The following is a 72089-nucleotide window of genomic DNA, read 5'->3' as shown; positions in this document are numbered from 1 at the left end:
TTCCCCTGATGTGAAACCTGATTCCCACCTCCACGGGCCACAGAAGTAAGCAGGTAGCCAGGTTTGGATGCCACAGTGCCCTCATCATACTGTAGTGTCATTGCCAGACTCCCACAGCCCCAGAAAGCCAGGACAAGCTTGCTTCCGGCACAGGTGAATCCAATGTGAATGAAGCAAGTAAGTTTTCCAAGTTTTCTCAAGGCCACTGACACCTTCAAAAAATGGCCTGGCACCCCCACATCCCTGCAGGGGTCACTCAGAGTTTACTTCCCAGCATTCCTTGAGACTGTTATTGTTTTGGTAAAACTGTACTGTAGTTCACACGTTCTCCTCCCCTTTAACTGTGTGGCTGCATTTAGTGATTTCCCAATAGATTCGGAACTCTCAGTAGACTAAGAATATGACCACACTGCATGTATGAGTAAGTCTCTCACAGCCTGGCTCTGCAGACTGGTGTTGCCAGGGCTGGCAGGAGATAGTTGCATAGATGTTGCAGCTTGGGCTGGAGGTCAGGTTCTCAAATGCAGCCCTTGCCCCCTAGACTTGAAAGCCTGTGCTGAAACAGCTATTTTTAGCAGGCAACATCAAAGGAATGCCTGCACAGTTGTTTCTGGTGTGTTAGCATGAACCCTTCCTGCCTAAATCTGTGGTCCCAGACTGGGAAGTTCACTGCCAGACCCAGTAGAGACATACCTCCAAATTATCCATCTGGTTCTTCTGAGCATCTCTTTTCCCCTCTGCTATAAATGCAAAGTGGAATCCCAGCTTAGTCGCCACTTGCAAAATCCCACAATCTCAGAGCGAGGAAAAGAGTTGCAGCAGACATACCAGGACTTGTAGTTGCTTCCCAAGATCTGCCTATACCAGATTTCAGTGTTCCACAAGCCTCTCCTTTTTGGCATGGCTGATGGTTTTTTCCTAGGGTGGTGGCAGTGCCACTGAAAGTACAAACTTCAAAGCGAAAAAGAAGAACAAACCCACAAGCTTCCATGCCAGAGAAACATGCCTGCAGGTGAGACAACTGGCTTTACAACTACACAGACATTAACACAGCTTGCCAGTGTGCCAATAACTGTGTTGGGCATTGTACACTTTGTACCTTTCCTTCGTGTGATTTGTTGGACTGGGTTGATAAAGACAGATTAGGAGTCAGGAAACTCATTTTAACCCAGTCTTGCAGGCACAGGCAGGTGTAAATTGGAGACCGAGGGAGTCTAGTGGAAGCAAAACTTCCTTTCATCTGCCAAGAGCAGAAGTGGATGTGTCTGCTTCTCCCTAGCTTAGAGAAGCAGAACCACCTCGTGGCAACTCCTTGACAGGTGCAAGGAGAGCACTGCCTTCTCTGTCCATCTGCTCTCACCAGTGGGTATTGGACGGGACCTCCCCCACTTCCTTAATGGCTTCTCCCCCAATCCTGCCAATCACGTCTACATAGTGTGGTTTCTACAGCCTACACATCTCAGGGTATTTTAAAGAACTACATTGTGCCCCCTTTCCACAATACCATCCCAGCTTGGAATTTTCCATGGTGGAAATGTCATCTGGAGCTGCTACAGCAGACACATTCATTGACAGTAGCTTGTGGAGAGAAGATGGGGGAGGACAGAAAAAGAGTCATTCATCAAGGTGAGGGCATAAGTGGTCATGGATGTGATGCCACCTCCTTGGATTCTATGTCTAGATGTCATACAGACATTCTGATCTGGTCCTGTGTCCACACCTGCCAGGGTGGAGGACCAAGGAAAGAGGCAGAAGCTTTCACAGTAGCAGCAGGAAAGCGCTAGGTTTTCCATCTTGGAAGGGAATCAGGCAATGTCCAAGGAGAAAGTGGTTCCAGCTGTTTGGAGTGGCCAGCATTCAGTACGGAATGGAACTGGATAACCAAAAATGGGCTCTGAATGAGGTAGACAGACAGACCAGCTCCAGGATGCTGTGGTACAGTTAGTCTCGTTCCTGGGCTCCAGGCCTCTATTCAGTTCATTGGCCTTTGGCAAGGATGCCGTTGCTGTTCCAGAAAATCTCTTCGGCTAGTTGTCTACATCTCGTCACTTCCTCATTAGTAGGTTCTTCTGCCTTGTTACTCATTCCTTGTCACTCCTTGAAACTCATTCTGCTGTTGTGAATGCCTCATCTTCTTGCTGTGGGCTGTGAGGACACAAACAGGCTCAGGCTGAACCAGTCCAAGAGGCATGACTTTAAACTGAAGTTGTGAGCAGCTGGGATAAGCAGAGGAAGTTTGAGCGCTCAGTGGTGGCTGGGATGTTGTGGCAGACAAGCCAGACTGCTGCCAGCTGTTTGCAGGGAGCATCATAGACTCTTGTAACATCTACATTGCAGCGAAACAAGGAATGAAGCAAGCCTATAACTCCCAGGTTCACAGTGTTAAACCTCAAAATGGGGAGCCCTGGAAGGTGCATTGTTTGCATGAAACAAAATGGGAAGAAGGGTCCTTTCGAAGATGGGGTTTATTTTCAAAAGACCTGCCCCCCATCTATACTGTTTTTTCTTTCGAAAGAATGTCTTCTGAAACGAGATTATGCAAATGAAGCACAAGATATGTGAATCAGTGCCTTATTTGCATTTTTGATTTCCCCCATTTGCTTTCCACTTTCAAAAGAGAAATGCAGATGTAGACAAGTAGCCGAAGAGATTTTCTGGAACAGCTTTTTTCAAAATAATGGTGCTACACACAACATGCATTCTAGAACAGCTGAGAGCTATTTTGAAATAGAGCGTCCAGATACAGAGCCTATTTCGAAAGAGCCATTGAATTCACGATAGCTTCTTTCAAAATAACCCCTATTCCCTGTCTATTCCTCATACAAATGAGGTTTGCTAATTTTGGAATAAGCTGTCTGCTATTTTGAAATTTCAAAATAGCAGTTGCGTTGTGTAGATGCTCACAAAGTTGTATCAAAATAGCGGCTGTTATTCCAAAGTAACTTTGCTGTGTAGACATACTCTCAGAGAAAGAGCATAATATACAGCAGCTCTCTGAGTGGAAGAGTCCAAATGGCTTCTTTCAACACTCTAAAACACGTGAGGTCAGCATAGTCTGAGAACTACGGCATGGTCAAAACCAAGTTTTCAAAACTGTGATTGTACGCCCCCTCAGAATTACAATACTGGCTTAAAAAACTAATACAGATATTTTTATTTTTATTTTTTTTAATTTGGCTTCTAGTTTCTGAGCCTGTGGGCTGTACTTGTGTCACCCTTATGACTCCAAGGGCTAGACATGGACTTACAGAAATGGAAATTGAGTGTAAGAAGGCATGCAGCCTGCGTAGGGTTTGTAATTGAATTACTATTGCTTATCCTGTTGGTCTTTGCCCACCAGGGGCTGCTCACACCAGCTATGTAAGAACTCAGCAAGCACCAGTGAGCATCTGCTCAGAACTACATCTGCCTGGCTTCTGATCCATTAGGTGTTTTGTAGTGTTCTCAGAATAAGCACTGCTTCAGGTAAACCTGAGCCTGTTGTGAATGTTACTTTGTTCCATGATTCTGAGATTCTCTTGCAATCTCTTGATTCCAGCAGGTTGGGCTTTAAGAAAAAAAAATATTGGGAGGCTTGCAATAAAATGGTGAGAATTGGTGATACTGGAATTAAGATCACATGAATAATGGGACAAAACAATCAAGCAACCTAGCTCTGAACTTCAGAAAAGGATGTGAAGATTTCATGCAATGTTTTTTGTCTCTAAAACAGCAAAAATAATTATGCAGTATTTCAGCATTAAATATTCTTATGTTTAATAAAACTTTATCTTAGGCATTCAAAGGTACATAAATTTAAAGAAAAAATACATTTTGCTATAAATATTTCACCAAGTGGGGAAAATGTCTCATTGAGCTTAAAACAAAAAGCAGTCAAGTAGCACTTTAAAGACTAACAAAATGGTTTATTAGGTGAGCTTTCGTGGGACAGACCCACTTCTTCAGACCATAGCCAGACGAAGTGGGTCTGTCCCATGAAAGCTCACCTAATAAACCATTTTGCTAGTTTTTAAAGTGCTACTTGACTGCTTTTTGTTTTGATAGTGTATAGACTAGCACGGCTTCCTCTCTGTTACTATTCATTGAGCTTAGTGAGGCTTAAACCCTTACAAGAAAGATGAAGAGAAATAGCTGCTCCAGAAGCACAGAAAGACAAAGGTGACATAGTTCAAAACACAGGTATGGTAGATTTCACTCATGGGCCAGGTTTTCATTTACAGAATACGGTTTTTGTTCTGTTGTACTATTTAAACTTATGATTTATTCTGAATCTGATCAAGCTAGGTCTGATGATGTTCCATGTTGATTATATATTCATTAACTATAAATTGGAAACCATTCTGGTGGTTATTTTGCAGCTCCCCTTGGTTCTAGTGGTTCATCTAGGCTGTGTCTACACTACAAAAAATAACTTTGAAGTTGCTTACTTCGAAGTACAAGTTTGAAGCTGAGCATCTACGCACACCCTAATTTGAAGTCAAACTTCAAAGAAGCGCAATATTCCATTCCTGGGAGTGGAGTAAGAACTTCAGAGTTGGGTTCCCAAAATGTGTGTAGACTCTTTGCTGGCTGCATGGAGCAGAAGCTTGGAGAACAACAAAGATGACTGTCAAAAAGTCCAGATGTTTAGCAATAACTGCCTCTGTAAAATCCTCCAGACCCACTGGCCTTATACCAAGACCTATGAGAACTGCCTAACCAACTTCCTGATGAAGAATAAATCAGGAAGAGGAGATGGTGATGGATTGGTCATACCTTCAGAAAACCAAACCACCACCATCACAAGGCAAACCTTAAGTTGGAATCCCCATGAAAAAAGGAAAAGAGGGCACCCAAGAAACACCTGGTTTTGAGACCTGAAGGCAGACACTAAGAAGACGGTATACACCTGGTCAGAAATGGAAAAGATCACCCAGGATAGGGAATGCTGGCGAATGGTCACCAATGGCCTATGTGCCAAGATGTAGGAGTGGAAGAAGCTTACTACTACTAAATTTGGTTCCATAGGTGAGATGGCAGCATGATTGTGCTTCTCTGTGCAACTTCCTGGATCCCACTGACATGATACAAGGATGTAAACACATGTGTAAACACAGCCAAAGAGATTTTCCAGACTAGCTTGTTTTGAAATAGCACGGCTGCAGACAAAACGCATATCAAAATAGCGCATCCAAACACAATAGAGCCTATTTCATATTAGAGCCCTTGGATGTACTATAACTTATTTCAAAATAGCCCCTATTGAGAAAGATCTGTTTAGGGATGGGTACTATTCCTCCAAGAATGAGGTTTACCAAATTTGAAATAAGCCACCCACTATTTTGAAGTTATTTTGAAATAGCAGTTGCATTGTGTAGACACTTGCAAAGTTATTTTGGAATAAGCAGCCATTATTCTGAAATAACTTTGCTAGGTAGACATACCCCTAAAAGGTTACTTTGGTGGCAAGGGAGCTGTAAGTTTATGTGGAGGGGGCAAGGGAATCATCAGTCCAGGGCTCTGGTCAAGAGGGACCCTGTGTCCCTGTCCACCATGCAGGATTTATGCCTTTTCCCAACCTCCTGGAGCAAGTTGCATGCAGGATATCAGGTGTTTTCTTGACTGCTGCCAAGGATTACCTAAAGACCAAACAATTTCTACACTGGAATTGGATTTGTATGGTGTTCACGCTATGATAGTAAGTCTTTGCTCCTTACAGTGCACTTATGTGTTGGTCATGTTTGCCTGCTCAGCATCAGTGACTCTCCTGAAGGAGTAGGGCATTATATTTTGGAGAAAATATGTCAATTTAAAAAGGTAAAAAGTGAAATCTTCAGCTTTGTCCAGGATCTTCTTCCATGTGGCCAAATATCTTAAGGCATCTGCCATTTCTCTACAGGTGAGGATCTTTAGCTAGAGCTACAAGTTACAGCTCTAGTTGTAAGCCTATATCCCTTTGCCTGCAAATTGAGAATGGTGTTAAACCCATGGTAGTTCTCTTGTAACAATATCTGCATGCTGGGAAGCTTTAAGATGACTGAGACATAGCACTTATGCTGAACAAAAACAACGTGCCAGGAACACCTTCCCCCATCTTTTTATTCAGTTGTCATAGAACAGGATTTTAAAATATGCATTGGCTACTGACTAGTACAGGCATTGTCCACACTAATTCAGGGGTGCTTTGTGCAAAGTGAATACGGACATGCATGCTCCATCCAGAGTTCTGAGAGGCTGAACATTTTTCTAAGCTGTACATCGATTTTGAAAAGGGCTTAGCCATTCTCCAGTCCTTGGTGGGCTGTCACTCCACTAGGGCACAAAAGGATGAAGTTTGTCAGAGTTGATTAGATGGTCACCGATTCTCTAAAGGGGTTAGTCGTGAGTGACACCAGCATCAACGACAGTAGTTTGGCCCACTGAGATATGCTTTGATTAATTTGCATTCAGCAATGCAGATAATTTTTTTAAAATAAGTACTTTGGTGGATCAGAGCCCTTGGTACCTAACCCCCAGATTTATGCACAGACATCCCATGTTAGGAGAAGGAGCAAGGGGCTTAAACTGCAGCAAGAGAGGCTTAGGTTGGACATTAGGAAAAACTTCCTAACTGTCAGAGTGGCTAAACACTACAATAAATTGCCTAGGGAGGTTGTGGAATTTCCATCACTGGACATAGTTAAGAGCGGGTTAGACAGACACCTATCAGGGATGGTCTAGATGGTGCTTGGTCCTGCTGTGGGGACAGGGGACTGGTCTTGATGACTTCTTGAGGTCCCTTCCAGTTCTAGTGTTCTATGTTTACACTCCACAGAACTCCTGAACTCTGTAGGCAACTAAAATCACTTGCCACCAACATATTCAGCATTAAAATTCCCCAAGCACCTACTTTCCTTTCTGTGCGCACGTGCACCACCACTTTAGGCAGGATATAGGCTTCTGGGTGCCTGGGGCTGCTGCTATGCTACCATTCTCCTGTTGGAGAGGCCATGGTAATGAGGCAATTTGAAGAAGGCTAATGAGGCACTAATGTGCATATTCAGCACCTCATTAGCATAATAGCAGTCATGTGAACAGACTTCGAATTGGAGACTGACGGTGAAGATGGGGGCAGCTTCAGAATAAGTGCCCCACTGCGACATTCCCTTGCTCCCGCAGAACTAGCATGTGTTCAGCTGCCCTTCCCTGCCGAGCTGCTCTGAGGATTCTCCTGCTAGCTGCGCAGACAGAAAGAAGGGAGAGGGCGATGCTGAAGTCAGGGAGTGTTCCTGTACCCCACTCTGCAGAGCAGAGATCGGGGAGAGGGAGACACACAGTGGAGCTGACTCAGGAGTGCGGAGCAGGAAGACAACAGCAGGACAGATTTCCCTTGAAGAAACAGAGGGCGGCTTCTCTCAGAAACTGACCCAGCAACAGGCAGACAAACACTCTGTCGCCGTCACATGTAGTCCGTGCCACCCACACTCATAGGCACTGTCACATAGCCACACACAATGTATTTCTCTTTCACACTCACTCTGTAACCCCCAACCCCACCTGTTCTGCCTAAGACCCAGCCCCTTCTGGGGGGCCCAGAGCCAGCCTGCAACCAGTACCAAAATTCATGCAGTGACCCCTCTGTGAAAATTATTGCCCACCCTGATACAGACAATAAGTAATGTACTTTGCAAAGATGTTATTCTCTCAGCTCCTTCCACCCCACATTAATGTGAGTTTTTAATTATTGAATTAGGATTTGTCATTTGCTAAGTCTTTCCATCCAGTTCAGGAGACAGGATGCAGGACAGAACTTCTCTCTTTTCTTCACAAAAGCTTGGCAGAAGAACTAACCTGCGGCATTTCTATTTTCTAATGTCAATTTCTTATACACACATTTTACATTAGAAAGGTTTGATGTGGCATTTAGGTTTCTCCCTTCTGCCAGGAGTTATTGACAGCAGCCAGGTCTGAGTTCAGCTAAATGGAGTTGGGGGTGTGTGTGTGTGGGGAGGGTCCATCAGAAATAAAACCTGCTCAAGCTTCCCCCACAACAAAATTGTGGCATCACTAAATACCTTCCCTGGGTAAAGGGCAACACTGCCCCACTTGAAAGCACTGGGTTTGTGAGAGAAACCCAGGAAGCTTTATTATGCAAACAAAGGAATGCATCAATAATAGAGCTAAACAGGTGCTGAGTAACTCTCTTCCATGGTAACTTCGGTAGTTGTCTTACTTGGGGTCTCCACCTGCCCACGTCAACACCTACTAGGCAAGTGTCCCTTTATCACACTATTACTCCCTTTATCCGTCAGCGAAGCCCAGCTCACAGTTTGGTATCCAGGGATAACATAGCTCAGGAGGACTGTGGTGCACTTGAGAAAGTCTATCTCTACTCCTTTCAGAAGTGCCACGTGGTCCTCTCCATTGCCTAACCCAGCTGGGAGGATTTCAGCTTAATTTAAGAACTCAGAAGAAGCTGTACAATAATGCACTCAGTTCTGCTGCTGTCCTCTACGGAGTCAAGGAGGAGCTCCCTGTAGATCACAACCCATTGAGGAACTCCCTCTGCCAAAAAAACGGTGTTCCCAACCACACACAAGATCCAGAGGCGAGGGGAACCAGTAACACACAGGATTCTTGAACAGACTCCTTATTACAACACAAGAGCTCTTTCCTGGCTCACTTCAGTTCCACAAGTCAACCAAGCCAGCATTTGCCTACTGTAACAGTGACTTTCAAAGTGTCACTGGAGGAATTCTGGGTAGAAAGCTCATGCAAAGTAGGTTTGATCTGTAGCCATCTTACCCTTGTTTACTAATAGATGGGTCAGCGTTCCTTCCGCTCTTGAGCATCTTGTTACCTGTACTGCAGGAAAAATACCTTATGCAAATGAAACACTGTGGCCATTCTTTCTTTCATGAGCAAACGGAAGCAGAGGATTCTCTGCAGTCTAGACAAAAGCCAGACCTCCAGTTGGGTCAAATTTCTGTGGTAAGGCACAAAGAACAAAACACTTTCTATACAATAGCATAGATAAAAAGCAACAACCACCAAATTCAAGTGAAGAAAATAGCTATATGATCAAAATGCACTGAGCAGGTTATGGCGGTCTTGTTCCTTTTATGCAAATCAGCATGCAGCTCTTTACTGAAAAGCCTCGTGAACACTTCAGAGGTAAGTTAGAGTTCTCTTCAAGAAGCAGAGCTAGAAAGCAGAATAAAGAGCTGACAAATTCAGAGGCCACTGTTCAGAAAGCCCAAGATATCTTTGACTAGTAAAGTTTGCCTGAGAATGTTCTTAAAACATGTCCTTGAGATCACAGCAGCTTTATTAGTAGTAGTTGTATAGTTATAGTATAGTTCTGGGACTTTGTAATAACTGCTTGGGGATCATTCCTTCAGTATCTGAGGAGCAAAAATGAAATAAAAGATATCGAAGCATCACTGAGTAGTTTAGAGCACATTAGGAAACAGATCCTTAGGTGGTGTTGATTTCAATGCAGGTTCGGTGATTTCTATCAGTTGAGAGAAAATCCGACTAATTTGCTTACATGTCTTGTCAGTCCCTCCTATGTGACTCCAGACTAACTCAATTGATTTTAAAACTTCAGACCAGATCCCTAGCTGGTATATGTCCAAATGATTCTAGCATGGTGTGATTTGGAGACACTGCACAAATTCCAGGGAGAGAGCATGCCTTGTAACAAATTCCCACATCCAGTTTTAACAGCACAGCCTGCCAATGGAATTATCCTGGATTTACACCAGAGTAGCCAAATGAATGATTTGGCCTATCGTGTATTCAGGAAAAGATTAGTTTATTGGTCTAGTGATTACAAATGGAGTAAACTGAAGCCCTTTTAAATGAGATGGAAAGAAAAGGGGGGTGGCAGAATAAAAGAAGTTGAAACTCTGGTTTGCAACAACATACTGAAACAATGGCAGCTGCCATAACCGGATGGAAAGAATTCATTCTGCTGCTTTCCATGAAAGAACACATAACATTTATAGCCAACCAGAATAAATAAGGGCATTTCACCTTGATGCACTTTAGGATTTGCAAAAGCCAACTATTGGGTAGTTACAGGGTGGCAGGTGGGGTGGGGTGCAGAGTGTGTGTGTGTGTGGAAATCAAGGAGAAAAAAATATGTTTCTGATTATTCTGCACTAATGTTGTGTTCTATCATTATGGCAGATTGCTTAATTGTGCTGCTGATTGCTTTTCCTGAAATCTTCGTGCAGATGTAGGCTTTGCAGCACGGTGGAAACACCTAATTAGCAGGAGGAATGTTGCCTCAATTTTGTTACAAGATTGTACACTTTTAAAAATTACAAAATATACAGAGCTGACTTAGACCTCCACCATCTCTTCTAACCCAGCTCACCGCCACCCATTCATGCTTGCAGACAGGGACTTGTGGGTAAGCAAGGACGTTGTACGGTCACCTACAACATGGCATTCAAAATCCAAATAAGCAGTTGAGATCAGTTGTCCCCTCCTCACCAGCCCACAAAAAAAAAAAAAAAAAAACCCGAGCATTTAGACTGATCTGGTGTGCATTTCTAGTCCTTGCATGTATGTTTGCTACTTGATGTTATCTGTGCGCTTCCCACTATGCAAAATAAGATTTCCCTCCACGAACAGGTGCGCAATGCTGTAATCGTGCTGCACGTTCAGACACAACATTCTTAATGATCCATCACAGGGAATAATTTGATGTTGCTTAATTCTTGTTACACTAAGTTGGGAATGGCATTCATCCCAGCTTGTTCTGAAGAGCCTTGTAACACAGTCACTCAAAAGAAGAAATGCTTCTTTTGTATCAATTAATTTGACAAGACACAGCAGTGTTTTCCTTTGTGCTCTTTGATGACGACTCTTGGCTCATCCCATTTCCCCTTCCCCCCACTTATGCTAATAAACATGATAGTAAGAAGCCTCTGGCTCTTAAGTCAAGGGCATATTAATGGTAATTTTCTTACAGAATGAATAAGGATAGACTGGGTTTTAATAGAAAATATTTCAAAATGTAGTGGAAGGAATATAAAATTCTGATGTCCTCCAGGCTTAAGCCAACCTCTAACCATTGAGAGCTTCCTGTGGGAACAGGCTGTAATTGCCTGTACCAGGGATTTATGTTCCTCCTTTGAAGCTACGAGTGGTGGATGCTGCTGGCAAGAGGATTTTGACTTAGACGAACCTTTCAGTTGATCCACTATGGCAATTCCTGTGTTTCTATTCCACATTGAAACTCTAGGTAAGCTATTAAACTGCAAACCCATCTCTTTGTTCAACATTTGTACATCTCCTAGCACAGTGTGGTTTTGGTCCATGGGCAGAGTTCCTAGTTGCTATCACAATATAAACAGCAACACTGGATAATATGTACACCTTGTATTACACCCACTGTATTTCCAGAAGTTATAGAGGATAGGACAGGTTTTTTTCCCTTTTACTGGCTGTTCGATACTATAGCCAAAAAACTTAATAATACAAAAGGGTAAGAGCAGTTACACGTGGAAAGGGAAGGAAGCATCCTCAACTACACTGTCTAGTTAGCCTGGGGAGAGGAACTGGGACACCTCTCTTAGGTTAATGTCTAAACTAGACAAACTAAGTTGACTGCAGATATGCAATTCTAGCTATGGCAATTGTGTAGCTAAAAATCGATGTATCTGCACTCAGATAACTTTGCTGTCTATACCGGGGAATATTGGTGGGAGAATTTCTTGCATCAACCTCCCTTCCTCCTAACCTCTCACGAGGAGTACAGGTGTCAACAGCAGTCCCTGAGAGGTCAATATCACGTGTCCATACTAGATGTGTAAAAATCAAACCCTGGAAGATCAGCCCTGAGAGGGTCGATCTGCCAGGTAGTGTAGATGTAGCCCAGGTCTTACTCTTTCCACTCAAGAAAAGCTACAAAAAGAAAGGCACGTGGATGCAAGACCGAAGAACATGGCTTAGGCCAGGTCTACATTAGACATTAAAGTTGATTGTAGATATGCAATTCTAGTTACAAAAAAAAAAAAAAATTGCATAGCTAGAACCAACTTATCTGCAATCAATTTACCTGGCCATCCTCACAGAGGGAGGTTGATGGAAGAAACTCCACCATCAAGCTCTCTTACACCTTGCGATATTGAGGACTACATGGGTCAACTGCTGACCCTGGATAATTCGATTTCGCGCATCCCTACTAACATGTAAAATCAAACCCCAGAACAGCGACTTACACAGCCCCTTTCAAAGATGTGTGGGTACTGAACTCCCAGACTCTTTAAAATTCCTAGCATTGGCCATGCCAGAAGTTTGGGGCAGACTCAAAAATAGATCCCAGCTCTCCTGAGCCTCACACTGCTAGTGAAGCACTACTAGGCCATCTGTCCTCTGCAGCCCACCCTTTGCTTCAGGGTGCATGGGAGACAAGTTGACAAGCATTTTTCCAGGCAATGAGAGGACATGGCTTTACCTATCGGCATAAAAATTTCCATCTTATTACTGACAGTCTGCAGACAAAGATCTGGGTATGGAGACATGAAACACAAATCCACCCTCACTTTATAGTACTCCTCAAGCTCAGACAATCCTGCCATTTGGGGGTGGTCCTCTGGAGAAGGTCAGCTGCAAAAATTCAGTTAGTTTTATTCAGAAGGAAAGGGACGTAGACGGGAGGCAGAGTCCCGGTAAGCTCATCACAAGGTTCACAGTTACAAATCAGGAATACTAGGCCAGGGATTCCAGGCATTTTTTGCAGGGTTAATCAACATTACAAAGTCTGTCCTCCAGGACTGTGCATTAAGACTGTCATAAATGCAAGAGCTCTGTGAGGCTGCAACTATATATTAATGTGCAGGACTCCTCCCCAGAAGTGTCCTAAGCACTTTTCCAGACCAATTCAGCTCACCTGTGATTGAAATGCAGCCACTTCTAGGGTGCAGTGCAACAGCAGTTTTACTAAGGCATGTCATGTCCTGGGGCAAACCACTTTCATCCAGTTCTGCCTCTCTTCAGAATCAACCCCAGAAGCCAGGGGAGATGACCCAATGACCAAGAATTGCAGCACAGCAGAATATTGATATGAAAGGGAACTCATCATTTTGTTAGCTTAGCGGCTGCAACAACACAAACAAGCCAGGAAAAAGCAAACCTGGGTAATGCAGAACAGCCAGCAATTACAAACACACTAATTGTTGTTAGCAGAAATAATTCACTTTGCAGCCTGTTTTGGTGAAAAATTTGGTTGGTTTTAAATGGTGATGTCATGAAGCCCATTCTTCAACTTGCTCTAGGAGCAGGCAGGTGTAACAATGCTGAGAACATGCACAACACTTTACACCCATCAAACATTTCATAAAATTTGGAGAAAGCAAGGCTCAGAGGCTTGTCCATCTATGAACCACAACTGTGGCCCCTGCCCCAAAGATCTAGCAGTCTAAGCCAGGCCTATATGTGGAACTGGTTGGATGAAAAGGGTGTGAACACACACAGCCCCATGTTCAGTTTCTCTCTCTTCTCCTCTGCTGCTCTGTGCTCTGGGGAGCCTGCAGGACATGATGGGGGAATTCAAGGCACCCTGGAAGCTGCAGTTCCTTGGCCACTTCTCTGACTAGAGAGCAAGCCCTGTAGTAGGGGAGGGACTACATTTCTCACCATGCCCTTGGCCACTAGCAACGGGAAAGGGAGGGGGATGAGGAGTTAGCTATGAGACCCCTACACAGTGCTTGCAATGCATGGAAAGGGCTGCTGCAAGGGGGTGGCACTGTAAGTGGAGAACATGGGTGCTACTAGCCTTTATGGTCTTAACCGAAAAGCCCTGAAGATAAAGACGGGAATATTGTTTTCACTTATGATATTACAGCAAGATCCCAGAAGGTGACTTCCATAAAACCTTTTGACTGTGCACAATTTTAGTACATTATCACAAAATCATTTTACTAATCGGTTTCCACTCCAATTTTTCATTCACCTCTCTTACGCACACTCATTGCATGACTATTTTCAACGCCTTTATATTTAAAAAAAGATTGCTGTCCACATTTACAAAAAAACCCTCATCTCCATAGAAATTCCTGTGTATGGGCCTGTAAGTATACACAGGGCCAGAACCTCAGCTGGTGTAAATCAGCACTGAAGTCAATGGAACCTTGTAGAGTTTGAGAATGGAGGGTCTATACCAGGATGTTTAGCCCTGAGGCAGGACAGTCTGCTCTCAAACACTAACAGGAATGTTTGACTTTATATGGGCTTTTAGCTAGTTGTCTCACTTGGCCACCCCCTCCCTGGGCAATAACCAACAGCAGGTGCATGTCCTTTAGAAGGCTGTCCATTACATCTGTCTGTTCCCAATAAGTGGCGGAAGGTGTTTCATGGTCACCGTATGCATTAGGATTGAATAATGTTTGGCTATATTAATCTGAACTGCACAGTGGGGAATAAGGTAATTTTTCCACCCTTCTGATTACATGTAAAAAAATTTATATGCGCTTTTTGTGGGGTTGATTGTGATAATTTGGGATGCTTCCCAATTTGTTCCTCTCCCATGACAGATTTTTTTGGATCAGCTGCTAGAACACACGGCTGGAACACATGTTCTACAATATTTGTTGCTTTACCATTTTAAGTGACCTAGCCAGACAAGGTCACACACTTCTGGCACACATCCCATCTGCAGTGCCTCCTTTGTCTCTGAGGGAGGTAATTGTTTAAGAGGTACTGCAGTCAAACAATAGAGAAGAATTAAACATTTTTAAAGCCGTGTGTTGTCTTGTATTTATACTTACTTGTGTATCTACCAATACATTTAAGCATAACACAGATGGCCTTGCATTTGACAAAGACGATATACTGGATGAGGACTGATTCAGATACACATACCAGTGCATGTAAGTCACTTAGTTCCTCAAATTCTATACTTCTTTATTAGAAATGAAGCACCCAAGTATTCGAAAATAATTTTAGTAGCTCTGAACTGTGGCCTGCGATCAATGAGGGACATGACAGTCAATTACCCTTTCACTTTATTTTTGTTCCCTGCAATCAGTTTGGATCAATATTTTCAATCTCAATTGATAGCAGATATAAAATCTAAAATAATTTGCTCCATTGTTCTGGAAGTACCGTCACATTGTGTTCAGGTGGCCGTCGCATTTATTTAACCATCGACTTCACTTCCATCTGGTCCGGTCTGGACTAGAGATGTGCTGTCCAAATTGATCACATGCATCATGTCAGCATGAGTGCCTGTCAACAATCAGTTTGGCATGAGTGGAAGAGAAAGCAACATAAATGCATCTCATTATGCCGTGCGATGGTATTTATTTGGAGAGTTAACTATCTGAAAAGATTTCCAGGGAAAAAACTTTATGAAGTCAAGAAGAGGCAAAAGGAGAATGGAAAAAGGGTGAAAATTCAGATGTTAAAGTGTGTGTATGGGGGCGGGGAACGGATAAACTGCAGCTTTAGCAACAACCCTGTACAAAGCTAGTAGGAGGATTTCAAAAGGGACAGAAAAGTCTAGCTTGATAGTTTCCAGCCAGGGGTCTGTGGACCCCTGGGGGCCCATTAGGGTAGTGCAGGGGTCTGTGAAAAATAAATAAATAAATGAAAATGATAGAAAATAAGTTTTAAATAAATTGCAAAGTTACAATCAATTATTAAATCAAATATCTTCCAATACTGTTATTAATTGCTGTCCAAAAATTTATGTCGTGGTTTCCTTTTTCATCTACTGAAGTGTACAGAGTGACTAGAATTGGCTTTGATGGGGGCCCCTGAATAGTTTGTGGGGTAATGTGGGGTGGTGATTGGGGGTCCGCACTAGTGAAAAGGTTGTGAGCCACCAGTCTAACTCAAACCCACAAAATGGTGCAAAAGGCAGCGTGACCCAATGGCTAGGTCCTAGCACTGAGGACACCTGAGTTCTGTTCCAGATCTGTGTGATTTTGATCAAGTGCTTTTGCTTTGCGCACACTTTGTCTTGTCTGGCATAAACTGGGACTGTTTCTCAGCATATTTTTATCAGGCGACTGATACATGGGTTCTGAGGAGAGCTGGCCCTAATGGAATACAACAAACTTGCTAAAGGGCAGGAGGAGAAGGGATTACAGTCCTTGGTTTCAGGCCACTGAGCTAATTTTTAAATGTCTGTTTCCGGAAGTCACTTTCAAAGTGTCCCTGAAGATGCCTGTTTGCACAGGCTTTGTATTTAGAATAAATAAATAAAGCTTTAAACTTCCAAACAAATCAAAACAGCATTGATGTGATGGAGCAGATCTTTAGCTTCAATCAGCCAGACCACAGAGCATTTGATAAGGGGGGTTGGTGCAAAGGGGACTGTCACCTCTGTGCCCTCTCAGCCCAGGGACCACTCTGTCCTTCCCAGCCTCTTACCAGTGTTCCCTCTATTTTTTCCCATTTGTTGGTGGAATAAATTTTGTTATGTGCACCGAGGCATGGGTGGATGCGAACTACCTATAGAAACACATGCTGGCTGCTGTGGGTGCTCTCCTAATCAGCTGGGCAGCACCTGTATCTCAGTTGGGCGGCACCTGTGATGATCCAACCACTTAGCTAACAGGGAACACTGCCCCTTACCATTGCATCAAATAGGAACCTAAGAGGTTATGTGATAAGGTCATGCAAGAAGCCTGTGACAGAGAAGGGACTTGAACCTAGGTCTGCAAAGCCCTGGGTTAGCACCCTAGCCATTACAAAACACTTCTTTTCTGTCCCATGTTACTTCCCCACAGTAAGTCAGTCAAGTTGTTCTAATTTGTGCCAGCTGCCAACAACCCCCATGTGGCAACTATGATAATCAGAAATCAGAATACAGGAGTGCCCCAGCTACGGGTATTCCCACCAGTCACACCCTTAAACCAATATTTAGCAATCTACCTAACAGCATTGCCTGATATTCAAAGGTTCTGATCATGCAGCAGCTGCTTCTGAATAGCCTCCCACCAACATTTCAACTTGTTACCTGCAGAGTTGTCAGCTCATGTAAGTATATGGAGAATCCACATCATCTGGACTTTCTTAAATCCCCCAGCTCCTGGAGTCATGTGATCACAGAAGAATTTCTGCTTTCATTAAAATGAAATAACTGGCTGGCACTTTGGGGCAAAAAAGCTGAAAAATATGAACCTCAAGGACTCAGTACCCAGAAGGTCAATGGTAAGAACCCCAAATGTATTTTGGAGGTCTGACTTGTGCTTTAATCGTTGAGATTGATAATAATACATCTATGAATATGGGCCCTTGAAGCTAAGATACCCCCATGCACCACACTAAATGCTCTGAAGGTGCCTACCACTGGCTGACTAACTTCAGAGAGGAAAGAGCAGAAAATTTAAGAGTTCAAGTTCTTTCAATGAACTTGTCAGAAAGCAGCACAAACAGAAATTAGTCACAGTTCTTGCAGGTCTGTACTGATTGCTCATGATCAGTGAAGCATGCAATCACACGCTGCACAGATGGATTTTATGTGCTGTTAGTATGAAGTAAGCACTTTAGCTATTGACCTGTATCTAGTGGGGCGTGTCCATGCTAGTTCTTCCTTCCATAAAATCCCCCACCACGGCTACTAGTAGGTCAACTACACTAGAGGAAGTACCAATCAAAATACAGTGGAAGGAGGCAATGTAGCCCAGGAGACAGAACTCTGGGCAGGTTCTAAAGGGGAACTAGATTTCATTCTGGGGTCTGCCACCTGCCTGCTGGGTACTGTGGTGAAGTCACATCACCTTTTCTGCCTCAGTTTCCCCATCTGTAAAATGGGGAATGCTGACTTTGTAAACCACTGAGAACTGCTGATGAAAGTCACTCTGGATAAAGAGCTAGGTATTACTGCAGATAGGACATCAACTTCTTTATTGTCTTAGCATATAGACCTACTCTGAGCAAGAGGAGAGTAAAAATTGTGGAAGACATAGGCACGAGGTTCTCTTTGTTCCATCTTTTACAGACAGAGGATAAGATTGAGATTCTGAATTGAACCTGAAGTCCCAGCTCCCACTGAACTGTGATGTGTATTAGTCAAGTGACTCTTTTAGACACTTTTTACCTATGGAACTGCACAGGCAGCGGCAATGTAGACGAATCCTTGCTTGGTCTCATCTACACTATCTATGGCCCACACTTTTCAGAGGGCAGCATTGCTAACAGATCCTGACTAGCTCACGGGGAGCTAATTCATGTCATTGTTCACACATATGACAGAGCTAGGAGTAGAAGCTAACTGCAATGAGGCGAAACCATTAGCTGCATGACTGCAGCATGGAAAGGTGCCAAGGTTTTCCTCTTTTTCTTAATATGCAAGGCTTGTTATAAGACTGACTATCCATTTGGGGGCAGGATTTGCCTATGGTCCTCACCACACTTGCCTCTGAAAGCTCTGTAATGCTTTCCTTATTGGCAGGTTAGGCTGATGAATAGGCTAGTGTGAAAACAGAGCTGTTAGGGTCCTGAATTGCAATAGATTTGATCACACAACCTTTGGCCCATTTGTGCTCAGTACCGTCAGTCAAGCTTCATATCAGAAGGTACTTATATGCCATTATCATTTCATTGCATTTTCATAATGATGCCCCCTCTAAGCAGAGCTAGTGTAAGCACAGCATGGTGGTGGGACCGCAGGGGCTGACTTTCAAAGGCACGCGAGACAATTAGTTCCAAACTCCCACCAGAAAAAAAAAACAACGCAAAAAACAAAGCTTCCACCAAACAAACTGGAACAACAATCAGACCCCAGCCACTATAGACCCAGTAAAAGGCATTGGTAGCCCAACGAGTGCGTTAGGAGCTAACGAGGTCAAAGGAGGCAAGGAAGACACAAGAACAGAAAATGCTACAGGAACTCATTTACATAAGGAAGTCCTGTGGCACCTCGTAGACTAACAGATATTTTGCAGCATAAGTTTTTGTGGGCAAAGACCTGCTTCGCCTGATCGGATCTGATGAGGTGGGTCTTTGCCCACGAAAGCTTATGCTCCAATATGTCTGTTAGTCTACATGGTGCCACAGGACTTCTTGTTGTTTTTGGAGATACAGACTAATACGTCTACCCCTCTGATACATTTAAATTAGGAATTTCTTTCATTTTCATTATCGGGACTTAACTCCAGGTATTAAAAGCAAAAAGTAGACCTGGCCTATTAAAAGCCACCAAAAAACAGAAGAAAACAAAACAAAACAAAAAAATCATCCCCTCCCCGCTTCAATTATCTAACCAAGTGGGACTCCACAGGGGCATTTCCACCGTTTTCCCAAACAATGTGCTTGGCCTCAGATCTCCCCTGGCTGCTGGATCATCACTGTGTTGTGCTGAATGCAGCGACGGCCGACACAGTGTTCGGTTACATAACAGAATGTGACTGAGCTGGCCAGATGTGACATGTCGTAACGATCAATCGGCATGGAAGACGCAAGAAGAAGCTGTTTTCTGCAAACAGAAGCTCGAGAGGCAGTTCAGCGTTGCCAACGTACATGGAGACTGCTATGAGGAGGGAGACGGAAACAATAAGCCTGCTAGTTTAGAAAAATAAAGCAGGTCAAATGCAGGCAGCTGAGTTTACAGAGGTGAGGAGACTAGCCAAGAAGAGCAGATCTGGGTCACTTCAGTTACAAGCAGGTGTCTGAGGTCTAGTGGATCCCTTTTGTACAGACAGAATTTTGTATAGATGCAAACATACAAGTCTACTGGGATAGGGCAGTTTATTATCTTCGTGAAACTGGGAGGGTTCCTGAGTAGTTGCCTTTCGGTGGCCGTAAAAGTCCTGACGGCAGAGAGGGTCAAACCCCACAGCATATTCCAGGCTTATGGGTGTGACAAGCATTTTACAGAGGGGTGGGACCCCACTGAGAGATTAAGGCAGCAGAGATACCGGGTCACAACTTCACCTCAAGGGCCTGGTTCAACTCCCCCTCCCAGCAGCAGAACGATTCCCATGGAGTTGGATTTTCTGTCTCGCCACAAACTTCCTGTGTATCCTGGGGAAAGTCACTTAGGGTAAGATTTTCACAAGTGACTGAGGCACTTAGGAGCCTGCGACCCATTGACTCTCTGTGACTTATACTCTCAGTCACCTCCGTGTTTGTGACCATGTTTCCCTCTGCGTCAATCCCTCTTCCCCACTCTACCACACAGGGAACTGTATGATAAAAGGCATTAAAGGTTGAGAGGCTGTAGAAATACCTGACATCAAATTGCAACTGCTTTACAGTCTCTGAAGTTGCACATTCCCACAGGTGTGTGTCCAATAATGTTACTTTTCAGCAAGATGGCTTTCGATAATATGGGTATCAGACATCTGGGGCCAAATTCAGCTCTCACTGATCACCATGGTATTCCACCAGTCCCCCTGCCCCTGGCTGGAGCAGACTATGGTGCTTTTGTATAGAGCAAGGGATTCGTTTGCAGGAGAAAGCCAAAACCAGGAAGTCAGAATATACAACTGTAACCAATTTTCTAGTTCATGATATTTGGGAAACAGAAGGTTAGATGGCCCCTGGCCCTTGGAGAGATGCAGAGAAAAAAGTGGGCACAAGTTTCCCCATTTGGTACAGGAATACCCTAGGGGATGAAGTGTTCAATCCCTGAGGGAGACCTGTGCTTAAATCTGGTCCTTACTTTTACTGTTGCATGTTTGCCCCCATTGCTAGAAAATGACCTTAAGCTTAATGTGTTAAAAAGAAGACGATATCCCAGGCCAAATGCACCAATCTAGTTCGGGCCCAGGACATGGCTACTTCAGTTCTGCCGATACTTGTCAAAAGGTACAGAAATCAAATGCATTTTCAAATTGTTGGCAGCTTTCAAAACAGGCCTATTTCCTTGCTTTGTCTCGATAGCTCTTTTTTTGTGCCGTTTATGCGGATTCCTAATGCATTATGCATTTAGGAAAAGCAGGAAGAGCCCAGCCCAGCACTCAATGAGGGAGTCTCACTGACTCATTGCAGAATTATTCTTGCATATGTCCTCTTTCTCTCTTGCCATTTTTCAGCAGGGAGCATGCTTGTGTATGCAAATGAGTAGGATAAATACAGTTGTATTTATTTCAGTCCTTATAGCATATAGTGACTTGCTCCATAGTTTATGTTACAGTGCCATCTTATGGTAGCTTTATTACCATTATTTTCAATTCAACAAAGCTTTTCAGATATTTCCCCACTGATCTCATAGAATCCTATGGCTGGAAGGGACCTCAGGAGGTCATTGAGCCCAGCCCCCTGCCCAAAGCAGGATTATCACGAACTATATCATCACAGCCAGGGCTTTGTCAAGCTGGGACTTAGAATCTTCCAGGGATAGATTCCACCACTTCTCTCAGTAATGCATTCCAGTGCTTCACCACTCTCCTGGTGAAATAGTTTTTCCTTATTTCCAACCTAGACCTCCCAACTATAGCCTGAGACCGTCGCTCCTTGTTCTGCCATTCGTCACTACTGAGAGCAGCCTCTCTCCTACCTCTTTAGAGCTCCCTTTCAGGAAGTTGAAGGCTGCTATCAACTTGCCTCTCACTATTCTCTTCTGCAAACTAAATAAGCCCAAATCTCTCAGCATCTCCTGGTAGATCATGTGCTCCAGCCCCCTATCATTTTTGCTGCCCTGCACTGGACTCTCCAATGCATCCACATCCTTCCTGCACTGGGGTCGGGGGGGGGCGTGTAGAACTGGATGAACTACTGCAGATATGGACACACCAGTTCTGAGTAGAGGGGACTAATAACTTCTCTAGATCTTCTGGAAATGCTCTTCCTAATGCTGCCGAATATGCTATTAGCCTTCTTGGCTACAAAGGTACGCTGTTGACTCATATCCAGGCTCTCGTCCACTGCAATACCCAAGTCCTTTTCTGCTGCACTGTTACTTAACCAGTCAGTCCCCAGCCCATTAGACTCCACACAGAACTTAAAGAATGTTTTATTGCCAAAACTCCTATTACCAACAACTAAGAGCTTCCAAAGAATGTTGTAGTACAGGCCATGAGCACAAAGCAGAGAATCTTTTTCCTTGAAGACATGCTACCTTCTCACTCAGACAGCTAGACATAAAGATGTGTAATATTATACAAACTTGGTTATTACTGATTGACTATCAGTAGCTGCAGTTTGTCAATTGCAGCAGGAAAAACAAAACAATGATTCAGTGATTTACTAGAAGGCTGGAAACTGATTCTTTGGAAACATGGGTGTACAATTCAGACTAAAGCAGGACTGAGTCACCCCTACTCCACACCTTTGGATGCCTCTGAATGATTTGCTCTAATACCTCCAAACTGGACTGCTCACAAGCAGCCTTCCAGCATGCATTGCAAGCCACAATCTGAGTGATCTGTGTATAACTGCAGCCAGCCAGTTACACCCTGACTCTCACCAACGTGGGCTATGTTGCTGGGTGACCGCCAACACACCTTCTGTCCAGGCTTTCCCCCTGGAAATCCACTTCCTGTACTGTGCAGCCTTCTTTTGGACAGTACAAATGTTTTAACTCCAGTATTCCTTGAAAGGGCCAATATACGATCTAGTAGTCTAAACTAGAGTTACCAGACACTTCAGTTTAAAACACATTGGGTTAGGTAAGTTTGTTAACTCCACAGAGAAATGTTATGGGCAGTGCAAGCAATGAGGCATTAGTGTCAGAAAGGGTTACAAAAAAAATTAATGGTAAAATGCTTATCAGTGCCGAGCGAGACAAACTGTATTCAAGTGAAAATTCTCATCACATGCTTCCAACAAATTAGTGTCTTTATCTTCTTAGGGGCAATGCCAGAAACAGACAGAGGGAGAGGATCGCTTAGGGTACAACCTGGCTTTTTTAGGCACCTGTTCCTCTTTGAACAGCCTTTCCAGCTGGGAATAGGAGACAAACAATCTATGGGGAAGGATGTTCCCTGCTGGCTGTTCTTTCACCTGTTTCAGTTTCCTTTGCTTCCCTTCCTTGCTTGATGACTGTGTACTGCTTACACGTAAATTAAAGCAAGCACATGTGCCTTCGTACCTGACTTCTGCCAGGGTGGGGCTGTGGGTTTTGGAACACAGTTATAACACCATGCAGGGGAATCTTATTTCACGTACAATGTTGCTACATACATTTCACCAGGACAATAATGGCCAGCAAATTATAAGTTTGGAAATGACACTGGGTGAAGAGGAGAAAGTGGGGCAATCGGCCCCTTCTCTAAGACTTTTGTACACTAATGCCAGAAGCCTAGGGAACAAACAGGAAGAATTAGAGGCCCTGGCACAGTCAAAGAAGTATGAGGTGGTTGGAATAATGGAGACTTTGTGGGACGATTCGCATAACTGGAGCACGGTCATAGAAGGTTATAAATTGTTCAGGAAGGACAGACGGGAGAAAAGGAGGAGGAGTTGCGCTCTGTGTGAGGGAGCAGTATGATTGCTCAGAGCTCCAGTATGAGGAAGGAGAAAATCCAGTTGAATGTCTTTGGGTTAATCTGAGAGGTGGAAGTAATAGAGGTGATGTTGTAGTTAGTGTCTGTTATCGACCGCCAGATCAGGGAGAGGAGATAGATGAGGCTTTCTTCAGGCAGCTAAGTGAAGCTTCCAAATCACAGGCCCTGGTTCTCATCCGGACATTTGTTGGGAGACCAACACATCAGCACACAGACAATCCAGGAAGTTTTTGGAGAATGTTGGAGATAACTTCTTGGTACAAGTGCTAAAGGAACCGACTGGGGTCGTGCGCAACTTGACCTGCTGCTCACAAACAGGTAAGAACTAAGAGAAGAAATAGAAGTGGGAGGGAACCTGGGCTGCAGCAACCATGAGATCATAGATTTCATGGTCTGGACTAAAGTAAGAAAGGTGAGTAGCAACATACAGACCCTTGATTTCAGAAGAGCAGAGTTTGACTCCCTGAGAGAATAGATGAGCAGGATCCCTTGGGAAATGAAGATGAAGGGGAAAAGAGTTGAAGAGAACTGGCAGTATTTTAAAGAAGTCTTACCGAAGGCACAGGAACAAACGATCCCACTGCATAGTAAGAAATGCAAACATGGTAGGCAACCAGCTTGGCTTAACAGGGAAATCCTTAGTCAGCTTAAATTCAAAAAGGATGCGTACAAGAAATGGAAACGTGGACAGTTGACTAAGGAGGAGTATAAACATACGGCTAGAGAATGCCGGGCAGTAATCAGGAAAGCAAAAGCACAATTGGAATTGCAGCTGGCAAGGGATGTGAAGAGTAACAAGAAGGGTTTCTACTGGCATGTGAACAATAAACAGGTTATCGGAGAAGGTGAAGGGCCATTACTGGATGAAGGATGTAACCTAGTGACAGATGATGCAGGAAAAGCTGAAGTACTCAATGGTTTTTTTTGCCTCAGTCCTCACGGACAAAGTCAACTTCCACATGACGGTCCTAGACAATGCAGTATGGGAAGCTGGAGGGCAGACATCTGTGGGGAAGGAACAAGTTCTGAGCTATCTAGAAAAACTAGATGCACACAAGTCCATGGGTCTGGATTTAATGCACCCAGGGTACTGAAGGAATTGGCAGAGGTCATTGGCCATTATCCTTGAAGACTCTTGGAGATCAGGGGAGATACCGGATGATTGGAAGAAGGCAAACGTAGTGCCCATCTTTAAAAAAGGAAAGAAGGACAATCCAGGGAACTATAGACCCATCAGCCTTACCTCAATCCCTGTGAAAATAATGGAGAGAATCCTCAAGGAATAAGTTTTGGAGCACTTGGAAGAGGGGAAAGTGATCAAAAGTAGCTAACCTGGATTCACCAGGGGCAAGTCCTGCCTGACCAATCTGATGAGCTTTTATGGCGAGGTAACAAGCTCTGTGGACATGGGGAAGTCAGTGGATGTGATATACCTTGACTTCAGAAAGGCTTTTGATATGGTCTTCCACAACATTCTTATCCATAAGTTAAGGAAATATGGATTGGATCCTTGGACTATAAGATGGATAGAAAGCTGGCTTGATGGTCGGGCCCAATGGGTAGTGGTCAATGGCTCAATATCTGGATTCTGGGGCTGGTGTTATTCAACATATTTATTAATGACCTAGATGAGGGACTGGATTGCACCCTCAGCAAGTTTGCAGATGACACAAAACTAGGGGGAGAGGTAGATTCGTTGGAGGGTAGAGAGAGAATCCAGAGGAACCTGGATAAATTGGATGACTGGGCCAAAAGAAATCTGATGCGATTCAATAAGGAGAAGTGTAGAGTCCTGCACCCGGGGCAGAAGAATCCCAAGCATTGTTATAGGCTGGGGATCGACTGACTCAGCAGCAGTACGATGGAAAGGGACCTAGGGTTTATGGTGGATGAAGGGTTGGATATGAGTGAACAGTGTGCCCTTGTAGCCAAGGTGGCTAACAGTATACTAGGGTGCATTAGGAGGAGCATTTCGAGCAGATCTAGAGAAGTAGTTATTCCTCTATTCGGCACTGGTGAGGCCACATCTGGAATATTGTGTACAGTTTTGGGCCCCCCAGTATAAAAAGGATGTGGATTTACTGGAGCAGGTTCAGTGAAGGGCAACAAAAATGATTAAGGGTCTGGAGCACATGACCTATGAGGATAGGCTGAGGGATTTGGGCTTGTTTAGTTTACAGAAGAGAAGACTTAGAGGTGATTTAATAGCAGCCTTCAACTTCCTGAAGGGAAGCTCTAAAAAGGAGGGTGAGAAACTGTTCTCAGTGGTGTCAGATGGCAGAACAAGGAGTAATGGTCTGAAGTTGAAGAGGGAGAGGTGTAGGTTAGATATTAGGAAAAACTACTTCACCAGGCGGGTGGTGAAGCATTGGAATGCGTTGACTAGAGAGGTGGTGGATTCTCCATCCCTTGAGGTTTTTAAGTCCCGGCTGGACAAGGTCCTGGCTGGGATGACTTAGTGGGGGTTGATCCTGCTTGAAGCAGGGGGCTGGACTAGATGACCTCCTGAGGTCCCTTCCAGCCCTGTGATTCTGTGATTGTGTGATATGCTTGTACAAAAGTTACTACAGTAATGTGTAGGATGGGAACACAAGTGGTGTAGCCTGTCACAGATGCCAAAGACAAAAAAAAATATTTCACATCTGAGGTTTCTTTGTTTTCATGGATGTAAAAGGTTTTACGCCTGGTCTACACTAGGGAGTTAAGTCAATTGTAGATACACAATTATAGCTATGGCATTAGCATAGCTAGAATTGACTTATCTATGATCAATTTATGGGGCCGTCTTCAGAGAGGAAGGTTGACAGGAGAAACTCTACCATCAACCTCCCTTACTCCTCCTGATATTGAGGTGCACAAGGGCCAATTGCCAATCCCAGATAGTTTGATTTTGTGCGTTTCTACCAGGTGCATGAAATTGACCTCGGACCCAATCAGGGTCCATCTTCCAATGTACCATGTAGTCTCACTGAACTCTAATTCTTCCTAGAGCTACTAAATAACGTACATCCTAATCTGGAAGGATTGCAGTGAAAAATGCAACCAGAGTTTAAAAACAAAAAGTGAGAGAGAATAAACAGGGGGGGGCTTTGCTGTAGCTGGGCATACATAGCATTGACCCTAGTGCGGTGTTGTGCCTGAACTTGAAGGCATAAAATAGGAAAATAAAATACTTTCGTCACCCTGCCCTGAACTCCGCTAATAAAGGCAAACAACACTGCAGCAGACGAGATGTTAGTGACATAATGGTTCTAGCAGCGTTGAGTAAACTCTACTAAACAGCTCAGCAGCACAGACCATTTGTATCAGCTGGGGCCATGGAATGAAATACAAACAACTGGAATGAGCAGATGCAGAAACTCCTCCAGGAATCCTGCTGAGGCAATAGGATTTTCCACCAGCCAAGTAAATGGACAGTAATTAATTACAGGAGAAACACTAGAGCCAAGAAAATAAGTTTTGTTGCAACAAATGAAAATTAAATCCAATCTGATCAAACGATAGCTGTGTGTGAGCCATTGTTAATAAAAAACAAAACAGTTACTGTGTTTTCTGTCAAAATTCTGTAGGCAAAGCCCTGGCCCCATTGAAGTCAACAACAAAACGCCTATTGAGTTCTGCAGGGCCGTGTTTTTGGAACACAAATAGGTTGTTTTAGTGCAGATTTCAACGAAGTTACTTTACAGATCGTCCTGCTGTCTGAGGGCCCAATTCTGACACTCCTACATTGAATAGCGCCCTATTGACCAAGTGATGCTATCCAGTGCAGAATAAAGGAGGACTTGCTGTAAGGTTGGCACCCACCTTGCAGAACAGTAGTCTCTGAATTTAAGCACATGCTTGATTTTAGTTTTCTAGGGGAGGAAAGGGGCAATAAAAGGAGGGGTAAGGTAAAAATGAAACCTCAATTTATAAATGAAAAAATTGAAGTTCAGAAACAAATTTCAAATGCTGAAAAAAGCAACTCCAGAACTGTGAAATATTTCACCACATTATTTTTTCCAACCAGCTTTACTGAGGACAGGTCTACACCACAGCAGAAAGTTGAATTCAGGTATGCAATTCTAGCTATGTTAATTACAGAGCTGGAGTCAACGTACCTTAATTTGGATTTTCCCACGGTCTCTGCTACAGGAGGCTGATTGGAGCACATTCCCATCGACATCCCCTACTCCTAATGTGGGGCAGGAGTACCCGTACCGACACAGTTGCCCAGTAAGTGTGATTTAACGTGTCCCTGTTAGGCACACTGAAATCAAACTCTAGGGGATAGACCATGGCAGGGTCGATCTTCCCTGCAGCAAAGACATACCCTCAAAAAGCTTTTCCATGAAGCGCAGCAAAACCTCAGAGTTACGAAAAGCAGCATTACGAAGGCACCAGTCAATCACACCACTCATTCTGAATCAGATCAAAATAAAAAAAAAATAAAGCAAATCCAGTACAGACCTGAGATAAAAGTAACAGCTACAAACAGATGGACAAATTGAAGAAACCATTTCTCAGCTTGTTTCATTTCAGTGGAGATGGAGAAAAGCAGCAGGTCTTCTGCACTGTAAAGTTTCAAAGCTCAGTTACGTCAGCATTCAGCAGTAAATTTACGGGGACCAGCCATGACGGTCTGTTCAGAGTCAAACGTTTCAGATTTACGAACAACCTCCGTTTCCGAGGAGTTTGTAATGTTGAGGTTCTACTGAAGGTCAGTTCATCCAGATGGTAGGCTAAAGTGCATTATTTCCAGCATGTGGGTGAATATTAACCCAAAGTACTAAGAAGTCAGTAAAACTGATGTCCTGTTAACGTTTGTCTGATGAGTCACAGCAAAATATTGAGAACAATCAGCAACTTTTTGATATTAATCTACAAGTTAAAATGTTCACAGTTCTATACCATCCCCAGAAAGTAAAACTACTGCTCTATTGCTTCTGTAAATCTCTTTCCCCATAGGAGTGCCTGTCTGCAGGCTAAAGTAATACAAATCCAACGTACCAATATTTTCTTTCCCATACGTTCCGTCTCTTACGACTTACAGACGTAACCACTAACAGTTCCAAGACCAGACTCAAGACAAACATTTAACGAGCCAGTAATCAAACTGCCCCATCTTTCAAAACAATTTCTCCAATTTGTGGGTCCAGATCCTCGTAATGGCTCACTGCCCATCCGTCTGCACAAACCAAGAAGTTAAATATATAAATTGTTCTGCTTGCACATGTGAAATCGGGCCGGCGAGCCGGCTTTGAAAGCATTGCTCTGAAACAACCGTATTCCTTGCCTGACAATTTCATTTGTGATGCTGGCATCACCATTACAGTGGGGGAAGAAGATCAGTTCCACCTCCCATCTAGATTTAACAGCTCTAGTCCCAGGAGTCTTATTTTGGCTCTAGTGAAACAACAAGACTTGGCATTTAATAAATAGCTAATCATTAATTAGTTCTCAGAAACACCCTGTGGGAGAGGGAACATGGTTTAGTATGAGAAATTGGATGACATGAACAAGGCCTGAATCATTGGATTAGAAACAGTAGTCCCACGTGCAGCTCATTAGACCAGTGGTTCTCACTGATATTTAGTCCACAGCCCAAGAGGAATGGGTTTTCAGCCAAAGACTGACCATTCTGGAAAAAGTAACTTGCCCTTGTCAAAAATAGTTTTTTCCCCACAAGAAATAGTTAACAATCTTTTTTAAAAGCAAATAGTGTAGGACCGCACATTATGCTGCAGCTCTCTCTGATAACACAGTGCTGCACCAGATGACACGTTGGTCCTGCTAGGGCCTTGGCAATGCAGTGCCTTGCAGCACAGGTTGCCATGTGACTAGAAATTAATAAGGCACCGAAAAGGAAAATAAATCTTTTTCATTGAAATTTAGAACGTTTCCACCCTGCTTGGGCCAAAAGACACACACAGTAGTCCCCTTTTCCAAGATACCCTGGTTGGCATGTGCACGATGAGAACTATTCAGAAGACTAATAATCATAGCTAGAAAGAGAAGAGTCGACCGCTCAGGGCAGTGAGTGTACTCGTACATAACCAAGCGTGATTCCTTGTGGCCCTCTGTGACTAAACTGTATAAAGCTAATGGATTTAGACCCAAGTCCACAAAGGTACTGAGACACTTAGCCCACAGATTGATGTGCCTAAATCCTTTTAAGGTGACACTGCAATCAAGGAAACCCTTGCTTGGCTGCTGCCAAACTCTGGAGGTCTTTAAATTCACTCAGAACCAAAGTGTTTGCAGTATGTGTCCTAGGTACCGGTTTCTGCCCCTGAGCAGGGGAGAGTGCTGCCTCTCTCTAGGCATTGGGACATATAGCAATTGGTGAGTTGCAGAAGACAAGACATTTCTCTGCCTAAGCTGCATTCAGGACCCCTCCTTAGTCCTGTCCAGAGCATGCTGCCCTGTGCTCTCGCTGCAATTTAAAGGGCCCACAGCTCTGGCAGCCAGGACCCCCGGACTGAGTTGCAGGGCCCCAGGGCAGCTGCTCCCACCAACTGTCAGGCCTGAGTGTAGCCTAACTAACCCCAAGCCTGACCCCCCAGTGGAATTCACTCATAGGCAGCCAAATCTGCATGAAGCCTTAGTGAAGTCAGGGTGGCTCTGTCTGGGCAAAAGGAACCACAGCAGGGGATCCTTTGGCAGGACTGAGCTGCACACTTAAATATGTTTTAGCTGCCCCCTATTCCCCAAACCAAGCAATCACACTGAAACGTGGTGCTGTAACTTGGGGATGTGTCAAGCCCTGGACTGAGGTTTTGGCTCTGTATCAGCATGTTGAGACTCTTTGCAGCCCTCTGATTATATAAGTGTTTGAGTCGCTGGCCACACACTCACCATGGCTCAGGCCAGTTGAGTGCAAGACCTTCGCTTTGAACCTTGACAGGCGTTTAAAAATGACAAGTCCTGCGGTACCTTACAGAGTGTAATCACTTAGATCTCTTGGTGCCTCGTTTTCTCACCTGTAAAACGGGGACAATACTTGGCCCCTTTGCCAAGTGTTCTGAGGTCTGTTGATGAAAACTGCCTATAGGAGCTGGGTACGGTCATTCACAGAACCATGCTTCCCTGGGTTTTCCAAGAAATCCTCTTGCCTGCAGTGGAAGATTTCCAAGCTCCCACCCTCTCAGCTGATGTCCCTAGGTGCTCTCACTCCTGGGAAGACTGCCAAAGGCAGCCTCATGTGATTCTGGAGATGCCGCCTGCAGCATGGTGAGAGCTGTCAGTGCCCACGCTGCATACAGCAGATAGGGCTTTGCCTCGCCTCTGCGGTAGTGTATTAATCTGCACTGTCAGAAGGTGGCCGTTTAACTGTTTGACTTCTGCTCCAATATTTCCAGGCTGGGCCAAGTACAAGCAGGAATGGGACTGCCTGGTCAGCAGCCATCATAGGCTGTAGCAATAAAGGTGGGTGCCATGTACTACACGTGGAAGGTTGAAGGCTCACCCCTTCTTCTGCCGGGAGGAGCCGACAGGGTTGCCCCAGTGGGAGCTGACAGGTGGTGGTTCAGATCTGTGAGCCTGAGGAGTTCACACACACTCGCGCCTGTTGTCTTGTTGGCAGGTGCCAGGGCCAGCAAAAGCCCCACGATGACAAAAGCCCCACGTATCACCGGTGCATGTGAGTGCTTCCGCAGCATGGGGAGCAAAGGGAAGCAGCAGCAAGTGCTTTCCTCCCAAGGGCAGCAGACAAGAGCGCCCCGGCCCGGGCGGGCATACTGCACTAAACCGGGTTGTTTTACATGCTGCAGCCGCTCCGCATACCGCAAGGTTGTATCCCTCCCCAGACAATCCACTTGGGCAGCATAATGTTAAAATTGCTGGTACCTTTCATGCATGAGTTACAACGAAGTGTACGTTGATGTCGACATTGTCTCCGAGGGGGAGTTGTGTTAGTCTGTAGCATCGCAAACAGCAAAGCAGTCCCAAAGCGCCTCAGAGACTAACGAATTTATTAGATCCTGAGCATATGTGGGTAAAGCCTGCTTCCGCAGGTGAACGGAATAGACAATAGAACCCAGAGTTTATACAGCTGGATTTATAAACCTTGGATTCTATTCTTCTACTCCATTCACCTGAAGAAGCAGGCTTTTCTCATAACAGTTTATGGCCTAATAAATTAGCTAGTCTCTAAGGTGTCCCAGGACTGCTTGTTATTTGACTTCTACAGATATGTTTGACTCGGCTTGTTGTTATGGTCCATTTTCTGCAGAGTCAATAAACTATAAAGAAACAATGCAATGACAACACAGACACAACACAAAGGGCCAAATATTAGGGCCTATGCGCACTGCATCATTCACATAGTGAAGTGATAGTCCTGTGCATACAAGGCAATGAAAACACCATAGTCTCTGCGTGGTAGCACTTAAGAACTCTGGTTATTGACCAGAAACCTCTTGTGCTAGACGTTGCATGTAGGACATTGGTCCCTGCTCCCAAAAGTTTCCAATGTACACGCACCTTTCCTGAAGCGAATGCCATACACCTATGCAACCCAACAGGAAAGAGGTCTGGCTTTTCTGGAAGTGGTGTGTACAGACAGGTTCTCATCCTCCCCGCACCCCTGCTCTGCACACGCTACATTTTAAATGTCTTGAGTGGTTTGGGAGCTGTGGCGTAATTCATCCTTTGTTAACGTGTCAACGTAGGAAGGTAGGAGACCTGTCAGAGTTAAGGCACTTAAGACTGCAGATTCTTTTTTTAAATCAAAACAAGGGATTGCCTGCTATATTTAAATGTACTGTTCTCATCACCCCCATCCTCAGATAAAGAATGAAAAGGAGAGGACCAAGAAATGAACTGCATTTTCTCCTCTTCGTTTTTAAGAAAAAGAGACTGTCACATTCAAGAATGTGACTAAAAGACAGTGTGCTGGGAAAGGTATACGTTGTGATTTAACAAGACCTTTTTCTTTTGCAGCAGGCAAGACACAAAGGCCGTTCTGCTTTGTATACCTATCGGGGCAGAGCTCTGGCCAGGCCACTAGCATCCTGCACTTCAGACAGATTAGTGTTTGTCTCAGAGGCTCACTGTGACCCTGCACACAGCTGCCTTCCCTGTACAAGAGGCCAGAGGCAGTATCCACTGAGCCATCCGCATCAGAGCCTAGTCCACAGCTTGGGGTGAAGCCCCTTCCCTAGTGCTGGCTTCCACTCAGAGCAGGGGTCCCTGTAAGGGTGTGGGAAGGTTGCAGGGGAGCAAGTGGGTTTCCAGGCCTGCCCTCTACTGCATTGCAGTCCAGGGACCCTAAGGCAGCAGCCACAAACAGGGTTTCCTCTACTTCCAATTTAGCAGCTTCTTCTCTGGGTCACTTCCCCAAACACTCCTTCCCACTGGTACCTGGCACATTCATCCTGCTGCTTCACAGCCCTCTACCTTGCTCCCAAGCCTCAGAACTCACCAGTGCACCTTTTCTCTCCTACCTGCCCAGCATGGAGACCTTTTAGACAAATCCCAGCAGGCTTTAAATGCCTGCAGGTGCTCTGATTAGCCTGCTGCTTCTGGCAAGCTCCTAACTGGCCCCAGGTGCCTGCTTGATTGCCCCAAGCAATCAGTTGCGTCTTGGGCCCAGTAGCCCCTCCCACTAAGCTGGGGGAGGAGCCTTAGCACTGGGCCCGCTTAGACCTGCTCCACTTCACAGCATGCAAATAGTCACTCAGGGCAGTGGAATCTGTTTACCCAGAGCCCAGCATATCTCCCTTCCATGAGCCTACAGCAGCTGGCTAGTCTGGGTCGGTCACATGTTCAGCTGGAAGAAGCCATATAGTACCTAAGGCTTTTAGCACCTCTCAGTCTGTTGTATCCTTCATGTGCAGGCACTGAGTGTCATGAATTGGAGATAATGCAAATGTGTGATCTGTTCTGGGCATTCCTGTTAAGAGGATTGGAATGGCCGGTCAAAGGAAATACAAAGAGCTCCCAGATTCGTCCCTCAATCAGCTGGTTTCTTTCTGGTAGGCACCTGACACTCTACTTTTTATTCCACCAATAGAAAAGTGCAATTTTTAGCTGCATGGTCAATTGCCACTCCTCCCTCCTCCAAACACAAACCATCTAGGGAAAGAGCAACACAAATTGTTGCAAATTCCTCTGTGTTGACTGAGGGAACACTGGTCAAGACTCTCGGTATTAATATCCAGTCTTGAAAATAGCCCCGTGGAGTTACTGACAGTGCACCAGAGCACAGGCTAAGCACTAACTCAGGAGGTGGAGTTACCATCTATGACTTCCTCCAATACCCTAGCTCAGTGCTTTTTTGTAAGCCAAAGAGGAGCTGGTACTCAGCCGGCTCCTCACCTCCCCAGCGAATGCCACGGCTGGGACTCCAAGATGCTGGTTCTTAGTACCAGTAAGTACCAGCGCCATAAAAAGCATTGTCCCAGATAAAAGACCCGCAGCCAGCCACAGCCATGGCCTGACTTTGTCTTGTTTGTGAGATCTGATCCAAATCCCAAACAGTGCTATAGTCCAGTAAAGGGGCTTCCTATCTGGGAATCTGCAGACTGCACTAAGGGGTCCACGAATCGTTGTCATTTCCACAGAACAGTGGTTTTCCACCTCTGGTCGGCAAACCCCCTGCACAGACAAAGATCCCCAAAGGGATCCACGCCACAGTTCAAAAACTTTAGGGAGTCTGCATATGAAATACAAGTTAAACGTCATGGGGCTGGTGCCGGTAAGATTGTGACACTCCTATTTCCACACAAATTTACTGTGCAGCAATATGTGTTTAAAAAGAGAGCACAAAATTAGTGTTGACTTTGGGGAGACAAGGCTCAGTTTGAGGCTGTGTCCTGTTCAAATACATCACTGCAAATGTCATACCTTCTGCTGAAGAAAACTTACTGTGCTTTATAGTTATATACAAGCATCACTTCACCTGCTTTGAACTTGGATGTGAGTAAAATGTTTCATAGTGCAAAGCAACACTTCAGTTCTCATTGTGTAAGAAAACGCTCTCCTCTGCTGAATTTACATGGTATAAGCAAAATGCAGTCACTCGGCAAGGAAACCAGGGCCAACACCATTAAACTTGCAAATGCTGTTACGATTTTTAGAACAAGGAATCGCATCCAGGGTTCCCTGTAAGATGTGTGGCTGTGCAGCTGCTCAAGAGAGATTCCAATACTGCCCAGCAAGGATGGTGTTTCTCCTGGTGGTGCACATTCACACATGCCGCCATGAAAATAAAATTTATGCCACACATAGACAGAAAAAAAATCTGCCCATGGATGGGAAAGATGAGGGAACATTAATCAAGACCCTCTGTATTACCGTCCAATCTTGAAAACAGTCAGGTTATTTTACAGCGCCGCAATGGTCATTTCATCATGTTCCATGAAGCAGATCTCCAGGTACAATAACACCTCACAGAAAAACACTTGCGGTGTTTTTGGAGTGACCACTTTTGGGACCACTGCTGTAACATGTCAAAAAATGGATGCACCAAAAGATGTACAGGAAACACTTCACATGGGTTTTAATCAGGTGGCAACTTTATTATACAGATGTCTGGGACTACCCAGCAGATAAAAACACACAGCGCAGGTCAAGCAATGTTTGTTTAAATAATTACCCAGATCTCCACCAGCCCCCACTGATTTCCATCAATGTCCCACAGCCAAGCCACAGCTTGGACCTTTACATCCACCATCCTTACACGAGGGCTAAGGTGGGCTATCGGGGCTGCGATTGGCTACCTGCTGTACCAATTATAGGTGTTCCCAAACTCCCTTCCCTTTTCTGTTCCTTTATCCAGTACCGCCTTTTAAGTCCTTTACCAGGCCACTTGTCTGTTCCCTGGATGCCCTTCCTGTGGAATACCTGTGCTAGGCGTCCGCCACAAGGAGTCGTCGGCAGTTAGCTTGGCTGCCTCCCCGCAACCCAAGTGGGTTCCCAGACATCTCACAATGAATGGTTCTTTTGGCTCAACAAGTGGCGCCAGCCACTACATAGTCTTTAACCCAGAAACCACAAAATCTGCCGTCCAAACCAAACAACTTGTGCTCCTGGAACCCAGTTCTCCATTCTGCCAACCACATCATATTCTGAGGTGCCCGAGAGGCAGCGGCATCTCCTTGTGTTTGCTGCTAGCTCCGGGTGCAAGCTCACAAAATCTGTCACATTGGAGTAGACGAGGCATCTGCTATGCCATTATCCAGCCCCAGCACGCGCTCAGAAGGAAAACAGATGTTGACAGTTAACATTGTAAAACAAGTGCCCTCGCCAACTTCATAACCCTGAGCAATCTGGGCATTGGGAGAGTGTAGCTGTGATAAACCAACCACCAAGCACTCTCCACTTGACTCCCATAATCCACCACAATGAGGAGAACAAGCAGAGGTGACAGGAGAGAAGCAACTGTTGATTAACTGTGGTGAAGATAATGTGGTAAGCAGGCCTAAGTACGTCAACTGCAGCCACATAGGTCACGTAGCTGAAGTTGTGTAACTTAGGTTGATGGTGCACAGTGGTATAGACAGGGCCTGACACTGACTGGCAACTCCACACTGTTGAGTGAAGGATTTTTTGGCTATGTGAATTTGGCAAACGTGCTCACAACAGCTTGTGCAGAACCAGGAGCTCCAGCTTTCTGGGTCCTGGTACTACTCATTTCCAGGGGGATACAAAGTAGAGACTATTCCCTTTCATAGCATAGGTAAAGGTGAGGGCCCTTAAGGATATGCATAAATCAATCCCTATTGAGCGAGATGCTTAAGGAAATGGAATTGAAGTGTGTGTGTGTTTTGTTGAATCTGGACCTCAGAAAATAAGCAAGAGGCAGGTCACCTGGCACACAAAGTGCATCTTTGCATTTCTACAAGATATTCTGCTGTGTAATGGTAGGGTGTAATCAAGAAATCTTAGAAATAATTTAAACAGTTTCCTTAGTTTGTAGTTTATTCTAAGTTAAAATATAAAATTTTAAAAATTTTTAACCAATTTTTCTGGGGTAACCAAGAAAGGATATGTTCCTAATACAACACAATGGAACAAAATCCTTACAATTCATGACACAAGTGTGCTCACGTAGGCAAACAACAGTAACTAGTAAATGTCATATTCTGAGACACTGTAACAATGTACACTGTAAAGCAGCAAGTCATTAAGAGGAGCATAAAGTCTCTTTGCTTTTATTTCCGAACATCAAACTACATGCAAAGTTTAAAATGACGTAAAAAGAAAAGGTAATCTTTCAAAAGAAAAACAAACCCCAAATCATATTTACTACTTAAAACACACAAGAGGCAGTTCTGATAAAGGTTAATCAAACATGCCCTTTTGTCACAATCTAACAAAAATATTTTGAATTTTTAAAAATAAATATTTTGATGTATGCTTAGGATTATATATATAGTTTCTTGGAAACTAATTTTCATCCAAACATATCTAGGTTTAAGAAAGCAGTTCTAGTAACTCAATTCCAGAAGACAATTATTGAAGCAGGTCATTTGATTTTAGAAAAATTGTGTTTAATTAATAATCCTCACTAACTGCACAATTATAATTCATAAATACAGATGACATGGTAGAAATAAAAGCAAATTTTATTTATTTATGTATTTAATTTCAACAGTTGCCTCTTAATATACCAAATATGTGGAAATCAGTGCAAGATGAACACTGTCCAAACAAACACATCAACCCAGTAATACTCAGAGGAGTACACATTCATTTCCACTTTGTAGCTTCCTTTAATACAAAGAACTAAGTTAATAAATCTTTGGTACTATAATAAAACATACTGAAACCACTGATAATTAATATAGACAAAAACACACTTGGAGGTTAACACTGTAAATATTCACATTCATGCTGTAAAATGTTAATTAACCTCATTTTTCTAAATTCAAAACCACCTTGCTTAAGACGCTGCCATAGCTGAAACTGAATACAGTGGGGGCTATCTGCTTGCACTGAAGCCAAGAGGAGTTATGGTACTGGCCTTTCTGGGTGCAGGTACAGGCTTAAAATGATCCAAACAAGGTAAGAGAAGGATCCATTTAGGAGAATGCATTACACTTAGGGCAATTTCCCCACCTTTGATATTGGCAGGAATGGGACACATCCTACTTAATTTACTTTGTCAGTTGGTCCTACTAGTGACAGATAACCTTTTTTATTTTTTTAATTCTCTTTTCTCTCCCACTCCCAGCTAGATAAACCCTGGATTCTATTAGTCTATTGCAATCACCTGAGGAAGTGGGTCTTACCCCATGAAAGTTGATGACCTAATAAATTTCTTAGTCTCTATGGCGCTACAGGACTGATTGTAATTTGTGAAGCTATAGACTAAACACAGCTCCCTCTCAGAGCCTTTTTTTTTAATTGAGTGCACCAAAAAACTTCCTAAGAAAGCATACAAAAAAAAACCTACTACTTATTGAAAGATCTAGGCTCAATGTGCTGTTTTGAGAGCTCATAAATTAAATGCTGGTTTACAACAACTCACAGAATTTCCAATACAAATGTGTTCTTTGTTTGGAGGGTCTCATTCAGTGATTATTATTTATTTTTACAGTATGTGTGCTACTCTCAGTGCAAGACCAGATGATGTTACATTAGAATAATGCAGTGCAATTTCTCTCTTGGGACAAAGACAGTGAGTAAATCTTAACATGATAGGAATGTTTCAAAACAAATACTGAAAACACGTTTCACCAAGCAAGTTTTTCTCTATGTACAGCAAGCCTAGAAAAGCAGCATATCATGTTTGTGCATATTAGCATTTTACTAAATACAGTACAGCTACCTCAAATAAATGAAAGTCCTCTAAGTTTAACAAAACAAATACAAATACAGTCTGACTGGAAAAAAAAAAAAACAGGTGGCCGATTACTTTCCCAATAAGGAAACTAAAATGGAGAATGTAGAAATCCAGAGAAGTTAGGAGCACCATGTTTAGTAATCAAGGCAACCACTTTCTTCATTTTGAGTGATAATGGCCCAATAGAAAGCATTAGAAACAAACTGAAAATGACCAGCAGATGTGGTGCTTCCACAAGGCTTCTGCCCATCCATCTCCCCGCTCTGACCACTACCAAAACAGATGACAAATATGGGTTTTGTACAGGACACAGTTAATGTTTTCCACGGCCACCTTCAAAAGCGTGATGCTCTCTGTGGGCTAAGGGAGGAGAAAGAAGGAAAAAGACAACTTTTAAATTGACTATATGAACAAGTACTAAGAAAAAATGCTAGGGGATGGCGATTTGGGGAGTATTTGAGGTATATTTTGATGAACAAAACACATTCCTCCTGTTACTTTTATCGTCAGCAAGAATCATTCTGTTTTAATGAAGGCACTCAATAGAATAAGACAATTTACCCCTACTTGCAAAATTAACTTCACTCTAAATGGAGTGGGGGAGCAATAAAAAGCAGCACCATGCTAGGGTTAATCCTTGGCAGGCCACTGCTGCCACATTTACCTGTGCCTCTGCAGGTATCAGGTGATCATGTATCTCATTGGCTGCAGATGCTGTTCATGGCCAATGGGAGTGGTGTCAGGTGTCGCAGACTGTGACACTGCTTTCCGCCACTCCCATTGGCTGCAAACAGTGATTGGCGGCTAACAAGAGCTGTGATAGGCCGACACCTGTGGAGGCACATGTAAATAGAGAGATGGGGGCCTTCCAGGAACTAATCCTTGTGGACTGGATCCAGTCCATGGACTGATATTTGCCCACCTCTGCTGTAAATAAAGATTTTTGTTACAAATGCCTGAACACTCCAGGTGTAATATAAGGTCTAGTATGACTGTACTTACAGGTCTGACTCTGCAACTCTTACTCACATGGATACAAGTTGCTACATCTAGTCCTAAGTAAACTTAATGTTTTGTGCTGCAGTTTGATCCAAAAAACTCCCACTGACTTTTAAAGGTGTTGCTTTAGACCCCTGGAGGGAGTCCTCCGTTCTGTTCTCCTTCCCAGTAGAGCACCACGATAGCATTAATAGGAGTACTGTGAGCGAGACACAAGTACTCAGCGCTGATTAGGCCTCAATTGGAGTATTGTGACCAATTCTGGGCATCACATTTCAAGAAGTGAAGAAATTGGAGAAGGTCCAGAGAAGAGCAACAAGAATGATAAAAGGTCAGAAAACATGAGCTATGAGGGAAGACTGAAAGACACAGGCTTGTTTCATTCATAAAAGAGAAGACTGAGAGGGGACATGATAGTGGTTTTCAAGTACTTCAAGGAGTAGGGAGAAAAATTGTTCTCCTTGGCCTCTGAGGATAGGACAAGAAGCAATGGGCTTAAACTGCAGCAAGGGAGGTTAATGTTGGACATTCGGAAAGCTTCCTAATGGTCAGGGTGGTTAAACTCTGGAATAAATTGCCTAGGGAGGTTGTGGAATCTCCATCACTGGAGATATTTAAGAGCAGGTCACATAGATGTCTATCAGGGATGGTCCAGACGCTGCTTGGTCCTGCCTGAGGGCAAGACCTGGACCTGATGACCTCTCGAGGTCCCTTCCAGGTCTAGTATTCTATAATTAGCGAGTTAGTGAAATAGCACCCTTGATGTACACTCTGAATTAAAGGAACATGAAATCCTGGCTCCTCTCACTTCAACAAAGGCAAGAATTTCACCACGTCCCTGTCTGGAAGAACTTACAGTCTAAATTAAGATTAGAAAATCAGAAGAAGCCAATAATTAGGGTGAGTGGTCAGGAAGGAAAGGAAAAGAAAAGCCAATTACCATTTTTACTATTGGGTTTATATAGAGCTTGGCACAATGGAAACTCCCAAATCCTCACTGTATTGCTACCATACAATAACTACATTAATGTACCATAGCTCTCAACCTTGAGGATTATGCAGGGTTTTTTTATTATTTCATTTGAAGGCAAAAAATCTTAACTATGAAAGATACCTGCACTATTTTGCAGAGAGGAAACTAAAAAAGCTACAATAATTAGAAAGTGAAAATTCTCACGCTATAAAAGTACATTTCTGCAGTCACTTAACAAGGTTATCCTCTAGTATACAGCTCTTCCATGATCACTTTCAGAAAAAGACTGGCATGGTACTTACGCTTATAAAACACTGCTTTAAAGGAGGTGTGTGGCAGAAGTTCATAGATCTTTTCTAAAACTGTTGCTTCACTTGCTGAAGATGCATTCACATTCCAAACCTGAACAACATCTTCCCGGTCACGAACACTGACACTAACTCCTATTACTTCGTCATCTGAATAAAGGAAGAAGCATTGAAAAAATAATCAGTTTCTGAAAAGGGAGAAGAGTCTATACTAGCTGGTTACGCTTCTGTGGAACGTGCTGTACAAAACTCAAATGTGAAACGAAAGACAGCAGCCTAGAATGAAGGGAATACCAAGGTAAAACCTGTGTTTGTTTACTTGCAGCAGTTACTGTAAATCGTACCTTAAACTGAAATGGCAATTTGTAAACTATCTATACCTCTGGGTTTAATTCTGTATTTCAGTAATATAAGGAACTTATGCTGAGGGACTAAGAGATCTGTCACCACTGTGTGTGAAGCTTTATTTTTAAATGTGTGATGGAGACTGAGACAGTAATGTCTCCAGAATGCAAGCTTTATTACTGGGCTGCTACTGTATTCTCAGCAGCAGCAAGAGAATGAAATTAATAAGACTATAATCAATTTCACACTGCGGCTACCAGTATTCAAAATTCTCTTGTCTATTGCTGAATCACTGAGTTTGGACCAGATTCTGTACAGATAATTAAGCGTATAGGGCATACATGATTTTTCACTTCTCGATGTCAGCTCAATTATGCATAAGGAGGACAGAACAGGCATAGATTTTTAAAATTTCTTACTGTGGAAGGATGTGGGGCACTTTTACGCTGCTTCTCATAATGCTGAAAATCATGCAACCTAGTCAGAGAAGCATATTATTTGTGATACTAACTCAACAAACCCTTGCTGGAAACAAGACGGCAAAAAGAGAGGCAAATACTACTTTTCTGTTCTACTGTACTTATTAGGATGGAGAGAAATTCCCTGTTTGAAAAGTCTTTGCTGAACTGCATTACAGAGTGAAGAAGACATATTCTTTTCCACTAAATGATGAATCAAAATAAAATATTCAGGGCAATAAACATCTGTTTAACCAGAGGCTTTTGTTTAGAACATATAAATTTAGTTATAAACATATATTTTTATCATTCCCTGACCAAACAGAAAAGTTAGCTTAGTAACAATTTGGAGCATTTATTTCCCAGCCTAGTGACAAGTTACCCAAGCATTTTCCTTTCCTCAGAAGCTACAGACTATTCCCTTAACTCAGCCTTGTATTCTGAAACCAATACAAACCTCTCCCAGTGTTTGATGACCAGGAATATGTAACGTGATTCTATGTTTTAGGCAAGGTTACGCTCACCAAACTTCTGCAGTCCATTCCCAAATAAAGCATGCAATCTCAAGGGTATTTTAGGGACTAATTTAATTTGAAAAGAAATGAAATTATATTACTGCATCTGAACAATATGACCTGCTTAGTGTCTGAATTTAGTAGTTCCACTCAACAGGCAACACATTTCAAGTAAAATTAACACTAACAACTGATTTGATTCAAGTGATAACATCAAGTGAAAAGAAGGGTGGCCACTGTCAAGGTCCTAACCTAGCACTCAGGAGAGTCCAGTTCATTCCTAGCGCTGCCACAGAAATCCTTTGTGACCCTGGGCACATCATTTAACCTCTATGGGCCATCATTCCCTAACTGTTCAATTGAAAAACAGTACTTCCTAACCCCACAAAGATGTTGCAAGAATAATTACATTAAAGTCTGAGGAAGATACTGGCTCTATAGTAATAGGAGACATATAATGCTTAAGACAGAGTCTCGATAGTAATGATACAAAACAGCCCATAAAAAGTAAAGGGACGCCTGCCGAGTCTTCCAGAATCCTGAAGCCATGGAATTACTATTTAGCTATCAGAATGCAGGCTGATACACAGATGTTTAAAACTTAGAACACGTGCCAGTCTGCAAGGATTTCAAGCTGGGCCACTAGAGGCTGGTGAGAACAATAATCTAGAGCTGATGGTCTCTTCTGGGAGGGACAAACCCCAAACCTTCAATCCCACACCTTGCATAACCCCACATCTGATGCCCAGAGCCCTGGCTCCCTATCTATTGGGTCCTGGTATTTTTATATAATTGGGGTGGGAATGGAGGGTAGCCCTCAGAAAGAAAAACATCAAGAACTCTGGTTTAGAGTTCACTTGGACCCACACAACCAGCCTGGACACCTTGTCTGTCCTTTTTTGACCTGTGTTCTTGAGAGAGAGAACTTCTGTATTGTGACACAAGTTTTAAGTGTTGGACGTTTTAATACTTTGAACAAAACCCTGGTGCTTGGGACAGGGACTGAAAATAAATCCAAATAAATAAAAAGAAAGCACTGTAAGAAAATGATCTCTTTACCTGCAGCAGAACAATCTGTAAACTGTTCCCCGATAGTTGCCAGCAATAACTCTTTCCAAACTGCAGACTAAGAAGAAAAAAATCAGTTACAATTCTGGGCATGTTAGGTTTGCTTGCTTGGTGTTGAGTGCAGTTTCTGAGACTTTGGGCTAGTCTACCAGTAGGCAGGTAAGTTGATTGTAGATATGCAATTGTAGCTCCTTTCTTGCATAGCTAGAATCAACTTATCTGCAATTGACATATCAGGCTGTCCTCACATTGGGAGATTGACAGGAGATACTCCTTTCGACCTCACTTACTCCTCACGTTACTAAGTAGTACAGGAGTTGACTGCTGACCCCAGATAGTTTGATTTCGCTTGTCTCTACCAGGAGTGGGAAACTGAACCCCAGTAAATTGCATCTTATGTTATACCATTCATTCCTTCCACAGAATTGGGGCAAGAATTTATAATACTTACAATAAGTAAAATAACTTGACATTCTTCTAACAAACCTTTCAGTATAAATTTACCTTCTCTAAATTTATGTTTGGGGCTTGACTTAAGTAGATTAATTAACGTAAAGTACAAAAGTAGATTTTCTCGACTATTTCTTCTGTTATACAACATAAAAAGACCGTTAAACTGCTTTTGTGACCAGTTGTTTCTTTAAAAAGAGTACTGTTCCTTTTAAGAACCAACCTATACCAGAAAATTCATGAATTTGTATTTAAATATCATGTATTGGCTTTCCTTTGACTATGAAAAAGCTTTTTCAACAAATTTAAATACTAACTAGAGAATTAGACTAATGATAACATTATTTCTGTTTTGACATTTGTTACTATCTAAGCCAAAAGAATATTAAAATCTTGGAACCCTATTGCTGATAAATCATATGTAACTCTGGCCTGCTCCAAGGTGTGTACTTACAGGGATATAATCATATTCCTGGTGCATATGGCAACATCTATTTTTGTCTATACAGCTATAATGAGTTTGGTATATGCTGCTTTTGGAAAAAGTGGCCATGTCTACAAGTACAAAAAAAAAACCAAACTTCGAAATGGCCATGTGAATGGACAAATTGAAGAATACTAATGAGGTGCTGAAATGAATATTCAGAGCCTCATTAGCATGCTGCCGGCCGCAGCACTTCGAAAGTGCTGCATTTTGCTCCTGCGCATCTTGTCTACACCGGGGTCCTTTTCAAACGGACCCTGCCACCACTGAAAGCCCCTTCTTCCTATCAGCTGATTCCGAGCAGCTCATTAGTATTCTTTGATTTGGCCATCAGCACGGCCATTTTAAAGTTTTTCATTAAGTGTAGAGGTAGCCAGTGTGGCATCACTACTTTTTCAATTTAGTTGTGCTTTTTAGTACTACTAAAAATTATTACAAATTAAAACAAAATAAGGTTAAATCCAAAAAACACAAATACAGTGTACAAAGCAAACTTTCACTTTGTTTCTGAACATTCTCATCCACTTTTTAAGGATGCAAAGAGTTAGCATAATACATTTCATTGGTTCATTATCAGCTAACACAAGGTACTGTGTCAATCTATAGTAAGGAAAGATTAATTGGAGACCATGCAAAGAGATGCAGTCTGAAGATGTCAATATGACAATCTTTGACATGATGTAGTTTTTCTGCCAACAGAATGATGAGACTGATCCTGCAAACTCCCTCTAGCAGAACAGGGCATAAGCCAGCAGGCATAAACTCACTACTGTGAGTTGTCTCATGGTCTTGTGCATAGGCAGTATTTCATCCAGTAAAAAAATGTTTGCAGGATCAGGCTTATGAGACTAAAAAGCATATTGATTTGTGTGTTGAAAAACCAATGGCTTATTTCACTGCATACATAGGCCAACACATTTTTTAAATGCCAATGATTTGTCAGTCTCAGTTTGTCAGGTCATTTTAAAGAAAGACACCACCCACATCATTACTAAATGATTTTCCATATTCTGGAAGGTCTGTGAAATGCAGGCCACCCAGCTACAGATATCCCACCATGCAGGAGGTCGCAACAAGTGCTTAGTGATTGGTGATGTTTGGTGTTCAACCTGCGACACCTTAAAAAGGCTTCATTTTCAGAAATTGCTGACCACCCTCCCTCTGAAAAGCAGGCATCTTTGAGGGGTCTCAAACTGAACACCAGAAAACAGAGGCTCCCAAACATCACCAATCAATTTTGACAATCTTCAGCTTACATTAGTGGTTCTAAAACTTGTTGGCTACGGCTATAGTAGAGTCCCCTTTTGGAGGAGGAATGCAAATGAGAGAGATCCAAAATGCAAATGAAGCTCTGATTTACAAATCTCATGCTTCATTTACATAATCTCATGCGAGCGTGTTTCCGGAAGAGACATTTCTGAAAACAAAAACAGCCATGTGGACGGGGTTCCTTCAGAAAAAAACACCTTTTTGAAAGAATCCTTCCTCCTGAACCAAAAAAAACAGAACAAGGGGGTCAGATATGGAATGAAGGTGAGGTTAAGAGGTGGGGAACCTCTGGCTCATGGCTAGATCCAACCCCCTCCTTAATTTCATCAGGGCAGTGGGTAGGAAGCTCTGGGCTTCGGTTCTCCCCCTCCCCCAGGCTAGAGGTGCCTGCCAATCAGGGAAGTTCTGCAGATACTCCCACACAGCTGTCATGGGCCAGGAACTGCTCCCCTTCTCACACACTGACTCCCTGCCCAAGCCCTGAGCCCTCTCCTGCATCCTAACTCCCTCCCAGAGCCTGCACCCCACCCCCCTGCCCAGAGCTCCCTCCTTCACTCCAACCTCCTCATCCCTGTTCCACCAGAGCCCAAACTCTCTCCCACAACCCAACCCTCTGCCTCTTCCTTCACCCAAGCTTCCTCCAAGAACCTGCACTCCAACGCCTTGACTAGCCTTGAGCCCACTCCAGCACCCCACACTCCTGTCCAAACCCCCTGCCTGAGCCCACTCCTGCACTCCAAACCCCTCGGTCCCAGCCCAGTGTCCCCTCCTACATCACAAACCCCTTATCCCCAGCCTTACCCCAACTCTCTGCTCCAGCCTGGAGCCCATTCCTTTTTGATTCCATGCTAGAGCCTAGGCCCCAGAGGAAACCCTGAGACTCTGTAAACCCCACCTCCTAGTGGGGCTCTGTGTGGCCTGTGACTGATTTTTTCTGAGGGTCAGTGGCCCCTGATAGGAAACAAATTCCCCACCCTTGATTAAGGCCCCACTTCTAAAACACTTATAGAGATAGATGAGTATTGTTATGTACAAGTAATTCTTATGAGTTCACTTTAATGGGGCTACTCACATGTGTGAGTCTTGCAGACCTGGGCAATCAGTGTAGCTCTGAATTAAGCACAGGTTCTTGGAGAACATCACTGCTGCTCCAGCTACAATTAACTATCAACAATCAGTGACAATTGTTAAATCTTATCTTGCGTATTTGTAAGTGAATAAATCCAGTCTTGAGATGGAAGGTAAAAATTTCCAAATACTAAGTCTCTCAAATAGGAATGCTGGATGAAATATTTAATTTTAGCTTTTATGGTCAGGGATGGTCTACATGGTGCTTGGTTGCCAGGACTGCAGGGGACTGGACTTGATGACCACTGGAGGTTCCTTCCAGTTCTAGTATTCTATGATTATCTGTTGTTTAATTAATAAAAAAACTGTCAAATAATGTTATGAAAAAAAAAACCCAAGTACTGATTCATCTACTACACTAACACATTTTCTTACTGTCCTAAAATAAAAGATATTGGACTTTAAAATGGTATACTGACCTCACTCAACTGAGTTCAAAAACCAAATTAACAACTTCACAAAAGGAATTTTTAAACAGAAAAATGTCATCATTTCATATGGGAAGATTAAGCTGAAACCCTTTGTAGTAATTTCCAGACAGAAATTGAAATTACATACTGTACTTTCTTTAGGGACCTTCATTTTCCACACACCTCCTTTGGCATTGCTTTCTTCTTCCCTAGTTGTGGGAAACATACCAGAGAAAATAAAACAGTCAAATCCACATGTACATACAGCTTACATATCGTGTACTTTTCATAGTATGATATAAATTTAAACTTATTCATGGGGTTAATTTTCCAGAAAAATCCCATTTGAATTGTGAGCACTAATTCCAGGTAACAAGGCTGACACAAGAGAGAAATCATTCCCCACTCATGTGAAGCACACCTGCCGACATCCTATCCCTTTCCTGTATTATGTGTAAAGTCAACAAGGAGTCCAGTGGCACCTTAAAAATTAACACGTTTCTTTGGGCATAAGTTTTTGTGAGACAAAACCCACCTCCTCTGATCCCTGAAGTGAAAAAAAAGCCAGGGATTGCCTTTTTTCTGATTACAAGGCAGCTTTGAAATGGCAGCAAATTCTTAGAGAGCACATGATCCCAAAACACATCATGGGTTATTGCAGTAATCGCATGCTTAGTAGCTCATTTCTTCTCAGGTTCTTGCTATGAAACACAGGTGCCTGTATATATTTCAGTTAAGTTCTGTGATCACTGGACATTAATCATCCTTTCAAAAAAAAAGAAAAAAATCAAGTGATCTGTAGTTAGGGCTGACAACACTCTTAAACCACGCTTCAGAATACAGGATACAGCCTCTTCCAATTCATTCTGTTGCAGCTAATTTATAAACTTGTCTTAGGCTGCAGTTACACTACAGCACTCTGTCAACAGATATCACTATTGGAAGAGATTTCCCAACAAAGCTTCTGTGGACAGGGTATGGCCACACACAAAAGCCAATCTGCAAAACACTCCGCTCTGTCAACAGAACAGCCGGACTGCTCAGCTGGTCTCTTGACAAAACAGGCACCTGGAAGCACAGAAGACAGGGCTGCCCATTGTTGCGGATGCTCTGTCTGTCGAGAGAAGGACCCCCTCCAGAGTAGCTACTCAGCTTTTCTGTCGACAGAATCTGTCAACAGTAGCATTGTGCTTCAAATCTTTGAGGCAGAACCCTGCTGGCGAAAGTGCTGAGTTCTGTCCAGATACCGTCAACAAAATGAATTTTGTATGTGCATGCTTCACAAGTTTTGTCAACAAAACCGGGTTTTGCTGGCAAAACTTGCTAGCCTTAGTGTTCTCTTTTCAGTCACAGCACCACAAAAAGAAAAAAAAGTTTAAGAACCAGTATTTAAAAAATGTACATTAATATGTTTAATGTGCAACGTCTGAACTGCGGAAAACTATTTGATGCCTCTAAAAATTCCCCAGCTTCAATGGGCTCTCATTAATGTTGGCTGGAAGTGTTGAGAGAAGGCTGTAAAAGGACAAAAATCAAGGAAAGAACATTTTTAAACACCAATAAAAATATATTTGTATTTTTAAATACTTGGATATAATTAGCCAAAAATACATTTTAAACACTAACTAATTTGAGAAGCTCAAGATCTTTGCTTCCTGTGCCATAATTGAGGAATACGCACCAAGACAACAGTGATTTAGTGATGAGATCAACATTGCACATTCCTTTCCTTAAATATAGTACACTAAATTTCTTTGACAGGGGAGTTTTAAAATAGACCGGCATCAACTTCAGAGAAGGTCTTTGAAGTACACCCCCATCAAAATCACCGACCAAACCAAAGCTAAAAATAGAGAAGGACAAACACAGAAAGTTCTCCAACATACCCTTTGACATTGTCAGTGAAGGCACCAAGACTGGTGTCGACACTGGGAGGTGTGCCCCATATGTGACTTAAAACCAATTTAACCTATGGTATTCAGCAGTAATATTTTTTAAAAGGCGTGCATGTACTTACACACTAGTCATCTCCAGCAGTTATGTTATGAAACATTTTATGGTCTAAGACAGTGTTCCCCAAAGGGGGTTCCGCAAAATGAAAACCAGGGTTCTGTGACAAAATTCCATTTACAATAACAACATTTTACGATTTTGATATAACAACATTTAAGCACTTACGTATTGTATTAAAAACTATTTTTATTTGTGTTTGCCATGATAAGTGTCCATGTGTAATTCCAGCTTAGCCAGAGAGTGGAGATGATGATGTCACTACACAGCGCTGAACGTGGTCTCTAATGCACTCATGTGTTATATACCACTGTAAATCCCCGTACTCACTCTATTAAAGCTATTAAATTAAATGCGATTTTTGCTTTTAAATAGGTGTAATTAAACTAAATGTTGATCTCATGCTTTTTTAAACATTTGTTTATCATTATCCTTACCTACCTGTGGTCTACTTTTTCAGCTCCATATGTAAGACTGTTATTGGGGTTCCACAATTTTTTTTCTAGTTTAAAAGGGTTCTGCAGCCAAATAAAATTGGGAAACACTGGTCTAAGATTTTAAAATGAGTGCCTCTGTCTGTCTGTAAGTCCATTTATTCAAGAACCTGAACCATAACAGCTAGGACCACCAAATGTGTTATAGCTTCCCCTTACCCAAACTTAAAGGAAGATCATGGTTTGTGTGTGCCAGGACAATGGGAAGAGCTGGGAATGGGACTATTTTCCACAACATGGAAAAAGAGGGGGCAGAGAGAAGAAGGATGCAAAGGGGAGACACACAGAGAGGAGGGATGCAATACCGAGAATGGCCACTGAGGGCAGCCACACCACCAACACCATGGCCTCAGGGCTGGGCCTCCACCATCTTGCCTGCCACCAGAATGGGTAAGTAGCCCCCCTCCCCCAAGTCCTCCCCCTTCCCCGCCAGTACCTGGAAGCTGGGATGGGGGCAGGGAAAGAGCATACCCCTGCCAGCCATGGAGTCGGGGAGACACATGGGAACTGGGAAGGCCAAATGGATGGGAACAGAAAACCCCATTGGACCGAAAGCTCCATTGGATGGGAACCTTGCCCTCAGTCCCTTCTAACCCCCAATCCTTTCTTTCTCCCATACCCTCAGGGTCTTGTCCCTCCTCACATCCCCAAGGCCCTGCCCTGACTCCTACACCCCTTATATGTGAGACCCTGGCCTTGATGGATTCAGGCAACACTGGGTAAGTCTTCTAGTGTTAATCTATGAAGAATTACAATTTGATCACAAGCCATGCTAATAAGAAAACACGAAAACACATACCAGGCCTACTCAGAAGGTTCCTAACCCAGCTAAGTAAGATATGTGTGAAAAGAAATCAGAAAAGAATTTAAATTTATTTTTTTTTAAAAAAAAAGGTGTCTTACAATTCTGAATTTCCAGTCTATGAACAATTCCAGGCTATTAAATTGGAATGATCTGCAATGTACTGTTACAAAACTTGATAGCCTTCTCTGATTTAAGCCCATATGACTGTGTGTCTGTCTCCAGATGTGTGTGTTTGTGTATGTATGGAGCATAAATGGCATAGTGAACATCACCAATGAATATAACTCACTTGCACTAATATGCCACTATTTTATCTAGGCAGAAAAGTCAGCAATTAAAAATAATTCAAAACCAATTATAAAACAAATGTTTACTATGCAGTAAAACTTTTTCTTAGTACACTTGACTTTAATAAGGAAGCGTGTTTATTTCAGGATTTCTTTTCATTTACATGTATGATCTAATATGGACAATTAATTTGCAGCCCATATTTCCCAATGCTAAGGTCTAATAAAAGCTCCATTTAAAATAATTAGCTTTTAAGCAGAATGAGGTCTTTAGTGATATACGAAAACCACTTCTGCATCCCAAGTCAAGCTGATTAATGGCGTCCAGTACAGACATGCTCCCTCTTTCCTCCCATTATTTCAGTAGTAGTAGGCATCCTTCAGTCTGCATGGACTATGGATTGCGCCCTTTAAAGTTTCAGTTGAGGACTTCATTTACAGCGTCTATTGTGACTATGAAGACCCACACGAGAGTGACAGTCCTTGCTGCATCTCTTGCAGATGTACTGGGTGTCTGGCAAGTCCTTAGTGTGCTTTTTGTGCGCTCGCTTCTCCTGTGCTAGCTGTCTGATCTTCATCTCGCCCTTCTGAAGGCCCTTGTGTAACCCCTGCCTCCATCTGCTGCAGTCATCTGCTAGTTCTTCCCAGTTGTCCAGCTCGATGTCTACCTCTCTGAGGTCTCTCTTGCAGACATCTTTGTAGCGCAACTGGGGTCGTCCGGGAGGTCTTTTGCCAGAGGCTAGCTCACCATACAGGATGTCTTTTGGAATCCTTCCATCATTCATCCTGTGGACGTGGCCAAGCCAGCGGAGTCGACGCTGCCTGAGGAGGGTGTGCATGGTTGGGATTCCAGCTTGCTCGAGGATGGCGGTGTTGGTCACTCTGTCCTTCCATGATATTCCAAAGATGCGCCTGAGGCAGCGCAAGTGGAAGACGTTCAGCCTCTTTTCCTGGCGGGCATAAGTCCAAGTCTCGCTGCCATAAAGGAGAGAGCTGAGGATGCAGGCTCTGTAATGTGTTCCCATTATTTACTATTTCTACAATGACATAAGTGTCCTTATCCCCAGGAGTTTACACAGAGATGATACTTACCAAAGGGGCCGTCTTTCTCCCCGCATTAAATGGTAACTACATCTCAGAGGCAAATTTGTCACAGGAGGAATATTATTATAGACACTCCAGAAGATCTTTAAAGACAAAAAAAAAAAAATGGTTCAAGTATCATTCATGTATGACAGCAAACTGAATACAGAATTACTTGTTTTGCTTATGCCCCATAAAATTATCAAGATTCTTGCTGATAAAAAAGCTATCATCATGGGTAGCAAGTTATATGGGCCCTGGTGCTGGGGTGCCAAGAATATGCTCAAGCCAGGGGCTCTGTTCCAGCAAAGTTCAGGTCTGTTTTTCCCCCCCAGATGCCTACTGCCCCCCTGTGAGATTAGAGGGCCAGGTGGCCCCTGCTGTCACCACTGGCACAGCTTCCTACCCACTTTGCTCTGCTTGGCTGCTGGCACATTCTTGCAACTCCTGGGCACACGTGTGTATGCCTCTGGGCGCTGCCCCTGCCCTGAGCATCCCTGAAGCCAATGGGAGCAGTGGGGCTGGTACCTGCAGGCAGCAGTGGCAGAGACAACTACTGCTTCCCTGCCCCTCCCCACTGCCTAGGAGCCATTAAAAAAGCTTGTTTGCCCTAAGTGGTATCCATCTATTCATGCAAGGTACTCCATTTGAATAGGCAATCAACAAAGTTCAGCACCTTTCATTGTTAGTCTTGTGCCAGGTGCAAGAACTTCTCCTGCCACCTTTAGCAGGCTTCAACTCTACATGGAGGCTGAGGACAGCGGAAAAGATGAATGACAGCTGTATTCAAAAGGGAGCTTACAGTCTGGCATGGGGTCTCCAGTATTAATCAGAAGCCATAAGCTGTACAAAGATTTCCCAAATTGCCATAACAGTTTTAGCCTCGTATCAGAATATCCCAACTTTCCGTGAATTAAAGCCAGCCTTATAACATTATGTAAGAAAATACCCATCAACAGCTCTTTCATGCCTGCTCTAAAACTAAGACAGACCCACTCTCCTAATAAGGTTATTTCCATTCAGAAGACAGAGTGCAAATGTTACCTGCTGTCTTTCTGCAGGTACAAAATTATATGACAAGTAAAAGGGAAAACATGGAATGATATAGTGCAAACATTCCAGAAACAGACAAAACCTTAACACAACAATCAGTTCACAAGAAAAAAAAAAGTCACACACAAGGTACTCAAAGAGAGACTTCTGTGTACTGTATCTTCCATTGCTCAGATAATTTATTACATTGGAGAACAGCTAGAGAAAAGGTAGACAAATACTTGGAGTAAATCAAGTTTTGTGATTCAATTTAGAGGCACAGCAAGAGGCTCTGAAATTGTCCAAGGAAGAGTATTTGGCAAATACAAGTGTATTTCCCGGCAATTCACCCCTTAGAAACCATCCAAGATCCAAACATCAATATCATCATCATCAACAACCCTGGGCTCAGCACCCATTGGTGTCTGATGACTTCCTCATTATTTCCTTCCATCTTTCCCTGTCCAGTGCACAGTGGCTTAGTTTCTGTAGACTAGCTCCTCACCAGTCTACCATATCAGCTACCCATCCTCTGTGGGGTCTGCCTCTCCTATTTGAACCGTCCATTATGCTGAATACCTGGGTCTTGACTTTTCGTTTGTTGTTCGAACCAAACATGCCATGAGTGAAATTCTAGGGAAGCCTATGGAATAGCATATAAAATCAAGTGATAAATACTTCTGTTTTGTACCTCAGGGAGGTGAAAGCATGAGAAATACTCATCTGACACGACTGTCAATACAATCTCACAACTTCTTGCCAGTAGCAATTTCTATAGCTCTTTTTAAATCTTACCTGTACTGTTTGTACTGTATAGATCTTCTTAAGATTTGATGCACATTCAGCTGCTGTGGTACCTGGAAGTGACCTAAAAAAAGTATGTCAATAAAATATTTTATCCAAAAAACAATTATTTCATTGTCTTTGCAAATGGCTGAAATGTTTACAAACATCTCAAAGTTACACAATCAACTCCAAAAAAATTAATATAAAAGTTTTAAAAGTAAAGGATGAGTGTTACTATATTTATTTTAATTTGAGAATTGCCAGCATATCATAAAAAAATTTGTGTTCTTATTAAAATTCACATTAAATATTTAAAACAGAAGTATGTCTGCTTATTCAAAAAAGTTCCCACCCATTTCAACTATGCAAGTATATGGGTCTGTAATAAGGGAATTGCTCACATTTACTAGATTATTGTTGTGGACTTTGAAAAAGGGAAATAATAGATTAGTGGGTTTTCTATTAGCAATCAAAAGGAGTCCTCAGAAATAAGAAAAAAAACCTGGAACAAATGTTCAACCATATATAATGGTAATTTCCCTTTAAATCAAATTTCAGCGTTACTGTTTTTAAATTTCAACTTGATTTACATCGGATTAACCTTTGATTACTTTAAAATATTTTAATGTCGTACTTTAAGTTTGTCTTATTAAAGAGTCCTAGCGGCATTAACAATGCTGTTCAAAAAAATAGTTATAATTTTTTAATGAAATTACCTTTAATTTACATAAACACCCCACTAGATGGCAACGTACTACAAACTCTCATAACTTACATAGTAACAGAGAGGAAGCTGTGCTAGTCTACATACTATCAAAACAAAAAGCAGTCAAGTAGCACTTTAAAGACTAGCAAAAGAGTTTATTAGGTGAGCTTTCGTGGGACAGACCCACTTCTTCAGACCATAGCCAGACCAGAACGGACTCAATATTTAAGGCACAGAGAACCAAAAACTCTAAGCAAGGAGGACAAATCAGAAAAACATAATCAAGGTGAGCAAATCAGAGAGTGCATACTTGGCTTAATCTAATTCTTGACCTCCCCCCCTACCCCTGCACTCTCTGATTTGCTCACCTTGATTATGTTTTTCTGATTTGTCCTCCTTGCTTAGTGTTTTTGGTTCTCTGTGCCTTAAATATTGAGTCCGTTCTGGTCTGGCTATGGTCTGAAGAAGTGGGTCTGTCCCACGAAAGCTCACCTAATAAACTTTTTTGCTAGTCTTTAAAGTGCTACTTGACTGCTTTTTGTTTTCATAACTTACACAGTACCTGAAAGATTAAAAAAATAAAAAAACACTCCAGATGATTAAAAATGGCTCATTTTACCAACAGTGAGCTGTAATTTCTCTTAGGGGAAGCAGAAGCACTTTTAAATCAGATATCATTTTAAAAAAGGGCATTACACAGACATCAAAGAGATAGACCTAGGGCCACCTCTTTGGCTGTAATGTCTGCAATTGCAGTTTCAGACCATTTAAAAACGGTCTTGAAGCTTTATGCTTAACTATTTGAAAATTTGCTGACATTCCACCAAAACTTTGATACTTTAATTCACCTTCCATTGCCTACAGCCCAACGAAGGAAGATAAAACACACACAGAGAAAAATGGAAAAGAAACAGATGATATAGAAAGTGTTCCTGCAAAAACAGGCAGAGTTTACATTAACAAGAAGCATATAGTACATATGTACTGATACAAGTATAAATCTTAAGACTATGTCTACACAGCAGTGCTATTTTGGAAGAAATTTTCTGGAATAGCTTATATTTGAAATAGCAAGTCTACACACAAAATGCATATTGAAATAGAGCTCAGCTATTTGAAATAGAGCGTCCACACTGACTGGCCAGCAGGACACCCTGCATGCAGCTGGAGGCCCCCTATTTTGAAATAGCCCTATTCCCTGTCCATGCAGCCCCCATTCTGAAATACACGTTTCAGAATAGGCGCTATTCCTCACAGAATGCAATTTACAGAACTCAAAATAAGCTGTCTGCTATTTCAAAATTATTTCAAAATTGCAGTTTTGCTATGTAGATGTTCGCAAAGTTACTGCAGAATTGCGGCCATTTTTCTGAAATAACTTTGCTGTGTAGACCCACCCAAAAGAGTCAGCTCTCTCGTTTTCCTTCCTGTGATCCATGCTGTGCATTCAGTCTGCATCTACACCAGTGGTGGGCAACCTGTGGCCCATCAGGATTATATGTGTGGCCCACAAGACACTTCACTGTTGCCAGATTCTGCTGGTTTCCACCCACATAGCTTTTTTTCCTACCAGTATTACTAAAGTGACACACACACAAAGCAAGGGCAGGTGAAGTGAAGTGTGTGCTGATTGCACGCAGCCCTGACTGTGAGAGCCCTGCACTCCCTCTGCCTGCAATCAAAGTGCTGATATGGTTCAATCAGCATAACCCTGCAAATTCTAGGTATGAAAGTACAGTTAGCAAAACTACCTCATCCTGGGAGACCGTCTTGGTTACGACAATCTTACATCCCACTGAGATGAAGGAGGGTCACTCATGTGGTCCACTCACCAGCCTAGACTGCCAATCGCTGATCTACATTGAGAACATCAGATAATTTTCCCACCGGTAGTCAAATGCTGATACAGCTCCAGCACCGACAAGGAGCTGAAATGGCAGCACAGACCAGCCACCAGCATTTGCACCCCCGAGTTATCTTGCCCTGTATGACATGCAGATTAAACACAGAAGCCCTGTACATGTGACTGTTTACATCACTGCTGTCACAGATATGGCTACATTGTAGACAACACCTGCAACACTAATTGTACAACAATAAGTCCTGTGGCACCTTATAGACTAACAGATATTTTGGAACATAAGCTTTCATGGGCAAAGACCTGCTTCGTCAGATGCATCTGATGAAGCGGGTCTTTGCCCACAGGAGCTTATGCTCCAAAATATCTGTTAGTTTGTAAGGTGCCACAGGACTTCTTGTTGTTTTGAAGATAGAGATGAACTCGGCTACCCCTCTGGTACCAATGGTAGAGTCATCTTATCCAGAACTCAGATAACTGGGACATTCTATTAACGGGCACTTGGAGCAGCTACCGCAGGGCTGCCCCTTGTCTGGGACTAGCTGACCTGGCTCCCCGCAGTCGGAGCTGGCTGAGTGAGGCCAGCTGTGCTGCTGGGCTTGGTGGCAGTGGGGCAGCTCGCCCAGTCCTTGGGATTGGTGTCCCCACTCCTGGATCAGCCAAGCCAATGGCCCCATACGACTAACTGGCAAATTTCATTATCTGGCAATCCCTGTTCCCTGGGGGTGACAGTTAACCAAGCTTTACTGTATTAGCTTCATCTAGTGCAACTATAGGGCAAAGATCCTCAGCTGACAGCCAGTGTAGCCTTGCTGAAGTCAATGGAACTATGCCGATTTATACCAGATGAGGAAATGAACTAATGCCTCTCACTTCTCCAAGCAACTCCCATACCATTTTCATTCCACTAAAATAGCTTTAACATTGTGTGCATGTCACCTTACAATAGCTCCGATGCCAAAGACTGCAGAAGCCTGAAACAAACAAGTAATCAGGAAAATAGGAGACAGTGAAGGAAGCAGTCAATCGGCATGGTGCCATAGGAGACTGTGAGCCTATACTGGGAGGACCAATCACAACAATGCATATTCAGCACTAACAGGTTTTGTGCGCATTAGCCCCATAACAATGCACAGTGACCTAATTCAGGATATTAAAGATATTTTACAGGCTGGGCCTGAATAAGTAAAGATAGTTATTTCTGTGCTGCTCTACTGAGTGTCACAATGGCACAAAACACTCACAAATTATCAGAGAATTGCAGGTGTGTATTTTCTGATATTGCTACTGTTGGTGAGCTGCACAAGTGCCGTGCGAAACTGCAAACAACTGTGTTGCATGGACAATCCATGTTAGCAGCACGATGGGTGTGTGCAATGGCAAAATCCTCTAGTGCACAGAAGGCAGAAAAGACAGCACACTGCTCTCAGGGCATTTGTCTATCTTGTCTCTCTGCTCATATCAAAAAGTACTGCGTCAAAATTCTTTTTCCCTTCTTCTTACTGGCAGTAATACATGTTGGGCTTGTCTACACTACCACCTTCCTTCAATGGAAGGATGGTAATTAGGATGTTGGGAGTTTACTAATGAAGTGCTGCCCTGCATAGGCAGCACTTCATTAAGCAAATTACCCCCCGTGGCAACTTCGAAGTTTTAAACTTCGAAGTACCGGCTCGCGTCTAGCCGTGGCTCACCCACCGGTACTTCGAAGTGCTGGGGCAACTACAAAGTACCGGTGGGTGTGATGCGTGCTGGTACTTTGAAGTTGCTGCGGGGGGAGGGGAATTTGCTTAATGAAGTGCTGCTTATGCACCGCAGCACTTCATTAGTAAACTCCCAACACCCTAATTACCATCCTTCCTTTGAAGGAAGGTGGTAGTGTAGACAACCCCATTATTTGCGTCTTTAAACACCACTGGGTTAAAATGGTCATTTCATGTAAGTCATAGTGGAGAAAGAAATAAGGAGAAAAGAAAAGTTGTATTTTGTTGCTGCTTCTGGAATATATACCGAAGATGTGGCTACAAAGCTTAATGTTTTGTAAGAACACACTAAGGACGGCTTAAACCAATTACTTTTCTCTTCAGTGTGGAACAGGCAGCAATGTATGTGTAACTATTTATCTCTTGAGGTAATGGAACAGAGATTGCATTGTGTTGAGGGACCCAATAAGAAAACTGTGTTTAAATAAACAAGGTACAACAGTTACAATGGTGTTATATTGTTTCTAAAAAAGTCACAGATTTGATACAATGTAGATTATTTCAAATGGAAGTGTGTTTTATACATTATGAAAAGTTTATTGAAAGTGACATTATGCCAGCAGATCTGCTAAATTAAAAAGGAATTTTGCCTTATTACAGTGACACAGACATCCTTCTCAATCTCTCTCTCTCTCTCTCACACACACACACACATTAATTTTCAAGTACAGGTTGAATCTGTCTAATTCAGCACCCTCAGGACCTAACTGGGGCCAAACGAGAGAATTTGCTGGGCTACAGGAAGTCAATACTGTCTATCAGCATTACTAACACTTCCACTGACTACTGGTCTCTTAGAAGACTCTTATGGGGTAAGTTAGACCTAAATAACAGCACAGAACACTGAGAGCCGGGGCTGGTGGCTGGAACCAAACTTTATGGGACCATGGGAAACTTGGCCACATCCATGATAAGTGGTCATCTGGCTAACTAAAATCATGCTGGATTACAGATGTTGCCGGAAGAGAGTGTGCCAGACTAGAGAGGTTCAATCCATATTATAAATCCAGTGATGAACAATGAAACCCATTTTCATAACAGAGGTTTCTAATAAATGGAAAATATGCCGACAATCAATACATTTGGCAATACACAGAAGTAATCTCTGATGCCAGAAGCGTGCTTAACAAGGGTAGTCCTTGTACAACTTGCACTGCAGTCACACAGCTTTGCTAGTCAGTGTAAAATAGCATGCCTATACATTTCAAATAATGGTATTTTCTCTCTTCTCAAATTGTAAAGTGTTTCTAACAGTTTGTTCCTCTTACATTTTAATTCCACAGTCAAGACATGGGCAGATTGTTCTGCTTTTACATGTACCACAAAATAGTCTCAGAAATTAGTTTTGACATGCTTTCCTTTTGCCTGTCTCCTAACTTCACAGTCACAGATATACATGGACATAATTTTGCCTTACTATACACTACCTCATCATCCCCATGTACATACACTGATGTTGCCACCAGAGTGTTGTGATAAAACCTACGAATGGTAAATAAGCATTATGAAACAGAAAACTTCAAAAGCCATCAGACTGTCAACAACGGATATTGATCACATTTTTATGTCACTTCAAAAATCTGTTGGGGATAAAGAACAGAGTACTCTACTTTGGGCCATAAAATCATTCACTTTCATAGCTACAAATCACATGTTCCACAGAAACAACATTCCCGACATCACAAGCTGGCAGAGAATATCAACCAACCACCTCATTAGTCATTTTAAGGTTCAGATGGAATACAATTCATTGTTTATTTCTAGCAACTTGCCTGACAAGTGGAACAGTGCTGTGTGGACAAGCACCTACCCCCAACTGTAGCAAGTGACATCAATCTTCTGTTCATGACACTAACACAAACTAAAAATAAGAAAAAAAATCAGAGATGCAATGAAAAAAATTAACACTTTAAGAATAGTGATCGGCATAATAATATGCAAAAGGCCCAGTGATCCTGGCAGATGTGCTCTCCAACTCACTTTAGAACAACTTTCAAAGTCCTTCAGAATACCCTCTGAGCTTCGGTGTCCAACACGCTAGCCACTAGCCACATGGGGATATTGTCTGGTTGACTGTGGCTAGTTGGCTTGAACAATAAACATACTTTTAGAATTATGTGGCTAGTTCGCTATAGCAGTAGCCAATATACTGACTACTGCTTTAGAATCAGTTGGACACCACGGTCTAGATTGTTTATTAATCAAAAATTTATTTAAAAACAACAAAACAACCCATTAATTGAAAGTGAGAAAGAAACTGTTGAGTCCTAACTTAGAAGTTTTAGCTTTGTACTAGTTGCCATATTAAATACAATTACAAATTTGTTTATGGGGCAGAAAAGAGTAGCCCAGGCCATAGCTTGGAGATAAGAAAAGTATCCAAACTACAGACAAGTCCTAGATGAATGGAGAAATGTCTAATCTGGATGCAAAATATACACAAAAGACTGACAAAATTTGAAGTGCTTTCCTTTGTATTTCAATTCCTGGAAGTATAAGAGGTCCTTCTGGACCTTAAATCTATTGAACTGTTACCTGCTATTGTAGAATGTACAGGAGAACAGTTTAGGTTGTATGTAAATTGGCACATAAAGAACCATGGAAACAAACAAAATTTAGAAGAAAACTCCTGTTTCTGTATTCCTCCAATAAATACTGCAACATCCAATTATATTGGATACATACATTCACAGACTGGAAAGCCAGAAGGGGCCAGTGGGATCATATAGTCTGACTTCCGGCGTAACATCCCTGAATTAACTCCTGTTTAAACTATAACCAATCTTTTAGCTAGATATCCAGTCTTGTTTTACAATTTTCCAAAATTAAATCCTGTCTGAACCAAAACTAGAATTTACTGATGCAAATAATTACTAATGTGACTTTCGGGTGTGCCTAAAAATTAGCTGAATCATTCATTTCTCTGCAGATTAGAGAAACTGTAAATGCTGATTCTTAAATGTAGAGCTTAATCATGTGTTTCACCCTGCATAATTTTCCTCTATTCTCATAATAAATAAAATTAAGCTGTTAAGTCACATTACTGTATTCTACTACTCTGTGACCAGCATTCCATCTGATTTTTTCCATCCATAGGCAGAATAAATGTTGTTATGTGCACCAAGGCATGTGCACAAGTGCACCACCAATAGAAACACATGGTGTTGAATGTGGGCGCGCTGCTAATCAGCTGGGCAGCACCTGAATCTCTTCCAGGCAGCCACTTGAGTGCTCAGTTTATGGGGAATGTTTTCTGTGACCCCAACAGCTTCTGCAGTATTTAAGCATTGTTTAAAAAAATCCTTCTAGATCTTACCAGTCATGACACTAAGTTTTTATGCATGAACTAGTGAAGTATGTAGAAACAGGAGTCCTAAGAAAACCTAACTATCCCTTTCAAACAAAGAGTTTGGTTCAGGAGCCCTAGGATGACAAATTAACAAGTAACTGTTTTTCTACAACTTGAGTACAGTTTCACCAATTTCTCCTCCCTAATTCTTATTATCACTGAACCATTGCTCCACTCACAGTGAGACACTCTACTCAATTTTAAAATTTCCTTCAGGGAATCCTTGAATTTTTGCTGTATGTTTTTTTCACACCATAGAATATAAAGTTATCTAGCCCTTTAGTTACTTTTCTTGTGCCTCCTCTTGATAAATAAGGACCTTATGTCAAACAAATTTAAAGAGCTCACGTGAGAATTTACTTTTCTTCTCTCTGAAACAGGCAGAGAAACAGCAAGTCTAACCATAAAATTATCAATTGTTCCTGTAACATGGAATCTTTCAATTTACATAAGGATATCATCAAGAATGAAAAGGATATTTCAGTTAATTCATATGATAAATGAGTGACCCTTTGAATATGTTTACTAAGTTTTATCCAGACCCGTGATACTCAGACTGATGCTTGAAGAAGTGGCTCCTTAATGTGGCTCCTGTGGCTTTATGACACAAATGAAATTAACCAGTCTATTAAGCAATGAGGATGCTTCCACTATGTTATTAACGAACCGTAGTTCGTTACCATAATAATTATGGTTCGTAGACCATAATAATACATGGTCAGTCATATTGCTGTGAGATGTTAGTATATATGGGGGTGGAGAGAGAGAGAGACAGACACACACACACACACACACACACCCAAAATATTTCTCCAACACACTGTAAATATGAACAGTACTATAGTAAATGAAAATGAAGTGATACCTCAGTGGCTTTTTTGGACAATGCTGATTGCTAATTTGGCTCCTGAACCACTGAGGTCCAACTGCCACTGATCTTGCCCATTCCTGACAGATGTTTGTGTAACCTGTTCTTAAAAAGCTCCAAGGATGGAGATTACACAACCTCCCTAGGTAATTTGTTCCAATGCTTAACTACCCGTATGCTTAGGAAAAATTTCCTGATGTCTAACCTAAATCTCACTTGCTGATATGTAACCCATTACTTTTTCTTCTGTTCTCACTGGCTAAGGACAAGGGCTCAACAGACTTATTTACCATCAGAAGCTGGTAGTTTTTGTGCATGTAGTTGTATGAATCAGTGTATTTTATATAAGATGCTGATACACTGAGATATATACTTCTTGTTTCTATTGTCCAGTTTATGTACTAGCTTATTACAATATATGCACAGCAGTATTTCTTTTAATTTAGTACCAACAACAAATGTTGTTCTAGAGGGTTCTGCAAATGACTGCACTTTGTTAATCTCCCCTCAGTCAAGGAGAACTGCAATAGCCTGATACCTACAGAGGGGCAGGTAAATATAGAGGCAGCATCCTGTCAGGGACTATTCCTAGCAGGCCACCATTTTTTTTTATTGCCCACCCCTGTTATATGACAAGACATTTATACAAAGTAAGTACTGACAGGAAGTAAAACAAATACATTTATTTTTCAAAGTAGGAAACGTTCATGAAATGACTATTATAAAGCAACGGGATAAAATCTAAACTATCTACTCAGTAGAACATCAGGCACTAGCAACATATGTGTGTGTTTTTAAAAATTAGTATCTGATACATACTTATTGTAAGAGACTGACTTGATGAAGATGTATAAGTTCTTTGGATGTCCGTAAAAATGTATTATGGAACTCTCTCAGCACAATACAGTTTTGTAATTTAAAGTTACCACAGGCTAAAGATAATTCTACAGGCTTACCTCAGGGTTTTCTTAGCAACCATTTCATTTAGCACTTCAAAACAAGTCTTAGTAACATTATATTCAAAGGTAGCCAAAAATACTATTCACCGTCATGAGAGAGTCTCTTTACTACATTCACATTAAGTGGTTTTAGAAGCAAATAAAACTATTATGCACACTTTTATAGATAAAGCTGTGCACTGTTTGGATATATTTCAGTTATGTAGAACTCATTTCAGAGACTGTACAAGCCTCAGCACTGATCCTTCAACAAACAGGTCTAAGTAGGTGGATTTCTCTATCCAAAGCCTTTCAACAAAACTTTGCACAGATATAGGGGTATCCCCACATAAAGATAAGCCCTATTTACCAAAAGCTACCATCTGTTTTTATACCTTAAAACTTATATTTATATTCACCTTTCAATATATAAAACATCTATTCTATTCACTGCTATCCTTCTCTTTCGTCAACAATCCATTATTTGTTCCCTTCTTACTTATTACTAATAAATGTACAAAAATAATACTGTGTGTGTGATGAGTGTAAAGACCATTTAAAACTTTTGACTTCTGAGTCATACCTTTTGAATTATATATTGCACAACCTTCTACTCTTAATAGGTTAGAAAGGGGTCAGGTCAGACAACTCAGTAATGCTAAACCATATCTTCCAGTTCTCTGATGTTTAATTTCACTATTTTTATTAATTAAAATAAGCAAAAATGTGCACTCATACATACTTACTTGAGGTACCCATGCAGAAGTTAGGACAAATCAATTTAGATTTTAAAAATTCTGAAATAGGACAGGCTTTTTTAACATTTCATAATACACAATTTACTATGAATCTCAAACTTGCTTTGCTGTTGACCACAAGAGACAAACATGAACATCTTCAAATGGCTGTGTAGATTATCTGGGAAGAAATACAACTGACAAATCTGCTTCAGGACAGCTAACTCCAGCAGGGTCTGAATGGTTCTTCAAGACTTTAGGCTGGGTTGGGCAATAATTTTTGCAGGGGGGCCACTTCAAGAATTTTGATAAGTGGTCATGGGCTGCAATTTTCTAGTATATTAATGGAGGTGGGGGGGTTGGATCTGGGATGGAATTTGGATACAGCAGGGAGCTCTGGGTGGGAGTTAGGGTGCAGGAGGGGATTCTGATCTGAGGCAGGGGGTGATGTGCAGAAGGGGGTGCCAGGTGCAGCTTCTGGCTGGGAGATACTTACCAGAGGTGGCTGCCAGCCAACAGCACAGTGGGGCACTCAAGACAGGCTGGCTGGCTGCCTGGTCCCAGCTGTTCAAAGCTGCCAATTGCTGCTGGCAGGAGTGTCTTTGCATGGCCTTGCACTTACAAGCACCACCCCTACAGCTCCCACTGGGGGTAGTGCATGAAAACCCACTATTTCCCCCAACGCAAAGAAGTGTACTGAGACATGTTTGCCAGCAGCATCCAGCAGTGGCACTTTTGTGAGTTGTGTGGTTGGAACTACAGCAGGCAAGCAGACTGCCTGACCGCCATGCTGGGTCATGGGACGTTTTCCTCTGGCTTCAGCCCACAGGGTCCTAGCAGGCTGGAGAAAAGTGCTTGGCAGGCTGGATGCGGCCCAGGGGCTGTTTTGGCCACCTCTGCTTTATGTCTCCATCCTGTAAATACTTAGGTACTTAAACTCAAGAGCTATGTCTACACGGTCCCTCCTTTTCAGAAGGGACATGCAAATGCAGTTAATTGGAAATGCAAATGAGGCATGGATTTAAATCTCACACCTCATTTGCATATTTCTGCGTGACATAGCTTCCGGAAGAGCCATTTTTGGAAGCCAAAGCAGCTGTGTGGATGGGGTTTCCTTGAAAGGAAACACCCCTTTCGAAAGCACCCTTCTTCCTAATTTTTTTCAGGAAGAAGTGTGCTCTTGAAAGGGGTGTTTCCCTTCAAGAGAACGCCAGCCACATGGCTGCTTTGGCTTCCAGAAAGGGCTCTTCTGGAAGCCAGATCACATGGGAATAAGCAAATGAGGCACAAGATATTTAAATCCATGCTTCATTTGCATTCTGATCAGCCACATTTGCATGCCGCTTCCAAAAGGGAGGGGCCATGTAGACACAGCTAATGGGACTACTCAAGTGTGTGTTTGCAGCATTGAAAGAATCTTTTTGTATATTCTCAAAGGTTTCTTCTTGTTTCTCAAACAATTAAAAAGACAGTGAAGATAATTTTACCAGAGATATTAGGATAGAAGAGAACTTGTGATTTTTTAAAAAAATATAAATGTTACATTTCTCCAAAGAGGATACATGTAAAAAGTCAGAGATTATACGGCAGATGAGAAAGAGGGCTCATTTTCTGAACTCTTGTGGGTTTTGTGCTGCTCCTGTATGTCTGTCTGTAAATATCACCCATATCAATTCCAGTGTTGATAAGTGCCCATGTTTCAGCTACAGCCTAAAGTAAATAAAGCTCTTTAAAAAAGTCAAGTAAAGCAAAATTTTATGTGACCATTAAATGGTCATTTTGCTTAACTAACGTAAGATTTAGCTAATTCCTCCAAAAAGCTTACTGCTGTCGGACCGTCTAAGACAGGGATCTGCAACCAAAATAGCGAGAAGAGACATTTTTCAAATTCAGTTACAAAATCAAAACTTCAAGAGCCGCAATGCATGACAATACAAGACAGTCCTTAATAAGTAAGGTCAAAGTTTTAAATTTATTTTAGTACAAAGTCTGCTCCCATGACACCAGAATAAGATATTTTTGCACAGAGGATCTGGGCCACATCTACTTCACATGTTTTTAAAGACATTTGTTGACTTAGGGCTCCAAACATAATTGTTTCTATAACCAGGCTTACCACTCTAAAAAGTGGTAGCAAATAGTGTTGCCCAACACTACATGTTCACACCACTCTAGGGCAGTGCCAGTTAGAAATTTTAAGTTATTGCACCCCTGGACTGGAGAGCAAATGAGGAAAAGGAAAACGCTGTGCCTGGGGATAGGCTCTTGAGCATTAAGGAGCAATGTTTGCATCAGCCCTCCACACTGATGAGGAGGAATGGGGCAGCAAGTTCCCTGCAGGTGGCACTCCATGTCACACCCACTCTCCCAGCCAGAGCCGAAGCTCCAGCCCCTCTTGGTGTCCCAGCAACTGGTGCTGCGGCTGGTTTGAGGCAGCCTGAGTTCTTGCGCTCCCAGGAGCAGCAGCGCATGGACACAACTGCGCTGCACGAGACCTGGCGCCAGCTCCATGCCTGCCTGTCAGGTAGCAGCAGTGCGCCTCGCCTCCTCCCTGTCGTGTGCGCTGCTAGCGGAGTGGGGAACTCGCCTGAGTCGAGGTCTGTGGATGGGCCTGACCCAGGGCCGCTTGTTGCCCGAGGCAGAGGCAGGTAAAGGGACCAACAGCAGCTGCACAGGAGTCCCCTGTGAGAGACCCAGCAGAGACAATTCACCCTCCATGCCCCCTGAGCCCGTTCCACCTTCCCCTCCCCTCTCAGCCCCCAGCTCCGCCCACCTTCCCTGGCATGCTGCCCCATGACTGACCTGCACCAGCCAAGTGGAGGAAGGGAGATGGCCTGAGCCAGCCAACGCCATGGGAGATGCAAGCAGGTCAGGGGGAGACAGGATGCAGAACCTGTGCCTCTGTTGCCCTCCTCTGGGTCCAGACTGCCCTGTCCCAGGGCCCAAATGGGCTAGTGCCTTATCTCTCCACCACCCTGCCCAACGCAAGGTAGCCGCAGTGCTGTTGTTTCTGCTGCGGCAGGGCAGGGTCACTACAGTATCCAGAGCCGCAGAGCAGTCAGCATCTGGAACTGAAATGACTCCTTAAGGAGCCACCTGCAGCTCCGGAGCTACAGGTTGCTGACCCCTGATCTAAGAGAAGTGAGTTGATACAGTTTTGAAAAGGTTACAAATTTAGACCACAATCCTTCAAATAACTGGGTGTAGATGGAACTCTGCACCCACGTATAATCAGGCTAGAGTCAGGGGGAAGAGACATTGACCATGCTGAGCCTGTTTCAGGATCAGGGCACAGAAGAAACTATCAAGGTGTGTACATGCCTAACGTGAAATAGCAGCATGATCTTACAAATGTAATCATTACCTTTCTCTTATTTTCCTTAACAAGCAACAGTTCTAAGTTTAGCTCTTGAAACAACACTATTACCTGAATCAACGTTTGTTTATTATACTACAAAGAAAAGGCACTTCAGAATTGTACTTTAATTTTGTAACTATATTATTATAAAATGTTAAAGCGACCAACTGAGGGTATATACAGACGTTTCATTTACTTAATGTCCATTCTAACTACACATAAAAAGTTGTCCCATGTGTAGTACACATGAAAGTCAGGGGCTACGTCTACACTAGCACACTACGTTGAAGTAGCCTATTTCGAAGTCAGAACATTGAAATAGGCTACTTCAACGGGTATTGTCTACATGTCCTCCGGGGCTGGTGCCGTCGACGTTCAACATCGAAGTAGCAACGGGGAACGTTGAAAGGAGCCGCCCTGGAAGGAAATGTGGAGCGGCCACACACACAAGCACTCTCTGTCGAAATAAGGGGCCAGAAAAGCCTGCAGACAGGGTCACAGGCTGGACTAGCCCTTCTGGGGCAAGAGCAAGCCGCTCTCTTAAAGGGCCCCTCCCAGACACACACGGTCTGCACAGCATGAGGTCCACAAAGCCAACAACCAGTTGCAGACCCTGTGCACACAGCATGGACCGCCAGCTGCAGCAGCAGCAGCAGCAGCAGCCTCCGCCAGAAGCCCTGGACTAAGGGCTGCTGCATGCGACAACCACAGAGCCCTGCAGGGGCTGGAGAGAGCATCTCTCAGCCCCTCAGCTGATGGCCGCCATGGAGGACCCCGCTATTTTGATGTAGCGGGACACGGATCGTCTACACACTCCCTACTTCGACGTTCAACGTTGAAGTAGGACGCTATTTCCATCTCCAGATAGGAATAGCAATTTCGACGTCTAGCCACCTAACATCGATTTCAACGTCAAAATAGTGCACAGCACGTGTAGACACAACGCGTGCTATTTCGACGATGTGCCAGCTACTTCAAAATAGCCGGCTAGTGTAGACGCACCCAGGGAGAGCCAAATAACTTGTTATCGTTCAAGCTGTTTTATGAGAGACATAAGTGAAGATCAGTGATGTTTTTCAATGTTTTTATGCTTATTTTTAAAAGGAACACCATCGCAAAACCCTAGAGTATGTTGCATTAGCAGTAATAAATAGATACCTATTTGCCAAAATAGTCTAGGTTGTTCACCACAAAACAAACAAAACTTAAACCGCTTTAGCATACATAGAAATGGCCTGTAGTAGCTGATCTGCATTTTCTGTGTTCAACTTACATTGCAAACATTATGGCATTGGGACAATTTCTTCTTCTCTACTGCACTCCATGCAGTTCAAATGCGCCATAATTAGCAAGTATTTTAGGAAACTCGGTAAGCTCTTACAGTCTTAAAAATTTGCTTCTGATCTCAAATGTCAGCATTGCAAAGAAGTTTTGGTTTTTTTACTGTTGTACTTCACTTCGTGTTCTAATTTGTTGTGCTGTGAGCTGTTGTGCACGTTAACAGCTGCCATAAGTATAGCAACACTTTAGCATCAGCTGAAGATCCCTGCATACAGTTTGGACATTAGTTTATAAAGCCCTCTGGGAGGAAAGGCGCTAATGAAATCCAAGATGTTGTAACAAACTGTCTTAGTTTCAGGCCACAGCTGACTAACAGAAAGAAGCTTTTTATTTATGGCTCCTGGACTAGTTCTCTGGTTACAACTGAGTTTGGCAGGACAAAAAGCCAATCTCACTTTATGAAATTTGGGTCACAGTGTGCCTGGTAAAGGGTGGATTCCAGGATTTTATTCTAAAATGGGGTTAGAGCCATGAGAGTGAACCTGGTAGGAAAGGGGTAAAGGGTTAAGCTTCGACGTTAGGGTGAGGCAGCCAACAACAGAGGCAGGCATCAAGCTTCGATTCTAAGTTGGGCAGTTTGGAATGGAGTGGGGTCAGGAGAGGGAGTGGGGCTTTGATGCTGGGCTGGGAGAGGGTCCTCCCCTGCTCAGCCCCATGTATTTTGGAAGGCGGGTTATGGAGCTCCCAACAGAGCCTGCAAGGCAGACAAAACCAGACCTGCCACCTATCCCCAGCCTGCGAGGCAGATCAGCCTTGAGCACAGGACCGGGGGTACTGCTTGGGACAGGGTCCCTAGGCTGAGGAGGGGTGGGGAGTGGAGGGGGAATTTATCACACAGGGTCCTGAGACTGATGGGGGAAGGAGGGGGAATTTGTCTCATGGACGCTGGTGGAGAATCCCTGGGCCCCAGAGGTTGGGATCAAGCTGAGATTAGGACCCAGCAAGTCTTCAGGGATTTCATGGAGATGGTACCACGACAGGGTCTTTGGGCGGGGAAGGGTGTCATGGAAGACCGCCTGGTGGAGGGTCCCTGGGTCTGGGTGGGTCTTAGAGGGCTTGGCCAGGGGTTCTTGGGAAGTCTTATGGGGACTTGATGGGGGGGAGCCCCTGGGCCTAGTGGAGGGTCTTGGAGAGCCTGGTAGAGGGTTCCATGGGGCTGGAGAAGTCACTGGGGACATCCTGGGGGGCCTGGTGTGGGGATATCATGGGACTGGGAGGCAGGTGTCACGAGGACCTGATGGGAGCCTGGTGGGGGGGCCTTAGAAGGTTTTGGTGGGGGTCTGTGGGCCCAGCAGGGGTCTTGGAGAGCCTATTAGAGGGGTCACTGGGGCTGGGGAGTCACAGGAGGTATTATGGGGGCCTCATGGGAATAATCTCATTCCAGGAGGGATTATGGTGGCCTTGGGGTGGGGCTGAACCTGGGAAGGGTCCATGGACCTGGAGGGGGCACACAGGGGCCTGGTGGGGGGGGGTCTCATGGTCAGCCAGGTGGAGGTCTCAGGGGACCTGGGGTCAGGAGGGTCAAGGGGACCTGGCAGAGGGTCCCAGGGTTTCATGGGGGCCCAGCAGAAGTTTCAGGGGGCCAGGGGAACATGGGGGTCTCTTAGGTGCATGGGGTTGGTAGAGATCATGAGGACCCCGTGGGGGACTTGGGGAGGCTGGAGTCGGGGGCTCAGAGGTCTCTGAGGGGCGGGAGGACCATGGGGGCTTGGCAGAGAGCCCCCTGGACCCGAGCGGGGTCTCATAGTCAGCCCAGGGGAGGCCTCCGGGAGCCTGGAGTCGGGGTATCATGGGGACCTAGCAGCTGGTTCCGGGGGTCCCATGGGGGCCCGGGGCGGTTCGGAGAGGTCTCCAGGGGCCTCGGTTCAGGGGGATCATGGGACGCGGGGGCGGCCAAGGGCCAGGCGGGGGTCCCGGGGATCATGGGCCCGAGCGAGGGGCCCGGGGATCATGGGGGCCGGGCGGAAGGAGCCCGGACCGGGCCGCAGCCCCGCACTCACTTGTCCAGCCAGAAGGTCCAGGGCGAGTGCAGCGGGATCCCGCCCGCCTCGGGCTCCAGGCCGCGCAGCTGCTGGGGGTCGATAGGCAGCGGGTCCTCTGGCGGCGGCGGGCCCGGCTGGCTCTCGGGGGCGCTCAGCGCCATGGCCCTGCGCTTCCTCCCGCCGCCGGAGGCTCACAGGCCGCGCTCCCGCCCGCCAGCCCAGCGCCGGGCAGCAGGGGGCGCCGCCGGCTGGGCCGGGCCGGGCCGCGGCTGGGGAGAGAGACCGGCGGAGGGGGCCGCCTCGGGCCCCCCGGAACGAGGGGCACAGGCGGCGCGGGGCAGACAGACGCAGGGACAAGGGCGGCGGGGTTCCGGGGGAGATGGTGGTGAGTGGACAGACCCACAGACCGGGGGGGCGGAGACAGACCCAAAGACAAGGGCGGTGGGGGATGGACAGACCCACGGGCAACGGGAGAGACAGACCCAGACAAGTGGGGAGTCAGACCCCCGGCGAGGACAGAGATGAGAAGAGGGACAGACAGGGGAGCCTAGTGGATGGGGACTGGCAGGCAGGCAGGAGAAGGGGGAGGACACACGGACAGAGGGACTCAATCAGGCAGGTGACCCAGCACAGGAGACGGATCACCACCGAAAAAGAGGAGGACACGGCGGAGGTGCAGGGACATAGGCAGGTGCACACCTCACTGCCCTCACAAACGGGGAAGGGGAGGAGCGGGGATCATTTGTTTTTAAAGTAGATGCTCCGTTTCCCATTCTTGTACACTGGAAAGCTTGTCAGATATTTTACAGGTGAAGAAGTTGGACTCCCTGTCCCAAACAACTCCCAGCCCAAGGCCTGATCCTGCCCTGTGTTCTGTAAGGACACCAATTCACCCCTGCTGGCCTTGCTGTCAGTGGGATTTTATCTCCAAAATCCCTTATTATAATGAAACCTGGAATACATCTAGACCAGAGGTCAGCAACCTTTCCGAGGTGGAATGCCGAAATTTAACCTTCATGCGTGATCCCAGCACCAGTGATACTTTTTAAAGTCACTAATAGTCCTACTCACAACAGCTTCATTAATAAATTAAGAGGCAGAGCTTTACCACTTGGGCAGTGTTTGGTAGCATTAGCTGGTCTTTTGTTAATCCACAGGTGGTATGGCTTTGAGTAAGCTCCTGGCTGCATGGAGGAGGAAGGGCAGGGCTGAGATCCTGCCTCAAGTGTGACTGAAAATTGGCTTGTGTACTACTCTTGGCACCCATGCCAGGGGTTGCTGACCCCAGATCTAGACTATGGAAATTATCTGTGGGGTGCTGGAACAATGTGTATAGTGGGGGGTTGAACTAAACTGCAAACTCTAGAAAGACTTTTATCTTTGGGTGCAGGGACAGCACCTCCTCCGTAGATATTAGCTTCAGCTACAGTGATGTACACACTTTACCACTGACAAAGCTCTGTCCAAACTGAAGATTGCATTAGTATAGCTACAGTAAATGAAGATGCATCTTTTCAAACCCCGATAGATTGTAGCTATGCAGATATGACTTTCGAATGCTGACCAAAGCTTAGGCTCCTAAATCTCTTTAATCTTGCAAGCCTGAGCTGAGCAGTATCTAAATGCCTTTAAAATCTGGACTTTAGAGTCTAATCTTGCAAGCATCTAGGTAACAAATGTGTGATTAGTCCCAGTGGGTGAAATGGGGCTGCTCATGTGTCTCTGCAGGCTTATGGCATAAACAGACCACATACTGGCAATGGGAGGGGTTCAGCATAAGACAATGGTTTTTAGGTTTTTTATTCTTTATACTCCTTTCTTGATCACCTTGTTTATTAAATGTATTTAACTTTGTCTGTAGAAAGTTGTTCCTTATATTTCAGAAGGGAGACATGCTAGAATCTTACTATCACTAAGGTCACCCATGAAAAACAGAATGTAAATTACCAAGGAACCAAAAAGTTAATGATTGTACTGTGCACATGAAAACTGCCATCTGCTTTTGTTAGATCAAACAAGATCTAGAAAACTAGTTGCATCATCCCTTCTCATTTAATTTACCCTTCATATAGAAGGCAAAAAACAATTATTCCTGTATGCATTGATATGCCAAAATTGTAATATTGCAAAAATAACATAATAG

At 43.5% G+C, this 72089-nt stretch overlaps 1 protein-coding gene across 2 annotated transcripts; it reads right to left on the bottom strand.

The window, feature by feature from the left end:
• Nucleotides 1–34857: 34857 nt before the first annotated feature.
• EIF4E3 (eukaryotic translation initiation factor 4E family member 3) lies at nucleotides 34858–70173 on the bottom strand. 2 transcript variants are annotated; one of them, XM_075005532.1, is made up of 7 exons: nucleotides 69965–70173; nucleotides 53056–53128; nucleotides 51238–51332; nucleotides 46698–46758; nucleotides 42800–42866; nucleotides 40417–40572; nucleotides 34858–38502 (listed from the first exon to the last, which is right to left on the bottom strand). In XM_075005532.1, the coding sequence occupies exons 1-7, from the start codon at nucleotides 70105–70107 to the stop codon at nucleotides 38456–38458; spliced, it is 642 nt and encodes a 213-aa protein (XP_074861633.1). In that variant the 5' UTR covers nucleotides 70108–70173; the 3' UTR covers nucleotides 34858–38455. The 2 variants fall into 2 exon arrangements, with proteins under 2 accessions (XP_074861633.1, XP_074861634.1); XM_075005533.1 differs by lacking the exons at nucleotides 34858–38502; nucleotides 40417–40572; nucleotides 42800–42866; nucleotides 46698–46758; nucleotides 69965–70173 and adding exons at nucleotides 49600–51120; nucleotides 59146–59200.
• Between the last annotated feature and the right edge of the window lie 1916 nt (nucleotides 70174–72089).

This window comes from Carettochelys insculpta, chromosome 11, assembly GCF_033958435.1.
Source record: "Carettochelys insculpta isolate YL-2023 chromosome 11, ASM3395843v1, whole genome shotgun sequence".
NCBI classification, from domain to species: domain Eukaryota; kingdom Metazoa; phylum Chordata; order Testudines; family Carettochelyidae; genus Carettochelys; species Carettochelys insculpta.
Note: the sequence above shows the minus strand (reverse complement) of the source record. Positions and strands in the feature narration are given on the sequence as shown.

What these genes read in the sequence shown, in the direction of transcription:
- EIF4E3 (XM_075005532.1), bottom strand. Translation starts at nt 70,107, where the DNA reads ATGGCGCTGAGCGCCCCCGAGAGCCAGCCGGGCCCGCCGCCGCCAGAG. An exon ending in AGGTCCCTAAAGAAAGTACA is followed by an intron (nt 42,867 to 46,697) that starts GTATGTAATTTC and finishes TTTTCTTCTTAG; the next exon opens with TCTGCAGTTTGGAAAGAGTT. An exon ending in TAAAGCAGTGTTTTATAAGC is followed by an intron (nt 38,503 to 40,416) that starts GTAAGTACCATG and finishes CTCCTCCCTTAG; the next exon opens with CCCACAGAGAGCATCACGCT.